The sequence below is a fragment of the Nycticebus coucang genome, chromosome 14, assembly GCF_027406575.1.
Source record: "Nycticebus coucang isolate mNycCou1 chromosome 14, mNycCou1.pri, whole genome shotgun sequence".
NCBI lineage: Eukaryota > Metazoa > Chordata > Mammalia > Primates > Lorisidae > Nycticebus > Nycticebus coucang.
Window position 1 is genome coordinate 64,055,160 of NC_069793.1, and position 58,952 is coordinate 64,114,111.

The 58,952-nt window shown below is 40.5% G+C and overlaps 1 protein-coding gene and 1 pseudogene across 3 annotated transcripts; one reads left to right on the plus strand and one right to left on the minus strand.

Moving 5' to 3' along the window:
• The first annotated feature begins 5,046 nt into the window (after positions 1 to 5,046).
• Positions 5,047 to 12,952, plus strand: LOC128565568 (E3 ubiquitin-protein ligase TRIM21-like). 3 transcript variants are annotated; one of them, XM_053562108.1, is made up of 8 exons: positions 5,047 to 5,073; positions 5,156 to 5,457; positions 6,406 to 6,860; positions 7,149 to 7,244; positions 8,618 to 8,848; positions 10,644 to 10,666; positions 11,506 to 11,606; positions 11,933 to 12,952. In XM_053562108.1, the coding sequence occupies exons 3-8, from the start codon at positions 6,453 to 6,455 to the stop codon at positions 12,478 to 12,480; spliced, it is 1,407 nt and encodes a 468-aa protein (XP_053418083.1). In that variant the 5' UTR covers positions 5,047 to 5,073; positions 5,156 to 5,457; positions 6,406 to 6,452; the 3' UTR covers positions 12,481 to 12,952. The 3 variants fall into 3 exon arrangements, with proteins under 3 accessions (XP_053418083.1, XP_053418082.1, XP_053418084.1); XM_053562107.1 differs by lacking the exon at positions 5,047 to 5,073 and having other exon boundaries at positions 5,111 to 5,457; XM_053562109.1 differs by lacking the exons at positions 5,047 to 5,073; positions 5,156 to 5,457 and adding an exon at positions 5,506 to 5,529.
• A 5,588-nt stretch (positions 12,953 to 18,540) lies between these two features.
• Positions 18,541 to 20,633, minus strand: LOC128564517 (olfactory receptor 52B4-like; annotated as a pseudogene).
• Between the last annotated feature and the right edge of the window lie 38,319 nt (positions 20,634 to 58,952).

Here is a 58,952-nt window from a genome sequence, read left to right on the forward strand (position 1 = left end):
AGTAGGTGACCAGATGGCCAACACAATCCAAGTTCCTGGAGCTTTCTGTCCCAGGAGGGTCAAGGCTGGGGTGCCCCTTGCTTTGTGTCTCCTTGACAACTAGCAAACCCCTATGCCCCTTAAAATATCCCATTGTAATATCATTCCCCTATGAAATGTCCCTTTCTTGGGCAAATTTTTCTGACTATTCGAGAATAATAAACGTTATATCCATTAAGGGATCCCAGAGAAGGGTGTGTGTGCAGGGCTATGTAATGTCCCCAATTTTAATGAAGGGATTTGGGGCCTAGAAAAATGTATCTGTCAACATGTGTTCCAAGGCACCAGGTAAAGCCATCAGTACTACGAAGAAAGAACCCAGTTTGTCTTCCAGAAGCTTTCAGAAGACAAAGTATCCTGTCATCCAAGGTGAGGGGAGAACATGAGTGAAAGAAAGATAGTGAAGGTGATTTCATCTCCTTCCTCTCTGGATGACCAGGCTACCTCCTCTCAAACATCTGCCCCCAGCCCCATGGATCCTGCTTGAATGGCTGATGGTAGAAAGAAGAGTTGTAAGTGGGTATAAAAAAGAAACCCAAACAAAGGAACCATCTAAGTCCCTGGGCTGACCATCACTCATCTGCAGCTCAGCCTGTGTCACAAGGCCAAGGGTCTCAGGATTGAGGCCCGAGAAGAGGGACAGAGACAGGCACAGCTTCTGCACACAGAGACCCAGAAGGGCGGGCCAGTCTCTGAGGTTAGAAGTAAAGGGTGGGACATGGACTCCCTCTGGAGTGTCCCCATGAGTGGGTTGTAGCAACTTCCTTCTCTTCTTTTCTCCTTTCAAACCCTAAGTACCCCTCACCATTTCCACCTCCTCAGTTCTCTATGATGGAAGAAAGCATTCTCTTACCCCTTCCCTTTCCTTCCAAATACAGACCCTGTGGCCCTACATGCTTCTGCCTCATTCCACCCACACCCAGCCTCTCTTCCTCTGCACTGATATCCAGCAATGCATCCTTTGAGGGCCTACAAACACACACATACACACATCCTGCTCCTTCGCCCCACCTGGTTCTTGACACCACCTGTGACCTGGGCCTCTAATGGCTGCTGTGGAATAAATGCTGGATTCTGGAAGCCTGTGGGGCTGGTCTCCCTGGATCTCCTGCAGGAATTTCCCAAGCCTAGTGAGGGATTACAGCTGGGAAGGGTTAAGGTGTGGAAGGGCCTGGTGGAAGTGTCTTAGGAGAGTGTGAGTCACTGCCGCATGAGGCTCTGAGTGCTTCTTTGTTGATGAAATTCCCTCTCTACTGTAGTTCCTAAAACCCAGGGGTTGAGGCTGAGGCTCTCCCCAACCACATCCTGATTATAATGGAGTTGATTAAAGAGTATTTCAGATACCACAGGTCTGTCTTAGTGTGAAGCACACTTGCCCAGAAGATCTTTATCTGGCCGTAACCTACATTAGCCTCCTGATTCTGCCTAAGAACTGTTTCAACAAAGAGAAATGATGAGCCTACAGCCTTTTCCAGGACTGCTGGAACAGCCCAAAGACAAAGAACAGCAGCTATGTGCTCTTGGAGAGAGAGGGAGAGAAGGGACCCTAAGTTCTGTGATAATGTCTGAGAAGCGTGTGGATGCTGGAGCTTGACCATGGCGTCCTCTCTTCCAACACAGTGCCAGGGACAGAGCAGGTTCTCAGGAAGAGTAGTTGCTGCAAGGCATTTGGGAATCCAGCTGAAAACTACGTTTGGAGTGAAGATGAGAGAGTACCTTACCTTGTAAGGATTGTATAAGACTAAATATTTACACTTCCAGGACAAGTGACTAATAAGCTGGTCAAAAAGGTATTTCTCACCATTTGTGAAATATGTTGGTCCTCCCTCCTTCCCCACTTTTGGACTTTCAAAAGCCCTCAAGTTTTTTTGGAAATTCAGAGGAAGTAGGAGCTCTGAGAGGGAGTCCCAGCAGTCCCACGCTGGTTTTCTGGACTAATGTGCCCTTATTGCATCAAACAAGAAGCACTTGGTATGTATTTAATCCTTGCAACAATAAAATTAAAAGGCATTCACAAAACACATGAAAGATGCTCATTGTCCCTAATCACCAGAAAAATGCAAATCAAAACCACCCTGAGATATCACTTAACCCCAGTGAGAATAGCCTGCATCACGAAGTCCCAAATCATGCCAGCATGGTTGTGAAGAGAAGAGAACGCTTTTACACTGTTGTTGGGACTACAAACTAATACAGCCTCTTTAGAGCAAAGTATGGAGAATCCTGAAACAGCTAAAAGTCCTACAATCCCATTAGTAGGCATCTACCCAAAAGAAAAATATCATTTTATCATAAGGATATTTGCACTAGAATGTTTATCACATCTAAATTCACAATCACCAAGATGTGGAATCAACCCAAGTGTTCATCAACCCATGAATGGATTAATAAACTATATGTATACCATGTAATAATATGCAGTCACAAAAAAGATAGAGACTTTACAACTTTTGTATTAACCTGGATGCAGTTGGATAACATTCTCTTTAGTAAAGTATTTCAAAAAAGGAAAGAAACGTATTCAATGCACTCAATATTAATATGAAACCAGTAGATGAACAACTACACGCCAACACAAGAGAAAAAATTAAATTCAAATGGGAAAAGAGGGGAAGAGAAAGAGGTATTGCACCTAATGGGCACAATGTAGGGGTATATAACACACCTCCTGGTTGAAGGGCTCAACTACAACTTGGACTTTACCTAACATGTGAACAACATAACCTAATCATTTATACCCTCATATTAATCTGAAATTTTAAAACGTAAAACATAAAAATCACACAAATTAATGTTTATTAAAATATCTCTGGTTTATAACATCCAATGTTTTAATTTTCATAAAATTTAATTTTACACTATGCTTATTTAAAAGGTATTAATTACATGAATTTAGAAAAGGACCACAGATTTTCTAGATTTGAAAACAAATAATTTCAAAATTCCATGTTTTAAATTTTTCATATTCATAACTTTTGTGACTTTTTAAAAGAGGAAATGAGTATTTAAGTCTTCTAGTCAAATTATACCACTAATATTGGAAATATCAATCTACATAGAAAATGTGATGGCCTTTCAATGTGTTGTGTTGGCTTGGCTAGGCTAGAAGCCTTCAGTTATTCGATATAACTGTTGCAGGAAGACAAGGCCCAATGGTGAGAAAGAGCACCCAAACACCACATTTGTAAGAGGAAGGGCTTTATTCACCAGCCAGGAGCTTATGGCATAGAAGAATTCCAAATGGCCGGGCTCCCTGACTGCCTTGGTCTTTCCCTTTTTATTGATAGTCAAAAAGTTCCACCCCACAGGTACCCTTCTCATTGGCCAGTTTGAATCAGATGCTATTCCCACCCCTACAGAACTACAGGATTTCACAGAACTTGGAAATTTCCAAGTTTCTGAAGTTAAGTTTACAAATTCCCAAGAGCTGAGTCAGCATGGAAAGGACCCTGCATGTGTATCTTTGTGGTCTCCTTAAGAAGACCTGTTCTTCTAGACCTCACCCTTCTTGGCTATCCTCTCTCATAACTAATGTAGATTTCGCTATGAAGGTATTTTGTAGATACAAGTAAAATACTAATCATTTGACTTTAAGCAAAGCAGATTATCCTAGATACTCTTGCTGGGCCTAACTCAGTTGGGTAAAAGGCTTTAAGAGCAGAACTAAAGCTTCCCTGTAGAACCTCGGTTCTCAACCTGTGGGTCATGACCCCTTTGTAACAATGAAAATACATCCTGCATATCAGATATTTACATTACTATTCATAACAGAAGCAAAATTACTGTTATGAAGTAGCAACAAAAATAATTTTATGGTTGGGGGTCACCACAGCATGAGGAGCTGTATTAAAGGGTCGTGGCATTAGGAAGGTTGAGAACCACTGTTTCAGCACCTGTGCTTACTATGTTGTTTCAAGCCAGTTACTTCACTCCTTTCACCCTGTGTCCCCACCTGTGATATGAGAATAATAACCTCTAAGTCACCAAACAGTTGTGTGGCTCAAAGAAAATGTAACCTGATGTAGCACAATTAGTCACAATAGCCAAAAAGTGGAAGCAATCCAAGTGTCCACTGACAGATGAATGTATAAACAAAATGTAGTATAAATACAATGGAATATTATTTAATCTTGAAAAGGAAGAAAATTCTGACACATGGATGGACCTTAAGGACTTTGTGCTAAGTGAAATAAGCCAGTCATAAAATGACAAATATTTTATGATTCCACTTATATCAGGCACCTGAAATAGTCAAATTCACAGAGAAAGAAAATAAAATGGTAGTTTCTGGGGACTGGAGGGCAGAGGAGAGTGGAGAATTATTGTTTAATGAGTACGGAGTTTCAGTCTGGGATGATGATGTTCTGGAGATGAATGGCAATGGGCATACAACTATATGAGTGTAATTTTTGCCACTGAACTGTACACTTACAAATGGTTGGTGTGGGGTAGTGCCTGTGGCTCAGTGAGTAGGGCACGGGCCCCTTATACCAAGGGTGGTAGGTTCAAACCGGGCCCTGGCCAAACTGCAACAACAACAAAAATAAAAAAATAGCCAGGTGTTGTGGCGGGCACCTGTAATCCCAGCTACTTGGGAGGCTGAGGCAAGAGAATCGCCTAAGCCCAAGAGCTGGAGGTTCTATGAGCTGTGATGCCACAACACTCTGACAAGGGCAACAAAGTGAGACTCTGTCTCAAAAAAAAAAAAAAAAAATGGTTGATGTGGTAAATTTTATATATGTATTTTACCACGGTTTAAAAATAATATATAACCTGAGAACATTCCTAGCTCAGTGACAAAAAAAAAATGATTCTCTGTAAATGTCAATTCCCTTCTTACCATTCACTGGTGTGATTTGCGCATTGGGGGTCATGCGCAATAAATCTCTCACACCCAGATGTTACAAGAGTATCAGTCACAAGAAAGAGAATTCCTTTCTGGAAACAGGAAGCAGATGGTGGCACTTGGAAAGCTGGCACTCTTCTCTGCATCCAGATCTTCTTAAAAGCAGCCTCCACACATGGACATAGCACGTAAGTGTGGGGCGATGACCAGTGGCAAAAAAAAAAAAAAAAAAACAGCATGAGAAAAAAAACAGACTCTTCTGACCTGCAGATACGACAGTCTACATGCTGAAATCGTGAAGAGGATGGTGCTTGAGCCTAGGACATCACACACACCTGCTCTCCTGCTGTCCCAGTCTACCAAAGCTGCTGATAGCGCCCCCGGCGCAACTCCGCCCCCTGCCCTCCCACTTCTCCGCCCCTCCCCTTTTTTCACCCTGCGTCCGCTTCAAGTCTCCCTTCCCCCGTGGCTCCTCCCAATCCCCGCCCCCGCTCCTCCCCTTCCCTTTCAGACTTGCCAGTGAAGGGAAAATGAAAGTGAAATAAGGAGGCGGTGCTGAGTCCGCTGAGAAGGTGAGTGAACCCGTGCCTTTCTTAGGACCCCTCTCCCCCGCCACTCCAGATGTGAAGAGCCCCTTCCAACAGGTTCGCCCCATTTCCCCCTTCTCCGCTACACAGGTAGCTCAGCCCAAGCCCTGCAGTTGTTCCTAGATGACCCATCTACCCAGAAGGGGGCTTGGGTGTGAAAGTGACTTCTGAGTGACTCAGCAGCAGCTCGAACTGCCCTGAGGCTGGCACCTGAGCTGGGAGGCGGGGGCAGGTGACTCTGTGAGAACCAGGACTGTAACCTAGCCCAGTATGGGGGAGGTCTCCCATGGTTGATTGAGACTCCCATCCCCAAAAGTTTCCCCTATTCCAAGAGTGAGAGGGGCAGGCCGTTTCGGATGTGAATGTTCAACTAGAAATTTATGCTCCTTCAAGATTGCTCTGTGCCCTAAAGGAAATGAAAACAGGAAGTAGGTTTGGAGCAGCTCAGAGCCCAGGGAGTGCTCTCCACACTTGTGTACATTATGGTAAAGATAGGTGAAGATGTAGGCGAAGCATGTAGCATCTCTTTGGCACATGGAAGGCGCATGGTCAAAGGCCACTGGAATCGTGATTATAATGCTCCATTATAACCTCCATTATGTCAGCAATATGGAGGCCTATTGGCATAGATGGGAGAAGATGGATAGAAAAGGCCTGGACACTGAGGATTTGAAAAGGGAGGACATGATGAAAGTAGAATTGTCAACAGCTTAATCTCTGAGGTTCCTACCAATTCTCCCTCCCTCTTTGGGGCACTCAGTTTTTCCTTCTGACCAGACTATAAGGAGAAGAGCATCAAACTATTCAGGTTGATGTTCTTAAGGTTTCTTGTTTTCATCCTTCAGTACACTCTCCCTTTGTCTTTCTTTGTATTGTTTTTCTCATGCAGACTTACTCTTCTCTTCTCTTTTCTCTTTCTTCTCTTCCCACCAGGTCCCTTTAAGGTCTCCACAGCATTGCTTAAACAGAACGTCACCCTTATGGCCACGGCAATGCCCCTAGAAATGATGTGGGAGGAGGTCACATGCCCTATCTGCCAAGATCCCTTTGTGGATCCAGTGAGCATCGAATGCAGCCACAGCTTCTGCCGGGAATGCATCTCTCAATTTGAAAAAGATGAGGGCAGTGTCTGTCCTGTGTGCCAGTGCCACTTTCTGCTCAGGAACCTCCAGCCCAATCATCAGGTAGCCAACATGCTGGAAAACCTTAGAAAAATGAGCCTGGACACCAAGGAGGACACCCCAGGGGCACGGTGTGCAGTGCATAGAGAAAAGCTTCACCTGTTCTGTGAGGAAGATGGGAAGTTGCTTTGCTGTGTGTGTGCCCAGTCTGGTAAACACCGTGACCACGCCATGGTTCCTATTGATGAGGCTGCTCAGGAATACCAGGTGAGGCCTTAGCACAGAGACACTGACAGGAAGAAGGAAGGTGGACCCTGGTGAGTGTTTTGTTTCCCAGAGGGGGGGACGGGAAAGAGTGACCTCTGGAGTTGACCTCTGGGTTAGGGAAAGGGGGAGCATCCCTCCTTCCGTGTCTAATATAAGGGGAAAATTGCAGGCTAAAGACAACTTTCCCATTCTCTAAAAGCAGGAGATGTGCTATGGGAAAATGCTGCAAGGATCACCCTACCCTACTACTTGGTCTGATTGGAGATGATCTGTTGTCTTTTTCTGCAGGAGAAGCTCCAGATGGCATTGGAAAAACTGAGAAAAAAACAAGAGATAGCTGAGAAGTTGGAAATGGAGGTTGCGATGAAGAGAGATGACTGGAAGGCAAGAGTCCCTGAAGGCTGGGCAGGGTCCAAGGCCCTGGACTCATACCTTTAACCATACCTGTCTCTGTCTGAGGAGTGATAGAGTGGTATATCTCACTTTCCAAGGACCATCTGCCCCCTAAGTCTCCAGATAGGGAGAATAAAAAGAATGGAGGCTCAATGGAGAGCTCTGCATAAAGGCACAAAGATCAAAAATCATGGAAGAAACTTCTGAGAGGGTTGAGCTATACCCCAAAGCTCCCCGTTCCTCTGAGCCCAGTCTTGGAGGGTGATAGCAGCAGTATCTCATTGTCTGGGATGGAAGTACCCCAGGAGAGAAGCCTAACTGCTAGGTCTTTCAGGAAATAACAGTGGCTGTGAGGAATAGGCTTCAGGGAACCATCAAGGCCTGAGGTATAGAAAACCTCATCTGACTAGTTGGTTGCTTGACCACATCCAGATTGCTGGTTCAAAATACAATGGAGATCCAAAGTTCATCCTGCATTAGTAGAGATGGGGCAGGCATTAGAGAGGAGTGAAAGGAGCTCATGGGCATGGATCCCAGAACAGGAAGATGTTTGATTGAGGAAAGGTAAGTCAGGCTATGGTGGCATCCAGTGTCATTGCGTGACCTTCCAGTTTCCTAGCAGGAAAGGGTGAGCAAAGAAGGTCTCAAAGCCACCCTCTCCCAGGACTTAGGTTCACAATACCATCATCATCCCTGTGTTTGTGAGGTTGCTGAGAATAGGAACAGATGTTATTCTCTTGGTAACTCACTGAGACATAAAGACAGTGGGACACATATAAGTGGTGACTGGGTTTTAGAAGACAGGTTGAAAAAAGTCTCTGATGCCATAGGTTCATACAGCTCTGGTTGTAAGCCAGCCACAAAATACTCCCTACCTATCCCATTTCCCTCTCAGCCCCAGAAGCCTCACCCATCTACCTCCTCAGCAAAATTGTGCACACCCATGTACACATGTGTGTGTATGTTTATTCCCAGATAGGTGGGCAAAATGGTGCATCTCCATGGGCTGTAAATAGATACACTGATTCCTCTATCCCCAAAGCCTGGGAGGGTTTTTTGTTTGTGTGTTTGTTTGTTTTTTATTCTTTCAGGGTAATGGTGGGTAGAAAGAATTAAGTTACAGTGTTTGCATTTGTTAGGTAAAGTCCCTCTTATAATTGTGACCCACCTCCAAAACGTGTGCCATACACCCTAGGTGTCCATTAAGTGGGAGCACACCCATACCCATCCCCCCTTCTCTGCATGCCTCTTCATTCCTCCACCCCCCACTTTAAATTGATGTGAGTTTTTCTCTTATGTGGGCATGTATCAGAGCCTGGGAGATTTTAATAAAAACTACCTCTCTCTTTCCCTTGACACCAAAGAGGAAGGTTCAGATACAGAAATCCACAATTCATGACGAGTTTGTGAAGCAGAAAAACTTCCTGGTTGAAGAGGAACAGAGACAGCTGCAGGAGCTGGAGGAGGATGAGAGGGAACAGCTGAGACTCCTGGGGAACAAACAGGCTAAGCTGACCCAGCAGAGTCAGGCCCTGCAGAAGCTGATCTCAGAGGTGGAGCACAGGAGCCGCAGCTCAGCACTGGAGCTGCTGCAGGTGAGAGGAGGATGGAGGTCCCCTCTGAGATGGAAGGAGTAACTGAAAAAAAGCCAGAGCTATCTGGAACTACTCTTAGAACCTGGTTCCGGGAATAAACAGTCTTACATAAACTGGAATTCAGTTTATGAATGGTTTGCATTCAAGGCATAGAAGGGTACAAATTTAGGAGGGAATGATCCATGCAGCAATTGAAAGAAATGGCCAGCCCTGCGAAGTACTTGCTCGAATGCATACCAGGTGTGAGACCTCAAGAACATTTTACAATCTTTCTGTTCGCCCACTTTCTAATCTGTTAAATTGATATTTCAAAGGATTTTCATGAAGATTAAGTGACAAAATTCACTAAGGCTCTTAGGTGAGTGTCTGGACATGAAAAGATTTTTAAATAAATATAATATTTTATATTTTATAATATATCTAAAAACACTGAACTGAAAAGTAAGCAACAGTAGCCAAGCACAGGCTCTGCCACCAATTCTCTCCATAATTCTAGGTTAAGTCATTTTCCTTTCCTGGACCTAATGTCTCCGCTAGTGAAACAAGAGAGATGGAATGGACAGAATGACAAGGGTTGCCCAAACTTTAGTCAAAAAAGTATCTGTATGCTTTCTGCTACTTCTGTGAACAATACAATTTTAACGTTCTTTTTCTTTAAACTGTCTCACTCTTCTCCCTGAATAAATTTAGTTTAAAAGGAAATATTTCTAAAGCAGTAGGACCTAAGAAATCATGTGTTTAGTTTATGTGTTACTGATATTTTTCTAATTTATTTCATAACAAGAATGTTCATGTTAACTATAGATTTGGAAATAGCCCATATTACCTGCCAGGTATTCAGGTGAGTACTACTATCATCTCTGTGTTTCATAGCTGAGAAGACTAAGAGGCAGAGATACTGAAACTTAGAGACTAAAACTAAATAACTTGGGCAAGTTCACTTAAACAATAAGATGTAGACTTAAGATTAAAATAAATACATAAAAAATCATCAATATTGTTGTACTTCAAGTCACCTCACATCTACCAGTGACAAATTTCCCACACTTTGGGAATCTAGGGACCAAAGGGTCTCAGAAGTCCCTCCTGTAACATCCTACAGTTCTTCTTGCCATACCTTTTCACTGTCTCTGCCACATGCAGTCATGAAGCCTTTCTTTCTGCTTTGTGCAAAAAAAGCTGATTGTATTGGGCTTTCTACTGATCAACATTGAACCCAGCTTTCTAAATCACTTCCAACTGAGCCTTGGAGCCTGCCAGCTCCCATGTAAGAGCCCCCAAACCCTGCAACAGAATATTCTCAGTGATTTGATTTCCTATACAGGAAAGACGACATTAACTATAGCACAGAGCAGCGCTCTAACCAACCATTGTTCCCCAAACAACTCAAGCCTTCAAGTGAGGTATAGAGCAGGTTCTTCTTGTCATCCTACTTGCCCGTTCTCTCCCTGTGACCATCTTTGGACTTCAACCAGGCTGGGTTCTTTGTGTCTTGCACCCTCATCCTCACTTTCCCCTACCCCCAAGAATCTGGTCCTTCTGGGTAAGAGTCTAAAAAACTGATAATCTTACCCTAGCTATAGATCACACCCACACTGGGTCTCTGGTGATTCCCTAAATATCCTCACATCCTTTCTGCTCCAAACTGGTCAAAATCATCTTTGGGCCCTGACCCAGAGGTAAGGGAAGGGTAGTGTTCCAGGGACCATGGGAAGTGTCACATTACCCACAGGGTGGAAGTCCCAGTGGTGAACCACAAACTGTAGAACTTATTCTCTGTCTCTTTTCTCCTCAGGAGGTGAAAATTGTCCTGGAAAGGTAAGGGGAAAAAAATTTTTTTGTTAGAAGAGGGGCCGGCAAGAAGCAGATGACTATAAAAAATGTTACTGAGTTATAAATACATGCCCTCAAGTTTTCTCCCTCCCCCTCCCTTTTCTCAGACATCTGACCCTCTTTGTCAGTCTTTTTCAATCGTTTTTATTTCACAACACACTTGAACGTATAGTTAAACTTCCCTGGCACATTTAAATTATGTTGACAAAAAAATTTTTTTTCTTAGCACACCTAAGCTCCTCTCACAGCACAGCAGTTGAAAATCATGGCTCTACACAGTGTAAAATAGTTTCTGGTCTCTGAAGGCCACTACATGGACATCTCAGTTGATGAAACTTCCTGACGTCATTGGTCCTTAACATCTTACACAGTAAAGCCCTGACACACAGGAAACTCTGGGAAGTTCTAGGTCTACAGATTGCTGGGATTTCTTCTTTAGCTGGAACATAACCAGTTACAAACCTCTCAGAAAGAGCCACGGTAAGACTCACAGCGTGGGCAAGACTCCTTGAGTTGCCTCGCAGAAGTAATTCACCTATGTCAGATGCCTTGCCTATAAAACAAAACAGAATGTACTTGCACAGTGACCTCGGGATTACAGAAGACACACAAGAATCCTCATGCTGCAGAGCCTCTTGTAACCAAGAGCTCCTGGCTAGCAACTAAATCCTACATTCTTTGCCTCTCACCCTGATCCCCAGAGACCTGAACACAAGAGGTACTTGTGCAGTTGAGTTGAATTAAATTGTCAGAGATTCTGGTGTTAGCATTTGAGGTAGGAGGCGGGAGTAGAAGAAAGGGGCCTCAAACTCTCTCTCCCTCAGGAGTGAGTCCTGGAACCTGAAGGACCTGGATATTGTTTCCCCAAACCTGAGGAGTATGTGCCGTGTGCCAGGGCTGAAGAAGATGCTGAGGACATATGGAGGTGAGGCCAGCTCTTGGAGCTGTGTGGCTGGGGATGCAGGGGATACTGAGGGTGCAGAGTGGTCCCAGGGTTCGGGAGAATGAGAACGAACGGCAGCTCAGAGGAGAAGTGGCAGGCTGGAGTAAGTGGGGCAGAGCCAGAGGTAGGGAAGATGGTTCCCGCAGAGGTCCAGGCAAAGGCTGAACTGGTTGAGGGTTGCTTTCTCACATGGTGAGGTTCAGGGTCACCCCTCACCCTCTCCCTGGAATTTGCACAAATCCCCCACCATGGGCATGGGGTGACTGATTTCCCCCACATGAGACCTGACCGTGGTCCCCTCTCTACAGTGCACATCACTCTGGATCCAAACACAGCCAACCCGTGGCTCATCCTTTCTGAGAACCGGAAACAAGTGAGACTGGGAAACACTCAGCAGAAGGTGTCTAAGAATGAAGAGAGATTTGATAATTATCCCATGGTCCTGAGTGCCGAATCTTTCCACTCTGGAAAACGTTACTGGGAGGTAGATGTGACTGGAAAGGAGGCCTGGGACCTGGGAGTTTGTAGCGATTTGGCACAGAGGAAGGGGCTTTTTCTACTCAGCTCTGACAGTGGCTTCTGGACAATTGGGTTGTGGAGCAAACACAAATACAAGGCTAGCACGTGCCCCTTGACGCCCCTCCACCTTCAGGTGCCTCCGTGCCGAGTTGGGATTTTCCTAGACTATGAGGCCGGCACTGTCTTCTTCTACAACATCACTGACCATGGCTCCCTCATCTTCATCTTCTCTGGATGTGCCTTCACTGGACCTCTACGGGCCTTCTTCAGTACTGGTTTTAATGACAATGGAGGAAATGCAGCCCCTCTGACCCTCTGTCCACTGAAGATTGAATAATAGGGACCCACTGACTCTTAATGGAGCTCTCTGGGCACTGCCACCCTCCCCATTGGAACCCTTTCTGATCCTCAGACACTGCCTTTTTCCCATGAGCTGTGAACCACATTTGTCTCTACAGAGGCATCAGAATCCCAGCCAGCAGGCTTTAGTGGCACAGTCTCTTCAATACTGATATTTCTGCCTCAGATTGCTTTCTGATTCCCTCCAGGGAAGCACACTCCTCATATTTGGCCCAAATTCATCTGGATCAACCAAAAATGTGATTCTTCCTTCTTGATGTGACTTCAGTTCTGTTTACTCCTCTGTATCTCTAGGTTGTTGCCTTCCGATCTCTGTTATATCTTGCATCGTTTGCAAAAGGGCTTACTGAAAAAATGGTACTTTAATCTATCCCATTCAGTCTGTCTTCCTTAATCTTGAAAGAGTTGACAGCTCTGAATGTAATTAATAATGATGTATCTATAACATTGTTCATGTTTTTTCTTCCTGGACTGCCTCCCCCCACCCCAGCCCCCATGTTTGGAAGTTTGGGCTAGGACAGAAGACCCTGGTCGAGAGTCTGTTGTGTAACTCCCCACAGCAGCCACTGTGACACAAGCCATGTGAGCTCTGATCACTGCCTGAGTGGGTTCTGCCCCCTCACTGTAAGGGAACTACTGGCTTTGAAAGACAAAGTTCTTCTGGGGCTGATATAGCTCTCTGGACCTCTGCCTCTCTGACCCTCACAGATGTGAGACACCTGTCCATGTCCTTATAGGTGACCAGATGACCAACACAATCCAAGTTCCTGGTGCTATCTGTCCCAGGAGGGTCAAGGCTGGGGTGCCCCTTGCTTTGTGTCTCCTTGACAACTGGCAAACTCCTATGCCCCTTAAAACATCCCATTGTAATATCATTCCCCTATGAAATGTCCTTTCTTGGGCAAATTTTTCTGACTATTCCAGAATAATAAATGTTATATCCACTAAGGGATCCCAGAGAAGGGTATGCGTGCAGGGCTATGTCATTTCCCCTTTTAATGAAGGGATTTGGGGCCTGGCAAATTGTATCTATCAACATGTGTTCCAAGGCACCAGGTAAAGCCATCAGTACTACAAAGAAAGAGCCCAGTTTGTCTTCCAGAAGCTTTCAGAAGACAAAGTATCCTGTCATCCAAGGTGAGGGGAGAACATGAGTGAAAGAAAGATAGTGAAGGTGGTTTCATCTCCTTCCTCTCTGGATGACCAGGCTACCTCCTCTCAAACATCTGCCCCCAGCCCCATGGATCCTGCTTGAATGGCTGATGGTGGAAAGAAAAGTTGTAAGTGGGTATGAAAAAGAAACCCAAACAAAGGAACCATCTAAGTCTCTGGGCTGAGCCTTCACACATCTGCAGCTCAGCCTGTGTCTCAAGGCCAAGGGCCTCAGGATGGAAGACAGAAGAGGGACACGCATCCGACAGCTTCTGCACACAGAGACCCAGAAGGGCGGAGCCATCTCTGAGGTCAGCAGTAAAGGGTGAGACAAGGACTCCCTCTGGAGTGTCCCCATGAGTGGGTTGTAGCAACTTCCTTCTCTTCTTTTCTCCTTTCAAACCCTGAGTACCCCTCACCATTTCCACCTCCTCAGTTCTCTATGATGGAAGAAAGCATTCTCTTACCCCTTCCCTTTCCTTCCAAATACAGACCCTGTGGCCCTACATGCTTCTGCCTCATTCCACCCACACCCAGCCTCTCTTCCTCTGCACTGATATCCAGCAATGCATCCTTTGAGGGCCTACAAACACACACATACACACATCCTGCTCCTTCACCCCACCTGGTTCTTGACACCACCTGTGACCTGGGCCTCTAATGGCTGCTGTGGAATAAATGCTAGATTCTGGAAGCCTGTGGGGCTGGTCTCCCTGGATCTCCTGCAGGAATTTCCCAAGCCTAGTGAGGGATTACAGGTAGGAAGGGTTAAGGTGTGGAATGGGCTGGAGGGAGTGTCTTCCCGGGGGAGTGTGAGTCACTGCCGCATGAGGCTCTGAGTGCTTCTTTGTTGATGAAATTCCCTCTCTACTGTAGTTCCTAAAACCCAGGGGTTGAGGCTGAGGCTCTCCCCAACCACATCCTGATTATAATGGAGTTGATTAAAGAGTATTTCAGATACCACAGGTCTGTCTTAGTGTGAAGCACACTTGCCCAGAAGATCTTTATCTGGCCGTAACCTACCTTAGCCTCCTGATTCTGCCTAAGAACTGTTTCAACAAAGAGAAATGATGAGCCTACAGCCTTTTCCAGGACACTCTGTGTGCTGGAACAGCCCAAAGACAAAGAGCAGCAGCTATGTGCTCTTGGAGAGAGAGGGAGAGAAGGGACCCTAAGTCCTATGGTAATGTCGGAAAAGTGTGTGGATGCTGGAGCTTGACCATGGCATCTCCTGTTCCAACACAGTGCCAGCGACAGAGCAGGTTCTCAGGAAGAGTAGTTGCTGCAAGGCATTTGGGAATCCAGCTGAAAACTACATTTGGAGTGAAGATGAGAGAGTACCTTACCTTGGATTGTATAAGACTAAATATTTACACTTCCAGGACAAGTGACTAATAGGCTGGTCAAAAAGGTATTTCTCACCATTTGTGAAATATGTTGGTCCTCCCTCCTTCCCCACTTTTGGACTTTCAAAAGCCCTCAAGTTTTTTTGGAAATTCAGAGGAAGTAGGAGCTCTGAGAGGGAGTCCCAGCAGTCCCACGCTGGTTTTCTGGACTAATGTGCCCTTATTGCATCAAACAAGAAGCACTTGGTATGTATTTAATCCTTGCAACAATAAAATTAAAAGGCATTCACAAAACACATGAAAGATGCTCATTGTCCCTAATCACCAGAAAAATGCAAATCAAAACCACCCTGAGATATCACTTAACCCCAGTGAGAATAGCCTGCATCACAAAGTCCCAAATCATGCCAGCATGGTTGTGAAGAGAAGAGAACGCTTTTACACTGTTGGTGGGACTACAAACTAATACAGCCTCTTTAGAGCAAAGTATGGAGAATCCTGAAACAGCTAAAAGTCCTACAATCCCATTAGTAGGCATCTACCCAAAAGAAAAATATCATTTTATCATAAGGATATTTGCACTAGAATGTTTATCACACCTAAATTCACAATCACCAAGATGTGGAATCAACCCAAGTGCTCATAGACCTATGAATGGATTAATAAACTGAAATATATGTATACTATGGAATACTATGCAGCCATAAAAAAGATAGAGACTTTACAACTTTTGTATTAACCTGGATGGAGTTGGATAACATTCTTCTTAGTAAAGTATTTCAAAAAAAGAAAGAAACATAACCAATGCACTCAGTACTAATATGAAACCAGTAGATGAACAACTACACACCAACATGAGAGAAAAAATTAAATTCAAATGGGAAAAGAGAGAGAGGTATTGCACCTAATGGGCATGATGCTAGGGGTATATAGCACACCTCCTGGGTGAAGGGCTCAACTACAACTTGGACTTTACCTAACATGTGTGAACAACATAACCTAATCATTTATACCCTCATATTAATCTGAAATTTTAAAACACAAAACATAAAAATCACACACTTAAATTAATGTTTATTAAAATATCTCTGGCTTATTACACCCAATATTTTAATTTACATAAAATTAAATTTTACAATATGATTATTCAAAAGGTATTAATTACATGAATTTAGAAAAGGACCACTGATTTTCTAGATCTGAAAACAAATAATTTCAAAATTCCATGTTTTAAATTTTTCATATTCATAACTTTTGTGACTTTTTAAAAGAGGAAATGAGTATTTAAGTCTTCTAGTCAAATTATACCACTAATATTGGAAATATCAATCTACATAGAAAATGTGATGGCCTTTCAATGTGTTGGCTTGGCTAGGCTAGAGGCTTTCAGTTATTTGATCTAACTAATGTAGATTTTGCTATGAAAGTATTTTATAGATATGAGTAAAACATTAATCATTTGACTTTAAGCAAAGTAAATTATCCTAGATAATCTTGCTGGGCCTAACTCAGTCGGGTAAAAGACTTTAAGAGCAGAACTAAAGCTTCCCTGTAGAACAGCAGTTCTCAACCTGTGGGTCATGACCCCTTTGTAATAATGAAAATACATCCTGCATATCAGATACATTATGATTCATAACAGTAGCAAAATTACAGTTATGAAATATCAACGAAAATAATTTTATGGTTGGGGGTCACCACCACATGAGGAACTGTATTAAAGGGTCGCAGCATTAGGAGGCATTAGACTGAGAACCACTGCTGTAGAATATGATATTATACCTCTGAATAGTAACTTTAGCTCAAGCCTGAGAGCTCTAGCCTGCCTATCTTCACAGCCTGCCTTATGGATATTGGACTGGCCTTGCAGGTCCCCACACTTTCTTAAGGTAATTTCATGCAAAAAAAAATCTCTTAATATATATCTACTACTGTTTCTGCTTCTCCAGTTGAACCCTGATTGACATGAAGGCCAGGACTGAGGTAACGACATGAACTGGTGACAACATAACTTTCTTTAAGTTTTTAAGGTTGGAACAGTGAAACTCACACCTGAATCACAACAGACCATGAGAGACTCCTAGCTTTCCAGGAACCCTGATTCCCTATCCAAAATAGAAACTAGGACCACCCTCAACTCAGCTGCTAAACATTTCATGAAAATATTTAGATACCATACAAAGATATCAGTGCTATTAAAAAGAGTTTATTGATCAATGAGTTTCTAAAGATCAGTACTAGTATGCCTCGATACTGCAGAAGGGAAGTCCTATGGAAAAAAAAAAAGAACAGAAGAGACTCAGCTCATAAATCCTCAGGCAAGATGACAGCATTACAGAGCTAAATAAAGATAAATTGGCAAAGTCACCCAGTGCAATGGTTGACAAACTAGAGAAGTAATATGGAGAAGAATTCATGAGTATGCAAATAGGGATGTATTGGAGGAATGTTTGGCTTCTGTATGTCAGACTTTTAGAGAAATATGAAAAAAAGAGGTAGATTATAATATCAGCTTGTGTTTCTGCTTTGGAGTTAGCCATGTAAATGTGGTTTACTCCCTCCAGTTGATATACTGGCTGGAGGAGACTCTCATAAGATGTAAACTTAAATAACCTTATTTCTCAAAGTCCAAACACCTTGGCATATCAAGATACCTTGATATATGCAGAAGTCTACTACACAGATGATGCACTATCCTTGGTCTTCACTAAAGGAAATGAAGTAGTACAAATTTCACAGCATCTTAATTTTTACCTGCACCAATAGTCTCTAACAAGTGAACCAGGTACCCTCTTGCTTGTTACATAAAAATTCTCTTCAGAAATAAAGGAAGACTCTACCAGCACTGATTATAATTCTGTTCAATATTTAATATTATCCTGTAAAGTTCAAAGCCTGTTGAATTTTTTATCTTTTTTGATTCTACAGCTTTCTTTTGAATTAGGAGAGGAAGAAATTATTATACCAAAATTTTAAAGATGGTAAGTTGGAAAGGGAAGAAAAGAATGTATCCACCATTTACTCTGTATCATGAATATTCAAGGTCCTGTTCATACTTCATTTTTATCACATCCCTATTATAAAGGTACAATCAAGGCATAAAACGTGAAGTTTATGGCATTGTCTCCTATCTAATTCAAGATAAAATATGTTTTAAGTAACATTAAATGTATTAAGTGTCATGTTTTCATTGTAATGCCCTGGATAAGTTCTTTGTAGGTAAAGTTTTCTCATTGTTTAATTTGGTTACTGTGATTTTGATATTCCTCTTTTTCTGGTACCCTAAGCATATGTGAAGAGTCTCTAAGAGAATAAGTAACTTACCCAAGGTCAAACACATTATTAGTGAAGCTGGGATTGAAACCTAAGTCTGATCCAAAAGCTCATGCTCTTTCCTAAATGCTACCTGCTCAAGGCCACATGGAAATCTTACTTTCAAAGTCATAAACAAGTCACTTTGTTCAGTCTCTACAAAATAGGTCAAAAAACTGTGAAGCCCCGTGTTGGTTAACATACCGCCTGATCAGTCAAACTCAGCATCATTTCCATTGTGAAAACAAAGTACTGAGCCCTCGTTCTCGAATCTGCCCAGTCTTGATCCCATAAATGATGGGGTTCAGCATGGGCGGAGCCAACTTGCAGACCTTGACCAGCAGAATGTGTGTATGGAGAGGCACATGGTGCCCAAAGCTCTGGGTGACTGTGGTAAAGATGCCAGGAAAGTAGAAAGTGGAAATGATCCCAAACTGGGAGCCACATGTGCCAGAGCCTTTAGCCAAGCTCCTCGGGAGGGGACATGGAAGACTGCATAGAGGATGAGGCTGTAGGAAACTAAGATGAACAAGGCATCTAGCACCTCAGTAGAGAGAAGGGCAGACAAGCCATACCAAGCATAGACACGAATATCGGCACAGCAAACTTGGCCACAGTAGGTGTGTGTCAGCAGATTACTATGGCAGAAAGGCAGTTGCTTCACTGGAAACACATTGGGGAGTATCACACAGAAGCTTCTCAGGACCATGGCCAAGCCAACCCTTATGATTACTGCATGACTGAGCACTGTGGTATAGTGCAGCAGGTCACAGATGGCCACATAATGGTCAAATGCCATTACCAACAGAATTCCTGATTCAGCAATAAAGGTCACATGGATGAAAAATATTTGGGTGACACAACCATCAAGGGAGATTTCCCCAGCATGGGACCAGAATATGGCTAGGGCCTTGGGTACAGTGGTAGTGGACAGGATGTGCTCAGTCACAGCCAGCATGCAGAGGAAGAGGTACATGGGTTCGTGGAGGCTGCGTTCAGTGATGATGATGAAGATGAGGAGGCTATTCCCAAGGACAGCAACAGGTAGGAAACAAAAAAGCAGGGAGAGATCCACGTGTGCTGGTCTTCCAAGCCAGGGATGCCCAGCAGAATGAAGAGTGAGTGGCTGGTACCAGTGAAGTTGGGACTTAACCATGCCCAGGACAGGTCACCTGTGCATTGGTGTGTAGGATGTGGCAGTCACCTCTACTCTCTTCCCCAAAAGCTGAATGGGGTTGGAGTAAGGTTGGAGGCAACAGATCATTTTCCATTGGTTGAAGCAGTGAAAAGGATTCCAGTCGGGAAGTCAGGAGATAGAGCTACTATTCTTTGCTATTCTACAGTATTCACTAGCTATGTGATCTCAGTAAAATGACTTCCCTGTTCTGAGTCTGCTTTATCAGCTTAAAACTAAAGTTGGGGATAGGATAGATTGTGAGCAAATGTAAGAGAGGCCCTCCAATCTAGAGTCCCAGAGAATATGAGATCTTAGTCTCAGGTTGTTATAAGCAATTAAGAGCTATGAATAACAAACACTTCAGTTTCCACTTTAAACACTAGAAATGTGATGAGCTTCTCAAAAGAAAAATGCTGAGTTGTCTACCACTTTAACACATCATTCTCTATGGCCTACATGGGGGAAATAAATAGCCAAGCAAAATATCTCTATATATTAATATAGACACTGTTGAGAAAAATCCAAATGCAGGGAGCTGGGGGACATGGAGAACTGTCTAGGAGCTCAGAAGAGCTTGCCAAGTAAAGGAATGTGATGAGGGAAGAACTTGAATGAAATCATGGTGATCTGAAAGGACATTTAGAGGACATTGGAATGATAATACATCGTCAACAGGAAAGAGGAAATGGCCTAAAATAACGCAGGTGAGGCAGGGGACAAATCACTGAGGGATCTGAGTATTCCTCTAAGGACTTTAGATTATGTTGAAGTGGGAGGAGTTTGTAGTGAGGGAATGGTTTGGGGAAGTTTGCACTGTAGGTAGGTAGTCCCCTCACTTGCAGTATTGTGTAAGATGAACGTGAGGGGAGGAGGCTGCAGAATGAGGCAGAGGTCAGTTAGGAAGCTACTGTGCTGGGTCACCACAGCCTGAGGTAACTGTAGTCATTTCACCCATTTTAGGGGAGCACGTAAAGCTTAGAGAATTTAAGTATCACCCTCTTGGTCACCTGGCCAACAAAATGGTGGATCTGGACTCTGGCTTCCTGCAGTAGCTTCAGTCACTTCATGTCTGCCCAGCTCCACTCTATTTCTATTCTCTGATTTCCTGACAGCTGATTCAAGGACATAAACAAAGTCATCCATTGTTAATGCCCTTAAACTCCTCCATCCTTGCTCAGCCACCTACAAATTTACTTATATTCACGTCATCTTTTCCCTCTTCCTTCTATTTAAGGCTAAGCCCTTTATCTGCACACCAGACCTCCCCTTCTTCTCTTTAATTACGTCGCCCCATTAATCCATCAGTCTCCAGTAATGTCAACTTCTCCTTCTCTGTTGGCTCCTTCTCCTTACTGTGTAAATATGTTCACGTGTCTCATCTCTCCTTCACCTGGGTTTCATAAAAGAAGGGATATTCTCTCTCTTCATCTGTTCTCTCACCTCCTTCTTATTCTTCACCTACTGCCAAGTTCCTTGTAACCCCAGAATGCCACTAAAGCTTCCTTCTCAAAAATGATCTGTCATGTCACAATTACCAAATCTCATGTCACTTTTTCCTTCTTATTCATAATCTCCAATTTCCATTATTAATTATTCTTAGTTTTATAGTAGCAACTATTAAATACCTACTGAGGTTACATAGCTATTATTTCTAATCCTTGCACCAAACCTATGTAAATGAAATTATCACTAGTTTATGCATGAAAAAACTAACACTCAGAATTTGTCCAAAGACAAAAAACTTGTTAGTAGCTAGCCTATCTGAATCAGGAGTATAGTGGGCCAAAGCTTCTATTGGTTTTAAAAATATCCATTTTGTTATGTTGACACTATACTACATTTCTTGGGCTTCCACCCCACTCCCTTTCAATTCTCCTATTTATGTCATGACTTCTAAAATACATAGGATAGTTTAATATAAGAAAAAGGGTATGAGCTTTAGAGTCACAGCTACCTGGGTTGAGTCCAGCTCTGCCAGCTACAAGTACACACTTCCATAGACACATACACTCTTACATAGACATACACTCTTCCATTCAGCCATGTACTTTGACACACACTCATCTTTAGAGTCACAATCACATATATTCACTTACATAAATATGATGAAGATTTATACACTGACACACATTTTTTTTCTACTTTTTTAACTATTCTGTTTATTCCTGTAACTATTGATTTTGCTGTTGTTTCTCTTTTTTTTTTATTGTTGGGGATTCATTGAGAGTACAATAAGCCAGATTACACTGATTGCATTTGTTCTTTTTTGTGTTTTTTTTTTTATTAAATCATAGCTGTGTACACTGATATGATCATGGGGCATTATTCACTAGCTTCACAGACCATTTGACACACTTTCATCACACTAGTTACCACAGCCTTCCTGGCATTCTCTCAGTTACTGTGCCAAGACACTTACATTCCACATTTACCAAGTTTCACATATACCCATGTAAGATGCACTGCTGGTGTAATCCCACCAATCCCCTTCCCTCTACCCACCTGCCCCCTCCCTCCCCTCCCTTTCCTAATTCCCCCTATTCTTAGGTTGTAACTGGGTTATAGCTTTCATGTGAAAGCCCTAAATTAGTTTCATATTAGGGCTGAGTACATTGGGTATTTTTTCTTCCATTCTTGAGATACTTTACTAAGAAGAATATGTTCCAGCTCCATCCATATAAACATGAAAAAGGTAAAGTCTCCATCTTTCTTTAAGGCTGCATAATATTCCACGTGTACATACACCACAGTTTATTAATCCATTCGTGGATCGATGGGCACTTGGGCTTTCTCCATCACTTAGCAATTATGAATAGGGCTGCAATAAACATTCTGGTACAAATATCTTTGTTATGATGTGATTTTTGGTCTTCTGGGTATATGCCCAGTAGAGGGATTACAGGATTAAATGGCAGATCTATTTTAGATCTCTAAGTGTTCTCCATATCTCTTTCCAAAAGGAATGTATTAATTTGCATTCCCACCAGCAGTGCAAAAGGGTTCCCTTTCATCCACATCCACGCCAACATCTCTGGTCTTGGGATTTTGTGATATAGGCTACTGTCACTGGAGTTAGATGATATCTCAAAGTAGTTTTGATTTGCATTTCTCTGATGATTAAAGATGATGAGCATTTTTTCATATATCTGAAGGCCACGCACCTGTCTTCTTCAGAGAAGTTTTCCTTCAAATCCCTTGCCCAGCCTGTGATGGGATCCCTTGTTCTTTTCTTGTTAATGTGTTTGAGTTCTCTGTGGATTCTCATTATTAAACCTTTGTCATAGACATAACCTGCAAATATCCTCTCCCATTCTGAGGGCTGTTTTCTTGCTTTACTTACTGTGGTCTTGACTGTGCAGAAGCTTTTAAGTTTGATCAGGTCCCAGTAGTGTATTTTTGAAGCTGTTTCAATTGCCCGGAGGGTCGTCCTAATGAAATACTCGCCCAGAGCAATTTCTTCAAGAGTTTTCCCTGCACTCTCCTCTACTGTTTTTATAGTTTCATGTCTTAAGTTTAAATCCTTAATCCAGTGAGATTCTATCTTAGTTAATGGTGAAAGGTGTGGGTCCAGTTTCAGTCTTCTACATGTTGCCAGCAAGTTCATCCACCACCATTTGTTAAATAGGGAATATTTTCCCCACTGAATGTTTTTAATTGGCTTGTCAAAGATCAAATAACGGTAAGTAGCTGGATTCATCTCTTGGTTCTCTATTCTGTTCCAGACATCTACTTCTCTGTTTTTGTGCCAGTACCATGCTGTTTTGATCACTATCGATTTGTAGTATAGTCTGAGGTCTAGTAGCGTGATTCCTCCTGCTTTGTTTTTATTTCTGAGTAATGTCTTGGCTATTCGAGGTTTTTTCTGATTCCATATAAAACGAAGTATTGTTTTTTTAAGATCTTTAAAATATGACAGTGGAGCTTTAATAGGGATTGCGTTGAAATTATTTATTGTTTTGGGTAGTATGGACATTTTAACAACGTTGATTCTTCTCAGCCATGAGCATGGTATGTTTTCCCATTCGTTAACATTTTCAGCTATTTCTTTTCTTAGAGTTTCATAGTTCTGTTTATAGAGATCTTTCACGTCCTTTGTTAGACAAATTCCCAAATATTTCATCTTCTTTGGCACTACTGTGAATGGGATAGAGTCCTTAACTGCTTTTTCAATTTGACTGTTGTTGGTGTATATAAAGGCTACCGATTTATGAATGTTGATTTTGTAACCTGAGATGCTGCTGTATTCCTTGATCACTTCTAGGAGTTTTGTAGTAGAGTCCCTAGTGTTTTCCAGATACACAATCATATCATCTGCGAAGAGCGAGAGTTTGATCTCTTCTGACCCTATATGGATACCCTTGATCGCCGTTTCTTCCCTAATTGCGGTGGCTAAAACTTCTATTACAATGTTAAAAAGCAATGGAGACAACAGGCAGCCTTGTCTAGTTCCTGATCTGAGTGGAAATGATTTCAATTTAACTCCATTCAATATGATATTGGCTGTGGGTTTGCTGTAGATGGCCTCTATCAGTTTAAGAAATGTCCCTTCTATACCAATTTTCTTGAGTGTTCTGATCATGAAGCGATGCTGGATATTATCAAAAGCTTTCTGCATCGATTGAGAGAATCATACGGTCTTTGTTTTTTAATTTGTTTATGTGCTGAATTACATTTATAGATTTACGTATATTGAACCAGCCTTGAGACCCTGGGATAAAACTGACTTGGTCATGATGTATAATTTGTTTGATGTGTTGCTGGATTCTGTTTGTTAGGATCTTGTTGAATATTTTTGCATCTATATTCATTAGTGATCTCGGTCTATAATTTTCTTTTCTTGTTGGGTCTTTTCCTGGTTTGGAGATCAGGGTGATCTTTGCTTGATAGAACATGTTGGGTAGTCTTCCTTCTTTTTCTACCTTTTGGAACAGGTTGAGTAATATAGGTACTAATTCCTCCTTAAAGGATTGGTAGAATTCTGACATGAAACCTTCTGGTCCTGGGCTTTTCTTTTTAGGGAGGTTTTGTATGGTTGATGCTATTTCCGAACTTGTATGGGCCTGTTCAACATTTCCACTTGATTCTGGCTAAGTCTTGGAAGGTGACGTGCTTCCAAGTATCGGCCAATTTCCTTCAGATTTTCATATTTCTGAGAATAAAGTTTCTTGTAATATTCATCAAGGATTTTTTGGATTTCTGAGGAGTCTGTTGTTATTTTGTCGTCGTCGTTTCTGATTGATGAGATTAGAGATTTTACTCTTTATTTCCTGATTAGGTTGGCCAAAGGTTTATCTATTTTACTGACCTTTTCAAAAAACCAGCTTTTTGATTTATTGATCTATTGTACTATTCTTTTGTTTTCAATTTCATTTAATTCTGCTCTAATTTTGGTTATGTCTTTTCTTCTACTGAGTTTGGGGTTGGAATGTTCTTCCTTTTCCAGTTGCTTGAGATGTCCCATTAAGTTGTTAACTTCCTCTCTTTCCGTTCTCTTGAGGAAGGCTTGCAGTGCTATAAATTTCCCTCTTAGAACTGCCTTTGCAGTGTCCCAGAGGTTCTGATAGTTCATGTCTTCATTGTCATTTTGTTCCCCCGAATTGGCAATTCCTTTCTTAATCTCATCTCTGACCCAGCTATCATTCAGCATAAGGTTATTTAACTTCATGTTTTTGTATGAGTATGCAGATTCCTGTTGTTACTTAGCTCAAGTTTTATTCCATGGTGGTCTGAGAAGATGCAAGTAATAATTTCTATTCCTTTAAATTTACTGAGGTTAGACTTGTGACCTAAGATGTGGTTGATTTTGGAGTATGTTCCATGGGCTGATGAGAAGTATGTGTATTCAGTTTTGGGGGGATGAAATGTTCTGTAGATGTCTGCTAAATCCAAGTGTTGGATGGTTAGGTTTAAATCTAAGATTTCTTTGCTCAGCTTCGATCCAACACTGCCAAAGGAGTGTTGAAATCTCCAACGATTATGGAGCTGGAGGAAATCAAGTTGCTCATGTGTGTTAGAGTTTCTCTTATAAATTGAGGCACATTCTGGTTGGGTGCATAGATATTAATAATTGAAATCTCATCATATTGAGTATTACCCTTAACAAATATGAAGTGACCATTCTTGTCCTTCCTTACTTTTGTTGGTTTAAAGCCTATTGTATCTGCAAATAAAATTGCAACACCTGCTTTTTTCTGATTACCATTTGCCTGAAATATGGATGACCATCCTTTCACCCTGAGTCTGTATTTGTCTTTTAAGTTAAGATGTGACTCCTGCATGCCACAAATATCTGGCCTGAGTTTTTGTATCCAGTCAGCTAACCTATGCCTCTTTAGAGGACAGTTTAAGCCGTTCACATTAATGGGAAATATCGATAAGTCCGGTGAAATTTGGGGTATCTAGTTTGTCAAAAGTCCAGTGGACATTTTTAATCTTTTCGCCAGTGTGGAAATTGGAGTTCGATCTGAAGTTTCTGAGTGAGTTCACTTTTGTGGTATAGGATTGGGTTGGTCATTATGGAAGATAGGTCTGAGAATACCCTGAAGAGCTGGTTTGGTTATGGCAAATTTCTTCAACGTATGAAGTCATTAAAATATTTAATTTCTCCATCATAAATGAAACTCAGTTTAGCTGGATACAAGATCCAGGGTTGAAAGTTATTTTGCTTTAGGAGATTAAAATTCGATGACCACCCTCTTCTGGCTTGAAAAGTTTCATCAGAGAGATCTGCAGTCATTACAATATTCTTACTTTTTTAGGTAATGGATTTCTTAATGCTGGCAGCTTTGAGAATTTTCTTCTTCATATTAACTTCAGTGACGTTAATTATGATATGCCTGGGAGATGTCTTATTGGGGTTGAGTCGTGCTCGGGTTCTGAAGCTGTCTGTTATCTGAATTTCAGAATGTCCAGGCATGTCTGGAAAATTCTCTTTCATAATTTCATGCAGAAGGGCCTCTGTGCCCAGCGAGGCCACTTCATCGGATTCAGGAACTCCAAGGATTCGGATGTTGCCCTTCTTCAAATTATCCCAGAGCTCTCTGAGAGAATGATCCGTTTTTGCTCTCCATTTCTCTTCGTCTTGAGAGTTTGGGAGCATTCAAAGGCATTATCTTCAATGTCAGAGATCCTTTCTTCTGCTTGCTCCATTCTATTGCTGAGGGATTCTACTGTATTTTTCATATCGTTGAGGGCTGCAAATTCTTGCTTCAGTGTGTCTAAGTCTTTGGTGGTTTTGTCTTTAAATTCGTTAAATTCTTGAGACAACTTTTGAATTTCTTCTCAAATTCCTAATTCCAGTTTATTAATCTTGTCTGCAATCCAAATTCTGAATTTAATTTCCGACATCTCAGCCAGTTGTTTATGAATGGGATCTTCAATTACATCTGCCGTATCTTTCCTTGGGAGCATTGATCTATTCTGGTTTTTCATGTTACCAGAGTTTTTCCGCTGATTGCGCTCCATGATTGTTTTACTCCCTTTGATTTTTTCCCCTGGGGCTTTGTCGAGGGCCCATACAGTGTTGTGGCCTGTGAAACTGGGGCCCTGTCTGGTGTGGTGGGGCTAAGTGGTTTTTGTCTTGTTTTCAGCTGATTTTGTCTTTTTTTCAGCTTGTTTCCACCCTAGTGGAACAGATACTCTGGATTGAAGTCTCAACTGTGGAGAAATATCAGCAATTAAATCCCCCAACCCCCCCACAGGCAAACAATTGGAAAAGGAAAATCAAACCTTCCTACTACCATGCACCCAGGGCACCACCTGATTTGTCCTCAGGCAATTGGTTCAGTTCAAAAGGTCCAAATCAATTGTCTCAGTGTGCACCTGTCTCGGTCAGAGAGTTTAAGAGGTCTCTGGGAACTGGATCACAGGGGTCTGGTGACTACTCTGGTGTGGCTTGCTCCAGCACTTTGTGGAGTCAGGAGGAGCCACCAAGCCAATAGATCAGTCTGGGAAGATGATGCCTCCTTCCCCACCTTGCACCACTGTCACACCCAGTCACTGATAGCCCTGCAGTTGGCTGACCCAGTTGCCTGTAGTGAACCGATACTCCAGGAGTATGCACCTGCCTGAATCACAAGGAAGTCTGCCAGGCCGCTGCACTCTGCCTCTCTCTAGCAGGAGGAGGCGAGGCCTGACAACCTCAGGTGCTTGACGAAGGTTGGGGGGTCTTCACTTAGGTCCAGTCTTGCCCCTGATTAATGTTACTGACAGAACAGAATAGAACAAATTTGCGGTTCCCGTGCAGAAGAGAAGCTGAATTGAGTTCCAAATCAGCTTGTCTTTGCTCTTGTATTGTGTATAGGCTGCCGATCCCCTGAGGGCCAGGTGCATCTTAGGCTCAGTATAGCAGAACTCTGGTCAGCCCTGCCTTGGGAGTTTCCCCGGTTTGCAAGTTGGTGTTGCCTCAGGGAAATCATATACTCACAGTCTCTAGTTGGCCAGGGAGACAGGGGGTGTGGCTTCAGATATTCGGTAGTGAGCTATATTGCCACCGAAAGAGGGCTGCTGTGTTATGCCTCAGGGAACCGCTGCTCTGGTGCAGCTCCCTTCCAGCCAACTGTCCTCTCTCCACTCCCGCACCCAGAGCCTGCACTGACTTGCTGCAGCCCCGGCACTGTCCACACCCCTCAAGCAATTGCCCAAGAGTCTGGACCCCTGGGGGACAGGCCTCCAGATCACAGAGTAAGAGTGGGGGGGAGTGCTGGGAGCCCAGGGTTGTAGGCAGAGAACACACACAGTTCCACACAGTTTTATGCCTGGCCATATTGTCGCCAAAAGATGGCTGCCACACTGTGCCTCAGGGAACCACCTCTCCAGTGTGGCTCTCTCTGAGCCGACTGTCCTCTCCTTGTTCCAGCACCCCAGAGCCAGCACCCACTGGCTGCAGCCCAGGCACTGTCCACACCCCCCCCCCGAGAAACCACCAAAGAGTCTGGACTCCTGGGGGACAGGCCTCCAGACCTTGGAGCGAGAGCAGAGGGGAGTACTGGTAGCCCAGGGTTGTGGGCAGAGAACACACACAGTTTTATACAGTTTTATGCCTGGCCATATTGTCGCCAAAAGACGGCTGTCGCACTGTGCCTCAGAGAACCACCACTCTGGTGCAGTCCCCTCTCAGCTGACTTTCCTCTCCTCTTTCCTGTGCCCTGGAGCCGGCACTGACCAGCTGCAGTCCAGGCACTGTCCACACCCCATGAGAAATCACCCAAGACTCTGAACTCCTGGGGGACTGGCCTCCAGACCTCAATGTGAGTGGAGGGGAGCACTGGGAGCTCAGAATTCCAGGTAGAGACTATATACAGTTTTATGCCTGGCAGGAGAATGCCATGGCACCCTATTAGGGGAGGTAGGTCCAGTTTTTAGAGGGTCTCTCCCATGGAGTGTAGTGGGAGGACCTTTGAACTCTGCCTGATTGTTTGTGGGGCACTCCGAACTGTTCTCATGGGGGAGGGGACTCCCATCCCCTTGGTGGTGGATATTGTACCTTTTGTTTGTATCCTTGTGGTCACAGCTCACCTCAGTGGGGTTGATGTGCGTTCTTCAACCTTCTCTCTTAGTGCAGCTCAAATCCACCAGGTTACTTGCTAAATTTTTGTCCTTTAACTCTCCTTCTGGACGGGAGCCTCTGTGGAAAGCTGGCTTCAGTCAGCCATCTCGTCTCCTCTGTCTTTTTTCACTTTGTGCCATAAATCTCAAAAAGTTTCCTGTTTTCACTCCTGTATTAAAATGCCTAGTACAGAGAAGGTTTCTGATTGAAAAAAATTTGAAACATTCTCTTTAGTAAAGTATCACAAGAATGGAAAAGCAAGTCTCCAATGTTTTCAAGACTAGTATGAAGCCAGTAGATTAGCCAATACACACCCACACAAGAGAAAAACTCAATTTAATTCAAGTTGGAGGGAGAAGGAAAGAGGAAGGGAGATTGGTGTGTTCTCACCTAATGGACACAATATAAGGGTATATGGCACACCTCCTGGGTGGGGGCACAACTACAACAGGGACCTTACCTAATAAATGCAAATATTGTAACTTAATTGTATGTACCCTTATATAAATCTGAAAAAAATTTTTTGATTTCTTTGCCAAAAAATCTTATAAATAATTATTAAAATATAAAAATTTCCATCAATAATAAAATATACTACATGAAAATGAAAAAATTGCTATAATAATTTTTTCTTTTGAATATGAAATAATTAACAATCACATCCCACAGTGGGGAGCTAGGGACTACCCCCACCCATAGTTTTTTTTGTATATTTGTTTATGGAGGACAATCAAACACACAAAAAGAATACCCATAGATTTTTATATGTAAATATGTTTATCAAAACATACTTTAAATTCATTCCTGGGTTGGTGGGCATTTTGGTTGTTTCCAGATTTTGACGATTATAAATTAAGCTGCAATAAACAGTCTACTGCAAAAGTACTTATGATAAAAGGATTTTTAAGATTAGTAGGCATGCCTAGTAATGGGACTGCAGTATCAAATGCAAGGTCTAATTTGAGTTCTTTGAGTATTCTCTACTTCCTTCCAATTTATACCAGTATTGTTATTCCACAATAATAAAAAGCAAAAATAAAACAAACAAACAAAAATCCCATATTTTTAGGTCTCTCTCACTTTTTCAGTTGGAAGAGGGACCCACTTTCAACTCTCTTTGGAAGTGATCTAAACTTTCTCTGTTCTTCTTAAATAAAATCTCTCCTTGTTACCCTGAAACTTGTGTAAGTTACTTTTGTTTTCTATCCACACTGCCTGTGCTGCTCCAGTTTTATTTCTAGTTTCCATTAATCTACTTTTAATTACTGCTGTGCTTTGGTTGAACTGTCCAGCTCAGGGCCAAGTAATTGAACCAGGTCAACTGGGTATGGGTGACCTGGACATCACCTAACATCTTTTCTGGTGCCACAAAACCTGGGAAGAAAACTCCAGAGGGCCCCTGTGTTCTCTACATTCCACATCAGATCTCAGGTAAGATATTGGAGTGCTTGTATCTGCTGAGCGCAGCCCTATCCAATTGGCATTTTTTCCATCACCTTCCTTAGGTTTACTCACAAAAGTATTAGGCTGAAAAGATCAGTAGGTGCTCCCAGGAGGAGAAAGGATTTTCTCTGGATAAAGTTTGGAATATGCATGGTGTTTCTTTTGGTTTCCCAGAAGAGGAGCAAGGAGACAACAGCTTCCCAGAGCAGGGAGGTTGCATGGCATCTTAGAAGGGGAGCAGGAAAGCCCCATGGCTTCCAGGGAGGTGCTAGCTTGGAGAATCCAGCATGGTGGATCCCACATGGCCTCCCAGAGAGCAAGAGGCAGGTGCTAGTATAGAGGACCCAATATGGAAGACCCAACATGGCAGGTCCCACATGGTTTCCTGGAGATGGAAGAGGGAGGTGCTAATATGGAAGATCCATGGGGAGTTCCCAGAATGCTGTAGAACTGGTCTGTCCACTTTTTCTCTGGTGGTTGATTTTTTTTTTTTTTTAGAATTTTTATTGAAAATTGTAGGTTAGTAGTTTCTCTGTTTTACTGTAAAGAGTAATCATCTCCACAAAAAGTATGATTAATAGTTTAGACATGGCATTAATTGGAAGGAGAGAAGGGAATAATAAACCAATTGATATGTGTCTTACTTAACATTCACAACTGTAAGTCACTATCCTCTCCCTGTTTCCTTTTCCTGTGGATGGAATTCTGAAGCATGAGCCACTGTTTCCCTTTAGTGTCAACATGGAGGGGATTGCCCTTTCTGTTTATTTTTATTTTTTATTTTTCACCACAAGCAACATATTTTGTCTAGAGAACACTCCACTTTGCGGGGTTTGGGAAACTTTTTATAACACCTCATTTTTTGTGACATCTCCACTTTTAAGGTATGACTCAATACTACATGAGGCAAGAGAGTTGTATTAAAGAATTTCATTAATGCCCTTAAGGGAAAAGCTATGACCTGGGTCAGCCCCCCATTTATTTACAAATTGGAGGCACTTTTTGTTTGTGGACATCTAGGTCCTCAGGTCCAAGTGGACTTGGAGGCACTCAGGGCAAGAGGCTTGCAAGAGGCAAGGAGGAGGGTCTACTGCCCATGGAGTGATGTGTGGAGAGTGAGAAGGAGAAAAGACAGGTCTGGTCCCAGGACAGCAACGTAGGCTGCTGTCTGTGGCAGTCATCACAAGGGAAAGGGGTGGTCCCGTACAATATTCTTTGTGAAAAATTAATTGGTTTTACATAACCTCTTCAAGAGCCCCACAAATAGTCTTTAAGGAAGGTTTTGTTTCCCAGATGCGTATGCCTGTATGACGTTGTGAAGGCAGACTACCCCTGAGAGACATGTGGGTGGCAAGAATGTTCTGTTCTTTCTTTCCTATAGAAGACAATGGGAAAAGGAGGCTTGATGTCCTCTAACTCACCCTTGGAATAATCCTTAAAGAATTGGAAGACCCTTGGAGTTGACAGCCTCTGAAAGTCTATCATTAATTTTCTTTTGTAAGACAGTTTGACCTCAATATCAGTTACCAGATAGGGGAGACTGGCCCATAAATGGGAGTTTAAATTATAATACCATTTTACAGCTAAATCTTTTTTTGTGGAAATGAGGGGGAGTGGTCAGAAGTACTCTATATGCCAACTTCTTTGTACTTAAGAGATAATCCTCAATATTTTGAGTCCTGCATAGAGAAATGTCAACTAGGGAGGGAGGGACTGGAGGGGAAACAGGTGAAGAAAAACACCAAATTTACCCCTTGGGTGGTTTGCTGGCACCACCTGTGTATACTCCAGGAGGGCAAAACCCATTAGGTGAAGAAAAATGACCAAAAATGAAGGACTCCCACCCAGCTTATAGTTTAGGAAAGACCATAGCCTCACCCTCTACTTCCTTCAAGACACTAGTTTGGGGTCTCTAGTCTTCTTCCTCTACCTGAGGTAGCCTCCCATAACAGACAACATGTTATAAAGGTACATGCTTCCTTCAACATGGCAAAGTTAGACTTGTAAAGAGGAAGTAGGGAATTTCTCAGTGGATTCTGGGAAGTTTATAGAGGAGTTTCCATGTTTGAATAACATTTTTTTATTTGACTTGGAGAAATCTAATGATTTTACAGTCATATTGTTGTACTGTGGATAAAAACAGTGTATAATAATATGTTCATAGCACAGGGTAGATAGACAACCATCTACTAATCAGAATTTGGCTAATGGGGCAAATGCAGTGTCTATCCAAAACCCCATAAAGAACTATCAATCTGGGCAAACAGGAGAGGCTGGCAGAGCAGCCAGGGATTATATGCAGACCTGCTTTATAGAAGGCATGAGGGAAATTCAAATAAAGCCAATAAACTTTTCTAAGTTATCTGAGCTGAGCCAGTGTAAGGATGAACATCCAGCCTCCTTTAGGAGAAGACTAATGGAAACAGTCAAAAAATATATCAACTTGGACTCTGAATCAACGGATTGGAGATTTGTGTTTAATACTCATTTTATTAACCAATAGGTCCCTGATAGTTGCTTGAAATTCCTGCATAAGGGACTGGACTCCAAAGTGACTCAAATGAGCTACTGAACTTGGCCACCCTGATGTTCAACAACCACAGCTGGGAGGGAGCAAGTAAAGAACTCCAAACGGTTAAATTGTAGGAGATGTTATTGTAGACAATCCTTGTGGTCCAGTATGAGACAAGACAGGGAGATGCTTGTCCTATGGTAGTAGTGTGAAGTCTGACCAGAAGTGTTTCAACTGTGGCAAACTGGGACATCTGAGGAGAAAGTGTCACCAGAATAGGTTTAACATGGATGGTAGAGGAGGTAGAGTACTTACCCCAACTCACCTGTTTCCACTATGGTACCCCAAGACACCACATCTGTGACTGTCCCCAGAAAGCAGCCAAGAAGATGACAGTGAACCAATAACATTCAGATTTATGGGGCCAAGTCACTTCAAACAACAGGGCCTTGGGTCACAGTGGACATCTCAGGTACGCTCGTTACGTTATTGAACACAGGAACAGCTTTTTTGGTTTTGAAAGCTTTTGGCTGTTACCTATCTTCCACCTCTCACTTTGTTGTTGGTATTGATGGGCAATACATTCATAGGTATTTAACTTCCCCTTTGCTATGTAGTTAAGATACTAGGCATTCCACTCAATTAATGTAGACTGTACTCCCCCAGGGATTCTGAGACAGTCCTAGAATTTTGAGAAAGACTCTGAGTAAACTTCTCAGACAGCTGAATTTAGCTGTCTGTGCCCTTACTCAGTATGTAGATAACATACTAATCTGTATATAAAACACATTTATGATCCCCTATTGTCAAAAATTTTTATAGCTTTCATTTTTCTCTATTAAAAATATGGGTTTTCTTTTAAAAAATTAAAAATATATGGTATTTTTTCAGGTTAACAAAGAGACATCTCACTTAGGAAAAAAAGAATGTTTAATGGTGTTAAATTTTCTTAAGGAGGAAGGATTTAAGGTGTCAAAGGAAAAGCTCAACAGGGTACTACTGGATATGGATTCCTCAGTATGGAAAGTTTCTTAAGCCCTTATTTGCTGGATACTTTAACAGGGGACATTTTGGAAGAAGTAACATGGGATAGGAAACATGGGATAGAAAAGTAACAGGGGATAGAAAATGCCTTCCAAACCTTGAAATGGGCTCTTTTAAATGCACCTGCATGAAGAATACCTGACTTAAAGAAACTTTTCTTTTTGTATATTTTCATTGAACCTACAATTATGATCATCCTTTTCTTAATATTTGGACCCTGCCTGTTCAACTTCATTATTAAGTTTATGTCTTAAGGCTCCAACAGTTCCATGTTGAAATGATGGTGATACAGGGATTCCAGCAAATACTGATGGAACCTGTTGACCAAGTGGCCAGAAGCTTCCAACCCCTGGAACCCCCTTAGACTGGGAACCTGATGAAGGTCCCTGATAGGTAGGCTAAAGACCCATTTTTTATTTTTATTTATTATTATTATTATTTTACCAGGTTTGAGTCTTTTATTATTTAGGCCAAAGCCCCATTTTGACAGCAGGAATTAGTTAAGAGTGATCATTATCTATTTTCCCTTCAAGATTTCAGGACCATATCTCTTCAGGGGAAATGAGAAGGGACACTAAGAAAAAGGCCTGGGGGTGTAGGAAGAAAACTTGTCGTGCTGAACCAGGAAGTCTGGAGGGTCCATAAGAATGTGGGTATGAAGTAATCTAGGCCAATAAAAAGACCAATAAAAAAAGACCATCAGTGACCAGTAGAAAAGGGCAATACTGCCTGGAGGTGCAGAGAGGCCAATGAAAGACTTGCAGCCACTTTCAAATGGAGTATTTAATATCCCTGCCGGCCTTTGTCTCTGTCTCCCTTACCCTTTCTCCTTCATGAGAAGGACCCATTTCCAACTTTCCTTGGAAGTGGTCTTAACTTTCTCTTTCTTCCAAAATAAAATCTCTCTTTGTGACCCTGAAAAAACCCATATTTTTAACAGAGAAAAATGAAAGCTATGAAAATGTTTGACAAAAGGGAATCAGTACATATGGAGCTATATCACCAATGTGAAATATTTAGTCATTTTGTTTTTTTTCAAGAAATATTTATAGAGTAATAACTATATATATGGCATTGTGCTAGACTAGGGTTGTATTAAGGGAGCTATGTAGTAATAAAATTGTACTATATTTTCAATTCCTGCTAAATGAGTAGATTTTAGCCATTCTTGTCACAAAAACAAACAAAAAATGGGTAACTATGTGAGATGGTGGAGCATAGTAACCATTTTTCTGTCTATACACACCCCATAACATGATGTATACCTTAAACATACACAATTTCAATTTATTTTTAATAAAACACAATTTCTTGAAATGGGGAAAAAATAAAGGATCTATGTGTTTTAGGGAACATTTATTACCATGGAAAATTTCTATATTATGAAATTAAATAAAAGAGCATGCCAAATGTGCAGCGTGATCTCAAAAATGTAAATATCCAAAAATAGAGGACAATAAAATCTTGGAGGGTTATCAAAGAAAATGTTTTGTGATAATCACTGGATGACAGAATCAAAGCATTAGTTCTATAGACAAAACAATATAAATGCATTTTAAATGGACTTGATTTTGTTCAACATCATATTAAGGTACTGTCAATACAGTAAGCATGTAAATCATGTTGGTTGAGTGGGTGGAAAATGAATAAAAGAATGCAGGAGATTCTAGCTCCTACAGTGCTTCTGTGTGTCCTGGAAGTCAGGATTGAAGAGGATGATATGGAGCAAGATTTGGGTCCTTGCTAAATCCATTCTCCCTACTAAATCCTTTTTCCCAAGCACATGGAGCCTCTCAAGCAGATTGTCATAGTGGACTCCCAGCATCCATGCAGGGAAAGAGTTAAGAGCTTTACAATTGTGTCACTGGCAAAAGGGGAGATCCCAGGGGAGAAGAAAGTCACACGGTTAAGTCCATGGTTCCTGAAAACGCTCATAGAAAGAATAATTTATCCTTGGTTCCTCCTCCAGTTTGGTCCCCCACCCACAGCACACAGCCTGTGGTGTGGAAACACCCTGAGATCAAGGCAGGGGCATGGCTGCAGCTGGCATTCCTGATGAGTGACAGGTGCATTAGAGTGAGGAGAGGCGTAGGTTGGTACTGATGAGCAGAGTCTGGTGCTCCTGCGGGCCCTCTTCCCAGGGGCATGAACTGTGAGGTCTGAGTGAACGTGGGGACAAAGGAGGTGGGAGAGATACAGAGTTCACTGATGAGAAACTATGATGAATTGCCTTCATCATTTGGCAACTGTTTAGTGGTTTTACTTGAAATTCTCTATTACCTGAGAGCAGAGTCAGGGACTACAGACCAAAATGTTTCTGCAGAAGTGTAGTGGCATTGTAGATGTATTTGCGAAATGACAGGCAAGAGGACTTGTTTCTAGACTTCATACCTCCTTTCCTCTGTGACACTGGGAAAACTGCCTTCCCTTCTGGGGCCCTTGTGAATAGTAAGTTTCTACATGGCAATATTTTTCTAAGTTTGGTGTGCAGGTTAAAACAGGAGTTGAGAAACATTTTTGGTAGAGGGCTGGAGTAAATAGTTCAGGCTTCAAATATAGTCTATTCAATTCTATTCCATAAAAGCAGCCATAGATGGTGTGTAAACAAATGGGAATGGCTATGTCCAAATAAAACTTTATTTACAAAAGCAGTTGGTGGGCAGGATTTGGACCATGGACTCCAGTGTGATGATCACTGGAATTAAGTCCTAACCAGTATTTGCATTTTATATCTCTCACTCTAGGTGAGGCAGTTCAAGACTGGAACTGTTGAAGCAGGCATGTTTCTCCGTGAATCATGTTTCTGTGAAAGATCCCTCTTCTGACGTAGGTAAGGGGACTGTAAAACTGGAGGTAGGGTAAGAGGGAGTCATAACAAGATGACTTAAATAAGTCATAAATTACCCATATGAGAGTGAGTTTGCGTAATTAATGACTATGTGTGACTTTGGGTAGGTACATGTGTTTGGGAAAGTTTAAGAGGTTATGTGTGTGAAGTGTCATAGTGCAGAGCTATTTGTGTGAACTGTGAAAATGTGTGTCAGTGTGGGGAGAGAGCAATCTGGGCACTGTGACTCTGGGGAGATAAGACTCCAGGCATCTCTGGCTGGTGGGATCTGCCTATAATCATCCCTTTGAGGATACAGGGAGTCAGCAAGAGACTTCTGGACCCCAAGAGGAGGACAAAAAATAGTGGAAAACTGGCAAGTGGTTCCATGTGTTCTATCGGTCTAATCCCGCCGGCAGCTGTAAGTACAGTAGCAGCAAGACTGCAAACCGGAAAGGCCTTACCTGTGAACTGTTTTGGTGTTTTTGGACTTGGCACTCAGTTGAACTGCCTTGGGGAGAGCTTGAGCAGGAGTGTGGAGAACTTTGGGTGTTGTCTAGGGCCCCAGTCTGAGCTGCTGATCCGGATGGAGCTAATAGTGTTTGGCTGTGGGTGGCAGAGAGCCATTGTGAGAGAACTGCCCTGGCAAGCTCCGCCCTCAGGGTGGCAGAGCAAGGATTGGGCAGGAGCTAGTAACCTAGTGACTGAGCAGCCCAAAGGCAGGGACTGAGCCACCTTACAGCCCTAACCCTCATGGCCAGAGTGAGACCGGTGATGCCACACTGGGTAAGTGGATAGCTACTTCAACAGTGATCCCAGCGATAAGCACTTTCCTGGGAAAGCTTCTGCTTAGCAAGTTTAGAAGTTTAAAGTGCCTTTTAAGAGGGTCTGTCACAAAATAAAATGAATAAAATACTACCACACTTATCAATTATCTCAATAAATGTTAATGGCTTGAATTCCCCACTGAAGAGACATAGATTGGCTGACTGAATTAAAAAATATAAGCCATACATTTACTGTCTGCAAGAAACACACGTGGCTTCAAAAGACAAATTGAAACTCCGATTCAAGGGTTGGAAGAGAATTTTTCAGGCAAATGGAATTCAGGAGAAAAGAGGAGTTACAATCTGATTTTCAGATACATGTGGAATTAAAGCAACTAAAGTCAAAAAAGACAAATATGGTCACTTTATATTGGTCAAGGGAAAAATACAACAAGAAGACATTTCAATTCTAAATATTTATGCACCTAATTTAAATGCTCCCAGATTCTTGAAACAGACCTGAGCAATATGATATCAGATAATACCATAATAACAGGGGACTTTAACACTCCTCTTACAGAGCTGAACAGATCCTCTAAACAGAAATTAAACCAAGATATAAGAGATTTAAATGAGACCCTAGAACAACTGTGCTTGATAGATGCATATCAAACACTTCATCCCAAAGATAAAGAATATACATTCTTCTCATCACCCTATGGAACATTCTCCAAAATTGATCATATTCTGGAACACAAAACAAATATCAACAGAATCAAAAGAATTGAAAATTTACCTTGTATCATCTCAGACCATAAGACACTAAAGGTGGAACTCAACTCTAACAAAAATGCTCAACCCCACCCAAAGGCATGGAAATTAAACAACCTTCTGTTAATAAAAGATGGGTGCAGGAAGAAATAAAACAGGAAATCATTAACTTCCTTGAGCATAACAAAAATAAAGACACAAGTTACCAAAACCTGTGGGATACTACAAAAGCAGTTTTGAGAGGAAAATTTATCACTTTAGATGCCTACATTTGAAAAACAGAAAGAGAGTGCATCAACAAACTCACAAAACATCATATGGAATTGGAAAAGAAGAACAACCTAAGCCTAAACTCAGTAGAAGAAAAGAAATATCCAATATCAAATCAGAAATCAATGAAATTGAAAACAAAAAAGTCATTCAAAAAATTAATAAAACAAGGAGTTGGTTTTTTTAAAAAATAAATAAAATAGATAAAACATTGGGCAGACTAACTAGAAATAGAAAAGTAAAATCTCTAGTAACCTCAATGAGAAATGATAAAGGGGAAATAACAACTGATCCCACAGAGATAAAAGAGATCATCTCTGAATACTACCAGAAACTCTATGCCCAGAAATTTCACAATGTGAAGGAAATGGATCAATATTTGGAATCCCACCCTCTCCCTAGACTTAGCCAGGAAGAAATAGAGCTTCTGAACAGACCAATTTCAAGCACTGAGATCAAAGAAGCAATAAAAAAGCTTCCAACCAAAAAATGCCCTGGAGCAGATGGCTTCACACCAGACTTCTATCAAACTTTCAAGGAAGAGCTTATTCCTGTACTGCAGAAATTATTCCAAAAAATTGAGGAAGAAGGAATCTTCCCCAACACAATCAATGAAGCAAACATCATCCTGATACCAAAACCAGGAAAAGACCCAAACAAAAAGGAGAATTTCAGACCAATCTCACTCATGAATATAGATGCAAAAATTCTCAACAAAATCCTAGCCAATAGATTACAGCTTATCATCAAAAAAAGTCATACATCATGATCAAGTAGGTTTCATTCCAGGGATGCAAGGCTGGTTTAACATACGCAAGTCCATAAACGTTACACACCATATTCACAGAGGCAAAAAAAAAAAAAAAAAAAAAGATTATATGATCCTCTCAATAGATGCAGAAAAAGCATTTGTTAAAAATCCAGCATCCTTATCTAATTAGAACACTGAAGAGTATAGGCATAGGTGGCACATTTCTAAAACTGATTGAAGCTATCTATGACAAACACACAGCTAATATTTTACTGAATGGAGTAAAACTCAAAGCTTTTCTTCTTAGAACTGGAACCAGACAAGGTTGTCCTCTGTCACCTTTACTATTCAACATGGTGCTGGAAGTTCTAGCCAATACAATTAGGCAAGACAAGGAAATAAAGGGAATCAAAATGGGAGCAGAGGAAGTCAAACTCTCCCTCTTTGCTGACGACATGATCTTATACTTAGAGAATCCCAAAGACTCAACCACAAGACTCCTAGAAGTCATCAAAAAATACAGTAATGTTTCAGGATATAAAATCAATGTCCACAAGACAGTACCCTTTGTATCCGCCAATAACAGTCAAGATGAGAACCTAATTAAGGACACAACTCCCTTCACCATAGTTTAAAAGAAAATGAAATACCTAGGAATATACCTAATGAAGGAGGTGAAGGACCTCTATGAAGAAAATTATGAAATCCTCAGAAAGGAAATAGCAGAAGATATTAACAAATGGAAGAATATACCATGCTCATGGATGGGAAGAATCAACATTGTTAAAATGTCTATACTTCCCAAAGCAATCTACCTATTCAATGTCATTCCTATTAAAATACCAATATCGTACCTTCAAGATTTGGAAAAAATGATTCTGAGTTTTGTACAGAACCAGAAAAAACCCCGTATAGCTAAGGCAGTTCTTAGTAATAAAAATAAAGCTGAGGGCATCAGCATATCAGATTATAGGATGTACTACAAAGCCATAGTGGTCAAGACAGCATGGTACTTGCACAAAAATAGAGACATGGACACATCGTATCGAATAGAAAACCAAGAAAGGAAACTAACATCTTACAACCACCTAATCTTTGATAAACCAAACAAGAACATACCTAGGGGAAAGACTCCCTATTCAATAAATGGTGTTGGGAGAACTGGATTTCCACATGTAAAAGACTGAAACTGGACCCACACCTTTCCCCACTCACAAAAATTCATTCAAGATGGATAAAGGACTTGAATTTAAGGTATGAAACAATAAAAATCCTCAAAGAAAGCATAGGAAAAACACTGGAAGATATTGGCCTGGGGAAAGACTTCATTAAGAAGACTGCCATAGCAATTGCAACAACAACAAATGGGACTTAATTAAACTGAAAAGCTTCTGTACAGCTAAGGAGACAACAACCAAAGCAAAGAGACAACCTACACAATGGGAAAGGATATTTTCATATTTTCAATCAGACAAAAGCTTGATAACTAGGATCTATAGAGAACTCAAATTAATCCACATGAAAAAAGCCAACAATCCCATATATCAATGGGCAAGAGACATGAATAGTACCTTCTCTAAAGAAGACAGACGAATGGCTAACAAACATATAAAAAAAGTTCATCATCCCTATCTATTAGAGAAATGCAAATCAAAACCGCCCTGAGATACCATCTAACCCCAGTGAGAATAGCCCACATCACAAAAATCTCAAAACTGCAGATGCTGGCGTGGATGTGGAGAGAAGGGAACACTTTTACACTGCTGGTGGGACTGCAAACTAGTACAACCTTTCTGGAAGGAAGTATGGAGAAACCTCAAAGCACTCAAGCTAGACCTCCCATTTGATCCTGCAATCCCATTACTGGGCATCTACCCAGAAGGAAAAAAAATCTTTTATCATAAGGACACTTTTACTAAACTGTTTGCAGCTCAATGTACAATTGCCAAAATGTGGAAACAGCCTAAATGCCCACCAACCCAGGAATGGATTTACAAGCTGTGGTATATGTATACCATGGAATACTATTCCCCCATTAAAAAAATGGAGACTTTACATCCTTCGTATTAACCTGGATGGAAGTGGAAGACAATATTCTTAGTAAAGCATCACAAGAATGGAGAAGCATGAATCCTATGTAGTCAATTTTGCTATGAGGACAATTAATGACAATTAAGGTCATGGGGGGGAGGAAAAGCAGAGAGAGGGAAGGAGCCTTGGTGTGTGCCACACCTTTTGGGGGCAAGACATGATTCCAAGAGGGAGTTTACCTAACAAATGCAATCAGTGTCAGAGGCTCCTGTCCAGAAGGAGAGTTAAGGGACGAAAATTTAGCAAGTAACCTGGTGGATTTGAGCTGCACCAAAAGAGAAGGTTGAAGAACACACATCAACCCTGTTGAGGTGAGTTGTGAGCACAAGGATGCAAACAAAAGCAAAACAGCTCACTCCTGGATCTTCTGAAGCCACATCCCTGTCTCCCTGGCAACCAGAGGAGCCCACCTGTGAGTAAAGGATTTGCCTGAGGCGACTCACAAACCAGGAAGTTTCCAGAGCAGGGCCAACTCAGAGAGGTAACCAAATACAAACCTCCAGCAGCTAAGACAGGACATTGGAACTCAGAACAGCTTCTCTTCTGCAGGTGAATTTAGCAGGAACAGAGACAGAATCCCACAAAGTTGTTCTATTCTGTTCTGTTCTGTCAGTTACATCAATCAGGGGTGGGGCTGGGCCTGAGTGAACACCCCATGACCTTCATCAAGCGCCTGAGGATGTCACACCTCACCTCCTCCTGCTAGATAGCTGCAGAGTGCAGAAGCCTGGCAGATTTCCTTGCAATTCAGGCAGGTGCAAACCCCTGGAGTATCTGTTCACTACAAGCAACTGGGTCAGCCATCTTCAGGGATATCAGTGACTGGGTTGGACAGAGGGGCAAGGTGGGGAAGGAGGCATCAACCTTCCCAGACTGATCTATTTGCTGAGTGTCTCCTCCTGACTCCATGCAGCACTGGAGCAAGCCATATCAGAGTAGCCACCAGACCCCTGTGATCCAGTTCACAGAGACGTCTTGAACTCTCCCACCCAAGACAGTTGCTGACTGAAACAATTGATTTGGACCATGGGGCAGAATCAGCGGAAAAACTCTGGTAACATGAGTAACCAGAATAGATCAACTCCTCCAAGGAAAGATATGGCAGATGTAATTGAAAATCCCATTCATAAACAACTGGCTGAGATGTCGGAAATCAAATTCAGAATTTGGATTGCAGACAAGATTAATAAAGTGGAATTAGGAATTCGAGGAGAAATTCAAAAGTTGTCTCAAGAATTTAACGAATTTAAAGACAAAACCACCAAAGACTTAGACACACTGAAGCAAGAATTTGCAGCCCTCAAAGATATGAAAAATGTAGTAGAATCCTTCAGCAACAGAATGGAGCAAGCAGAAGAAAGGATCTCTGACATTGAAGATAATGCCTTTGAACGCTCCCAAACTCTCAAAGACGAAGAGAAATGGAGAGCAAAAACGGATCATTCTCTCAGAGAACTCTGGGATAATTTGAAGAAGGGCAACATCCGAATCCTTGGAGTTCCTGAATCCGATGAAGTGGCCTCGCTGGGCACAAAGGCCCTTCTGCATGAAATTATGAAAGAGAGTTTTCCAGACATGCCTGGACATTCTGAAATTCAGATAACAGACAGCTTCAGAACCCGAGCATGACTCAACCCCAATAAGACATCTCCCAGGCATATCATAATTAACTTCACTAAAGTTAATATGAAGGAGAAAATTCTCAAAGCTGCCAGCAGAAAGAAATCCGTTACCTACAAAGGTAAGAATATTGTAATGACTGCAGATCTCTCTGATGAAACTTTTCAAGCCAGAAGAGGGTGGTCATCGAATTTTAATCTCCTAAAGCAAAATAACTTTCAACCCTGGATCTTGTATCCAGCTAAACTGAGTTTCATTATGATGGAGAAATTAAATACTTTAATGACTTCATATGTTGAAGAAATTTGCCATAACCAAACCAGCTCTTCAGGATATTCTCAGACCTATCCTCCATAATGACCAACCCAATCCTATACCACAAAAGTAAACTCACTCAGAAACTTCAGATCGAACTCCAATTTCCACACTGGCGAAAAGATTAAAAATGTCCACTGGACTTTTGACAAACTAGATACCCCAAACTTCACCAGACTTATTGATATTCTCCATTAATATGAATGGCTTAAACTGTCCTCTAAAGAGGCATAGGTTAGCTGACTGGATACAAAAACTCAGGCCAGATATTTGTTGCATACAGGAGTCACATCTTAACTTAAAAGACAAATACAGACTCAGGGTGAAAGGATGGTCATCCATATTTCAGGCAAATGGTAATCAGAAAAAAAGCAGGTGTTGCAATTTTATTTGCAGATACAATAGGCTTTAAACCAACAAAAGTAAGGAAGGACAAGAATGGTCACTTCATATTTGTTAAGGGTAATACTCAATATGATGAGATTTCAATTATTAATATCTATGCACCCAACCAGAATGTGCCTCAATTTATAAGAGAAACTCTAACACACATGAGCAACTTGATTTCCTCCAGCTCCATAATCGTTGGAGATTTCAACACTCCTTTGGCAGTGTTGGATCGAAGCTGAGCAAAGAAATCTTAGATTTAAACCTAACCATCCAACACTTGGATTTAGCAGACATCTACAGAACATTTCATCCCCCCAAAACTGAATACACATACTTCTCATCAGCCCATGGAACATACTCCAAAATCAACCACATCTTAGGTCACAAGTCTAACCTCAGTAAATTTAAAGGAATAGAAATTATTACTTGCATCTTCTCAGACCACCATGGAATAAAACTTGAGCTAAGTAACAACAGGAATCTGCATACTCATACAAAAACATGAAGTTAAATAACCTTATGCTGAATGATAGCTGGGTCAGAGATGAGATTAAGAAAGGAATTGCCAATTCGGGGGAACAAAATGACAATGAAGACATGAACTATCAGAACCTCTGGGACACTGCAAAGGCAGTTCTAAGAGGGAAATTTATAGCACTGCAAGCCTTCCTCAAGAGAACGGAAAGAGAGGAAGTTAACAACTTAATGGGACATCTCAAGCAACTGGAAAAGGAAGAACATTCCAACCCCAAACTCAGTAGAAGAAAAGACATAACCAAAATTAGAGCAGAATTAAATGAAATTGAAAACAAAAGAATAGTACAATAGATCAATAAATCAAAAAGCTGGTTTTTTGAAAAGGTCAGTAAAATAGATAAACCTTTGGCCAACCTAATCAGGAAATAAAGAGTAAAATCTCTAATCTCATCAATCAGAAACGACGACGACAAAATAACAACAGACTCCTCAGAAATCCAAAAAATCCTTGATGAATATTACAAGAAACTTTATTCTCAGAAATATGAAAATCTGAAGGAAATTGGCCGATACTTGGAAGCACGTCACCTTCCAAGACTTAGCCAGAATCAAGTGGAAATGTTGAACAGGCCCATACAAGTTCGGAAATAGCATCAACCATACAAAACCTCCCTAAAAAGAAAAGCCCAGGACCAGAAGGTTTCATGTCAGAATTCTACCAATCCTTTAAGGAGGAATTAGTACCTATATTACTCAACCTGTTCCAAAAGGTAGAAAAAGAAGGAAGACTACCCAACATGTTCTATCAAGCAAAGATCACCCTGATCTCCAAACCAGGAAAAGACCCAACAAGAAAAGAAAATTATAGACCGAGATCACTAATGAATATAGATGCAAAAATATTCAACAAGATCCTAACAAACAGAATCCAGCAACACATCAAACAAATTATACATCATGACCAAGTCAGTTTTATCCCAGGGTCTCAAGGCTGGTTCAATATACGTAAATCTATAAATGTAATTCAGCACATAAACAAATTAAAAAACAAAGACCGTATGATTCTCTCAATCGATGCAGAAAGCTTTTGATAATATCCAGCATCGCTTCATGATCAGAACACTCAAGAAAATTGGTATAGAAGGGACATTTCTTAAACTGATAGAGGCCATCTACAGCAAACCCACAGCCAATATCATATTGAATGGAGTTATATTGAAATCATTTCCACTCAGATCAGGAACTAGACAAGGCTGCCCGTTGTCTCCATTGCTTTTTAACATTGTAATGGAAGTTTTAGCCACCGCAATTAGGGAAGAAACGGCGATCAAGGGTATCCATATAGGGTCAGAAGAGATCAAACTTTTGCTCTTCCCAGGTGATATGATTGTATATCTGGAAAACACTAGGGACTCTACTAGAAAACTCTTAGACGTAATCAAGGAATACAGCAATGTCTCAGGTTACAAAATCAACATTCATAAATCGGTAGCCTTTATATATACCAACAATTGTCAAGTTGAAAAAACAGTTAAGGACTCTATCCCATTCACAGTAGTGCCAAAGAAGATGAAATATTTGGGAGTTTGTCTAACAAAGAACGTGAAATATCTTTATAAAGAGAACTATGAAACTCTAAGAAAAGAAATAGCTGAAAATGTTAACGAATGGAAAAACATACCATGCTCATGGCTGAGAAGAATCAACATTGTTAAAATGTCCATACCACCCAAAACAATAAATAATTTCAAAGCAATCCCTATTAAAGCTCCACTGTCATACTTTAAAGATCTTGAAAAAACAATACTTCGTTTTATATGGAATCAGAAAAAAACCTCAAATAGCCAAGACATTACTCAGAAATAAAAACAAAGCAGGAGGAATCACGCTACCAGACCTCAGACTATACTACAAATCGATAGTGATCAAAACAGCATGGTCCTGGCACAAAAACAGAGAAGTAGATGTCTGGAACAGAATAGAGAACCAAGAGATGAATCCAGCTACTTACCATTATTTGATCTTTGACAACCCAATTAAAAACATTCAGTGGGTAAAAGATTCCCTATTTAACAAATGGTGCTGGGTGAACTGGCTGGCAACTTGCAGAAGACTGAAACTGGACCCACACCTTTCACCATTAACTAAGATAGAATCTCACTGGATTAAGGATTTAAATTTAAGACATGAAACTATAAAAATACTAGAGGAGAGTGCAGGGAAAACCCTTGAAGAAATCGGTCTGGGCGAGTATTGTATGGGGAGGACCCCCTGGGCAATAAGCAGCTTCAAAAGTCCCACACTACTGGGACCTGATCAAACTTAAAAACTTCTGCACAGCCGAGAACACAGTAAGTAAAGCAAGTAAACAGCCCTCAGAATGGGAGAAGATATTTGCAGGTTATGTCTATGACAAAAGTTTAATAACCAGAATCCGCAGAGAACTCAAACGTATTAGCAAGAATAGAACAAGGGGGCGCCTGTAGTCCCAGCTACTTGGGAGGCTGAGGCAAGAGAATCGCTTAAGCCCAGGAGTTGGAGGTTGCTGTGAGCTGTGTGATGCCATGGCACTCTACCGAGGGCCATAAAGTGAGACTCTGTCTCTACAAAAAAAAAAAAAAAAAAAGAATAGAACAAGGGATCCCATCGCAGGCTGGGCAAGGGATTTGAAGAGAAACTTCTCTGAAGAAGACAGGCGTGTGGCCTTCAGACATATGAAAAAATGCTCATCATCTTTAATCATCAGAGAAATGCAAATCAAAACTACTTTGAGATACCATCTAAGTCCAGTGAGATTAGCCTATATCACAAAATCCCAAGACCAGAAATGTTGGCGTGGATGTGGAGAAAAGGGAACACTTTTGCACTGCTGGTGGGAATGCAAATTAATACATTCCTTTTGGAAAGAGATATGGAGAACACTTAGAGATCTAAAAATGGATCTGCCATTCAATCCTGTAATTCCTCTACTGGGCAAGTACCCAGAAGACCAAAAATCACATCATAACAAAGATATTTGTACCAGAATGTTTATTGCAGCCCAATTCATAATTGCTAAGTCATGGAAGAAGCCCAAGTGCCCATCGATCCACGAATGGATTAATAAATTGTGGTATATGTACACCATGGAATATTATGCAGCCTTAAAGAAAGAAGGAGACACTACCTCTTTCATGTTTACATGGATGGAGCTGGAACATATTCTTCTTAGTAAAGTATCTAAAGAATGGAAGAAAAATACCCAATGTACTCAGCCCTACTATGAAACTAATTTAGGGTTTTCACATGAAAGCTATAACCCAGTTACAACCTAAGAATAGGGGGAAGGGGGAAAGGGAGGGGAGGGAGGGGGCAGGTGAGTAGAGGGAAGGGGATGGGTGGGATTACACCAGCGGTGCATCTTACAAGGATATATGTGAAACTTGGTAAATGTGGAATATAGGTGTCTTGGCACAGTAACTGAGAGAATAACATAACCAGGAAGGCTATGTTAACCAGAGTGATGAAAGTGTGTCAAAGGGTCTGTTAAGCTAGTGAATGATGCCCCATGATCATATCAATGTACACAGCTATGATTTAATAAAAAAAAAATAAAAAGATGATGCTGTGGTAGTGTCTATGCAGTGATAACAAACTTCCATCTACCACACTCATGCATGCATGCACACACACAAATGGGAAAACAAGACAATCACAAAGGATAGCAAAAATAGGAACAAGTAATTAATTTATACTAGTTTGTTGCTGTCATCTTTGAGTTTTGATTCTAGGATCATCGAAGTATAATTGGTGCCACTAATACACATGGAAAAGCTAATGTAGGAAAGGAATTTGGAGTGGAAGAAGACTTTAAGTTTAGATACATTGAGTTGAAAATGATGGTGGACTATATCAATGAAAATGATCTCTAACCAATCTTTTGCTAATTGAGCAAATAAAAGGCAATGGTTTTTCCAAAAAAAAAAAAAGATAATAAAGAAAATTGAAAAGCAAAACAGCCTACTTAAGTTTTTTTTTCCATTGCTATTTCCAGTGCTATTTTTTTTCCAGTGATATTTACATATAAATTGTGGGAGTCCTGGATATTTGGGTATTTATTTCTTCTTTACTCATTAAGCATACTTTCACCAGATTTAGACATTGGTGTTGAAAGTACTATTCTTTCAACATGTAAAAAATATAACACCCCTTCTTTCTGGCCTCCATGCTTTCAAAGAGAAATGCACTGGCATCTAAATTGCCCTTTCCCTATGAGGAATATGTAATCTCTCTTCCCAAATTTGAGGTTTTCTTTTTGTTTTCATTTTTCATAAGTTAGTTTATGATGTGTTTTGGCATAATTTTTTTTTTTTTTTTGGTTGCAAGAAAGTCACTTTCACTTTGGTTGAAAGTGACTCCATTTGAGAATCACTCAGCTTCTTGAATCTGTAGGTAGATGCTTTTCATCTAATTTGCAAAATTTTTCACTATTATTTCAATAATATCAACCCCACATTTTGCTCTCCTTCTGAGACTTCAGTTATAATAATGTGTGTATTATTCTCCCTAAGAAGGGGTCCCTGAGGCTCTCCTCATTTTTTCCATTGTATTTCTCTATTGTTCATATTAGGTAATATCTGTTTTCCTTTCTTCAAATGATTTTCCTTTCTTCAAATGATTTCTTCCTTTCTTCCTTTTTCTTTCTTCTCTGATTTCCTATGTCATAGTCATTTTATCATGCCTATTCACAGAGGTCTTTTTTCCACTTATTGTATTTTTTATTGATGTAAAATTATTCCTCTGTAACATTTTTATATCTTCCATTTCTGTGCTAAAGTTTTCCATTTTTTCATTGGTTTTAAGCACATTAGTAATTTATTATAGAAAATTATTTTTAAATAACAATTTATAAACAAAACTTAATTTTAATCAATTTGACCATAAGATTTTCATAAGCCTTTTATAACCTGTTTTTTCTTTTTTCTTTTGGATTATATGAAGGTAATTATGATTAGATTACCTTGTTTGCATTTGTGAGTTATAAGCCAAGTTTAAGTTTTTAACAGCTGCTTTAAAATCGTTGTCAAATAATTCCAACACCTAAGTCATCTCCAGGATTGTATCTGTTGATTGTCTTTTCTTGTTCAAGTGATAATTATCTTGGTTTGGTTAATGGTTTTTATTGCATCCAGGGAAATTGGTTATTCTGTTATGAAACTCTAGATTCTATTTCTTTTTGTTTTTATTTTGTTTGTTTGTTTTATTGTTTGGGATTCATTGAGGGTACAAAGAATTAGGTTACACTGATTGCACTTGTTAGATAAATTCCCTCTTATATTGTGTCCTGCCCCCAAGAGGTCTGTCATACACCATGACCACCCAGCCTACTCCCTCCTTCCCCTACTTCCCACCATGTGTTAGGTCATTTATTGTCTTCATATTAGAAATGAATACATTGGATTTTTGCTTCTCCATTCTTGTGATGCTTTGCTAAGAAGAATGTGTTTTACCTCCATGCAGGTTAATACAAAAGATGTAAAGTCTCCATCTCTTTTAATGGCTGAATAGTATTCCATGGCATACATAAACCACAGCTTGTTAATCCATTCCTGGGTTTGATAGCATTGAGATTGTTTCCACATTTTTGGCAATTGTAAATTGAGCTGCGATAAATAGTCTAGTGCAAATGTCCTTATGATAAAAATTACTTTTTTTCTTCTGGGTAGATGCCCACTAATGGGATTGCAAGGTCAAATAAGAAGTCTGATTTGAGTTCTTCTAGAATTCTCCATTCTTCCTTCCAAAAAGGTTGTATTAGTTTGCAGTCCTACCAGCAGTGTAAAATTGTTCCCTTCTCCCCACTTCCATGCCAGCATCTGTAGTTTTGAGACTTTATCATGTGGGCCCATTCTCACTGGGGTTAGGTGATATCTCAAGGTGATTTTCATTTGCATTTCTCTAATGATTAAGGACAAGGAGCATTTTTTCATATGTTTGTTAGCCATTGGTCTGTCTTCTTTAGAGAAGATTCTATTCGTTTATCTCTTGTCCAGCGATATATGGGATTGTTTGCTCCTTTTTTGTTGATTAATTTGAGTTCTCTGCAGATCCTAGTTATCAAGCTTTTGTTGAATTCATAACATGCAAATATCTTTTCCCATTCCAAAGGTTGTCTATTTGCTTTGGTTGTTGTCTCCTTAGCTGTGCAGAAGCTATTCAGTTTAATTAAATCACATTTTTTCATTTTTGTTGTTGCAATTGCCATGGATGTCTTCTTCATAAAATTTTTCACCAGGGGCGGTGCCTGTGGCTTAAAGGAGTAGGGCACCAGCCCCATATGCCAGAGGTGGTGGATTCAAACCCAGCCCCGGCCAAAAAAAAAAAAAAAAAAACCTGCAAAAAAAAAAAAAAATTTTCCCCAGGCCAATATCTTTAAGTGTTTTCTTCACACTTTCTTGAAGGATTTTTATTGATTTATGCCTTAGATTTAAGTTTTTTATCCATCCTGAATCAATTTTTTTTTTTTTTGGCCAGGACTGGGTTTGAACCCTCCATCTCCAGCATATAGGGCCAGTGCCCTACCCCTTTGAGCCACAGGTGCCACCCTTGAATAAATTTTTGTAAGTGGCGAAGGTGCAGGTCAGGTTTCAGTCTTTTACACATGGTTAGCCAGTTCTCCCAGCACCATTTATTGAATAGAGATTCTTTTCCCCAGTGTATCTTTTACTTTTTTTTTAAATCAGAGTCTCACTATGTCACCCTCAGAAGAGTGCTGTGGCATCACAGCTCACAGCAACCCCAAACTCCTGGGCTTAAGCAATTAATTCTCTTGCTTCAGCCTCCCAAGTAGATGGGACTATAGGCACCTGCCACAATACCCAGCTACTTTTTGGTTGCAGTTGTCATTGTTGTTTAGAAGGCCGGGGTCGATTCGAACCCACCAGCCTGGGTGTATGTGGCTGACACCTTACTGGCTGAGCTACTGGCACCACCCTGAGAAGGTAATTTAAATAGTTGCTTTCATAATCCTATTTCACCATGATAGTAATGCATCGATATATCGATTTCTCTTACTAGGGAAAAGAATAACTGTTTCATGGATTCCAGTGTTTGCCCTTTTCCCCTACTCTCTATCCTACACTCAGCTCCAAGCTTAATATATCCAAAAATGCTTTCCATTTTCCAATATTTCATCTGAAAAGACAGATTTCATTAGATGTAACATCCTTCCATTGACATTGTAAACATAATGTCTTGATCCAAATTTCCTGTGATGACATCGAGTAAGTATCTAGTATGGTTTTTTATCCTAATGCCATATTGCTCTTAGATATTGTAGTAATTTTTATTTCCTATTTGCTAATTAGATGGACTGTCTTCTGCAATCTTTCTCAAGATACTCACCCTAAAGCTCTCTATACCTATGGCTCCAATGTGTCTGTGTCCTTCTTCTATTGTGGACTGAACATCTTCACAACCATTACTCAGCAGTTTAGATGTAACATCTCACGTGTCTCCATGTCCTCTTGCCAGTATCTCCTATGCTAACTCCCACTTTTTATGAGCTTAAGACTCACAGAAACAACACTAAGTAGTTCCTGTATTGTTTACAAAACAGAAAAGACTGTAATGCTGAAAAGTAACACCTTACATTTCTAAGAAATTCTATCCATACTTGCCATGAGCTTTACCAATAGGATTTGAGAGGAAGCAACTGAAAAATCACTTAAATGACTTCATGTATTGGTGTCTGTACAGTAAGTGCACCAGGGAGGTGCATGTTTCTTCCGAAACCTCTAGTCATCAAATATTAATGTCTATATTGGCTTAGTTAGTTAGCTTTCTTAGCAATGTAGGTAAGAATTAGACTAGTTCACCCCTCTTACCTCCATATCCCTACACTGGAGAATTGAATAAGATGAACCTCTGACAGTGGCCTTTCTTTTAATTGTTGAACCATGCCTTTTCAGTGTGTTTTCTACATTCAGTGGCTTTACTTCTTCCATTCCTTTCATCAAGCTTAGGACATTCCTCCAGCCATTCTCCCCTATAACCTATGTATCTTCAACTTTGCTCTTTACCAGATCATTTCCATTTCTTTATATCATTATTTCCCCAATACAAAAATATAGTAAAATACAAACAAGTTTAAGAATAACCATTTAATCCACATTCACCTATAGCTACCACTTCATTTCTCCAGTTTAGACAAGGACTTTTGGTCCACTTGTAGGCTAGAACATCTCTTCTCTTTTTTTCTTGATCTCAATCCTCTCCTACCTTTACTCATACCTTTACAGTTGTCACAGTCATGAACATTCTCCACACTGCCAAATCAATAGTCAATGTGCACCCTCGCCTTATTCGATGTGATATCAACATTTTGATATATTCAACAATCCTCTCCTCCTTGAAAATCTTTCCTCATCCCCTCTCCTGTGCTCCCACAATCTTCATGTCTGCTCCTGAGACTCTGTTGATAGGTTTCCCTTATCTCCTTGACTTCTTCACAGTGGAGTTCCTGAAGCTCATCCTTGAACCTCTACTCTTTTCATTCAATAATCATTTTCTAATCTCTCCATTCTGAAAGCTTTAGATGAATTGGTATGCAGATAGAGCTTCCAATTTTGTAGCCAATACTCTCATTTATTCTTCAGACTTACAATTCTAAGTATCTCCTTACTTCAACTGTGTTTATATCTAATGAGCATCTCAAATGTAATATATTCTATGTGAAACTTCTTTTACTACCCAACATCTTCCCCTAGAACCTTCCTCTTAGCAATTGAAGACAATTTGCTTGTTCAAATTGTCCAGGCCCATCCTCAGGTCTTATCTTTCCCTCAGATTATAAATCACTCACCATCTTCCTACTGGGGTCTTTCTGTCTATCTTTATACCACAACATGCACACACATTATATATCTTCAGTCTATCATTTCATTTTATAATAGCTATGTTGAGATTCATGCATGATTTACCCTTTTAAAGTATATCAGCAGTGGTTTTAGCATAATATAGTCACAAATTTGCAACCATCAGCCCCATCTAAGTTAATCGTGTCACCCAAAAATTGTCCTGCTATTTTGGAGCGATACTATCAAAGTAGAAATCAGAAATTATCAGTTTTCTGGTCACAATAACTCAGTAGTCTATGGGTGAGAATTAGAGTAGGCTGGCGTCCCCAAGATCTTGTGTAGGTTATGGCCCCAAGTCTCAGTCCTCCACTACACTATACGCCCATGGTGGGCAGGCAGCATTGGAATGTCCAGCAGAGTAGATGAGAAAGTAGTCTGGGAAATGTCTAGGTAGAGATCAGAAGCTTAAAGGATATAATAATGCCAGAAAGTAACCGATAACTTCCCTGAAGCTGTAGCCATCTTGATCTGTAGGCTGTAATTTCTCTCATTAAATCTTACGCAAAGTATTCTTTGATCTGTAGTTTAGTGTTCCTCTGTCTTTCAATCTGATAGCTTTCTTCCTTGAACTGCCTATTTAATCAAAACATTAAACTGTTACCTTCTCTTGTTTTGCCTTGTGTGTTCATGACTGCCAAATCCCTAATAAAAGGCCATGAAGATTTTGCTTGTGGCAATGCCTATTAGCCTCCCTAGGGGCTGATACCATGTAGTCTCTTGTGAGTCAAAACACTATGTGTATGTAAATTTCATAGCACCCTCTCTCCCTTTGTCTGCCAGACCTCCAGCAGTTGGGCAAAGTCCCTGCACAGGGAAACTTCCAGTCTGGCTCAATTCTCAGGTGGTAACAGTGGTTCTCCAATATAAAGGCATAATTCTTCCAAGAATTTAAAGGTCCTACTTGATCTTGCCTCTGGCTTCATATCATAATTGTTTCTTCGTTTCTCATTCTGCTTTAACTATTTTTGTTTCCTGGTTATTCGTCAAATATGCCAAGGATTCTTCTTCTGAATGCTTTGCAAATGCTATTTCCTCTGGTTAGATTCTCCTTTGCCAAGATTTCTGCCTGCCTTGGTCCATTGCCTCTCTTGAGTCCTTTCTTAATTAAAATTTTCTCAATGATGCTTTCTGCAATCCTGCTATTTGCAACTACAAATCCTTGTCATCTCATCTCATTCCTACATTCCAACATGCTAAGCTTTTCTTTTTGAGACAGAGTCTCACTTTGTCATGCCTTGTAGAATGCCATGGCATCATAGCTCACAGCAACCTCAAACTCTTGGACTTAAGCAATTGTCTTGCCTCAGCCTCCTGAGTAGCTGGGACAACAGGCGCTCTCCACAACACCCGGCTATTTTTAGAGACAAGGTCTGGCTCTGGCTCTGGCTCTGGCTCTGGCTCAAGCTGATCTCGAACCTGTGAGCTCAAGCAATCCACCCGCCTCAGCCTCCCACACTGCTAGTATCACAGGCATGAGCCACAGTGCCCAGTCCCCTAAGCTTTTCTCATTCGTCATTTTTCTCTACAACATACAATTTTGATGATGATTAGGGTAACAGCAAATCATTACACAGACCTGACAGTCAGCTCTGCTTACATACTTTATCTCTCATTTTCTTCCAAGTAATATATTCTTGTAAAAAAAAAGGGAATTTTGTATGATTTCTTAACTGTTTTATCAGTAGCACCTACAACAGTTCCTGTCACATATTAGGACCTCATTAAATATTGAATATTGTTGAATAAATAAAGGAATGAATGAGAGGATGAATTAATCAGTCATATAAGAGTAAGTGCTGATAGAAATTCTCAAGAATCTGAATATCCTGAGACAAGACTGTAGATACTGGGAATGCCATCGTGGAAAGGGAATTGGGGGTCTCTTACTATTTGCTATCAGGATAGAATATCTCAATCATTCCTCTATATGGCAAATATAATAAGTATATTAGACATCTAGCTAAATGTTATTTCTGCAACATTTTTTTCACCTTTCACAAAAGATGGTCCTCAAACAGAGGACATTACTTACCCACCCTACACCTACACCCTACACCTAATTTTGGTCATGCCACAGTCCTCCACACCTCTGGCTCTGCCAATGCAACTTCCAGTAGTACCTTCCTTTTTACCTTCATTTATTGCTTAGTCTGCATTTATTGTTGACCCTTCAAGGCAAAGTTTATTTTTCCCTCCCTTGTTTGTCCTATTACGTAACACCCAAAAAATTTCCCATTGCTGTATACACATTGACTACATTTTTATTTGAAAACAACATTTATATGTTCATGCATCAAAAATAACATAGATTGATGGATGCATGGAGATATTGATACTTGTGGGTACAATGATTTGGCTTACAATATTTGACACTATGATGGTGCCAAAGCAATATGCATTCAGTAGAAACCATACTTAAGAACCCATAAAACCATTCTGTTTTTCACCTTCAATATTTTATTCAATAAATTACGTGGGATATTTACTTACACTTTATTATAAAGTAGACATCATAGTAGATGATTTTGTACAACTATAGGCTAATTAAGTATTCTATGTTTAAAGTGCTTGAGACTAACCTAGGATATTTGGTAGATTATGTATATTTAATGAATTTTAATTTAAATATCTTCAACTTACAAAGGGTTTTGCAATGTAACCTCATTGCAAGTAAAGAAGCATCCATAGAGGTACAATTTGATCACATTTTTGTATATTCAGTTTTCCCACATAAACAAACATACCAAAAAAATTGGTAGAGTTAGTCCCTGACTCCCACACACACACACATACTTGGGGATGTGACTGTTCAAAAAAATTAGGGACTCAGCAAATAGTTCATTATCATAGAACTATTTCAAATTTTCATTATATTTAAACATTTTTAGAATAAAATAATATAAAATTAATTTTTTACTTGGCTAAATCATGATCACCCTTTTAAGACTAGCCAATACAGACTAATGAATATAAAATGATAGTAAAAGTCACCAATTTCTTGAAGTACTGCATTGTTAATAAATTTTAATGTACATTGTTATATATCATGCACACTTATGAGTTTTCTGTGTGTTTATCTGTGTGCATCTGTTTATTTTTTTCTCTACTAGTAGGTGTACCTACTGTATCTATTAACACTACTTACATAATAGTTACTATAGGAAAATAACTTTTTATTTTAAAGAGCAAAAGTATGAAATGTTCATTGTAGACTATTGGAAAAACATTTAAACACATAAAGCATTTCTTTTTATCACTCTTGTCTTTGTGGTATAATTCTGTTTATCTCTTTCTTGAACTTTTTACATATCTTGAACTTTTACATCAAACTCTGTACAAAATCATATATACCTATTTATGCAAAGATAGCTAACAAGTTTTTTATTACATTGGAGACATTTAAACTAATTTTTGCTACCTTAAAATTATAGCAATTTAAGAGTTTTCAATAATGTAACTTATTGTTACATATTTAACATATTTCGCATTTTACAGACTAAGGAGAAAAGGGCCTTTCAGGGTCTTAATCAAAATCTGTAAAGGATTTTTCTTTAGAAATGTGAGCAAGTAGGGTGGCGCTTGTGGCTCAGTGAGTAGGGCACCGGTCCCATATGCCGGAGGTGGCGGGTTCAAACCCAGCCCTGGCCAAAAAAAAAAAAAAAACCACAAAAAAAAAAAAAAGAAAAAGAAATGTGAGCAAGTAAGACAAAGACTTATTAGACCGAAACTAAAACTGGCCTCACCTCAGCCCAGGTCCTATTTGGAGAAAAGTGATTATCTGCTCCCTTTATCTGGGTAACATAAATAGGGAAATATTTCTGATAACATTAACTATAGTCTCTTTAGATTTCTTATTAGAATATAAAGCATGAAATCAAAACCTACTAGATATAAAAAGGAAAATCTTTATGAGCCACAATTAGGACAAAAACCGAAAAGAAAAGCAGTGACAAATGATACAGTAATTGCAGTTATCAGACTAGGATTATAGAATTTTTAACAGTACAAAATTTTAAAGTACAAAAAAAAATGCTGAAGGTATTTGAAAGCATGAAGAATTGATCCAGAGAATTAGGATCTGGAAAAAAATTACAACCGAATATAAGGGACATTATAGAACCAAAAGACATGATTACGTGTTAATAAACTTTTGATGACCAAGTTACACAGATAGCTTTAAGGAACAGAAGAGGATTAGTGAATTGTAAAAAGAGTAATAGATATAACAGAAATTAAAGTTAGGAAGAAGAAAACATAGTTACATAAAACAATAAATTAGCATAAGAAACAATACATTCGAACTATCAAATACTGGGAAAGGATAAAGAAAATGGAACAGAAATAATGTTCAAGCAGATAATAGCTGAAAAGTTTTCAAAACTAATGAAATCCACATATTTGAAAAGCTTAGACAATCCTGTTGCAGAGTATCTGCAAAGCAAGCCACAGATTGAGATAAGATAATAAGCATTTTTGAAAATTAACAAAAAGACAAAAGAAAATCCTAAAATAGCCAGAGATAAAGCCAGGCTCAGAGGCTGGCACTTGTAATCCTAGCACTGTAGGAGGCCAAGGCAGGTGGATTGCTTGAACTAAGGAGTTCAAGACCAGCCTGAGCAAGAGTGAGACCCTGTCTCTACTAAAAATCAAAAAACCAGTGGGACTTTGTGGTGTTTGCCTATAGTCCAGACTACTTGGGAGGCTAAGGTTGCTGTGAGTTATGATGCCACAGCACTCTACCCAGGATGACAGAGTGAGACTCTGTCTCAAATAATAATAATAATAACTAACAGTATGAGGAAGACCCCTTGGCAATTGAAGCAACACCAAAAATATATCACTGGGATCTGATCAAGCTAAAAAGCTTCTGCACAGCCAAGAGCACTGTAAGTAAAGCAAACAGACAGCCTTCAAAATGGGAAAATATTTTTGCAAATTTGTTATGTGTTTTGGGGTTTTTTGGTTTTTGGTTTTTTTGTAGAGACAGTCTCACTTTATCTCTCTTGGTAGAGTGCTGTAGCGTCACAGCTCACAGCAACCTCCAACTCCTGGGCTTCGACAATTCTCTTGCCTCAACCTCCTGAGTAGCTGGGACTACAGGTGCCTGCCACAGTGCCCGGCTATTTTTTTGTTGCTGTTTGGCTGGGGCCAGGTTTGAACCCGCCACCCTGGGGCCAGCACCCTACCCACAGGCGCCACCCTGCAGATTTTTTATGTTTCCACAAAGGTCTGATAACTAGAATTCACAGAGAACTCAAACTAATCAATAAGAAAAGAACAAACAACCCCATTTCCTTGTGGGCAGTGGGCAAGAGAATTGAACAGAAACTTCTCTGAAGATGACAGGCAAATGGCAAAAAATACATGAAACAAATGTTCAACATCTTTAATCATCAGAGAAATGCAAATCAAAACCACTTTGAGATATCACCTAACTCCAGTAAGATTAGCCCACATCACAAAATCCCAAAACTATAGTTGTTGGCGTGAATGTGAAGAGAAGGGAACACTTCTACACCACTGGTGGGACCGCCAATTAATATAGCCTTTTGGGAAAGAAGTTTGCAGAATTCTCAAGGAACTAAAAGTTGACCTATTGTTTGATCCTGCAATTCCTCTCCTAGGTATCTACCCAGATGATCAAAATAATTTTACAAGGACATTTGCACCATAATGTGTATTAAAGCCCTATTCACAATTGCCAAGTGGTGGAAGCAGCCCAAATGCCCATCAATTCATG

Coding starts and splice junctions, on each gene's coding strand:
- LOC128565568 (XM_053562108.1), top strand. CDS start 6,453: ATGGCCACGGCAATGCCCCTAGAAATGATGTGGGAGGAGGTCACATGC. Junction 6,861..7,148: donor AGGCTGCTCAGGAATACCAG/GTGAGGCCTTAG, acceptor CTTTTTCTGCAG/GAGAAGCTCCAGATGGCATT. Junction 7,245..8,617: donor TGAAGAGAGATGACTGGAAG/GCAAGAGTCCCT, acceptor TTGACACCAAAG/AGGAAGGTTCAGATACAGAA.